We start from the raw sequence: 72,089 nt of genomic DNA, 5'->3' as shown, positions 1-72,089 counted from the left end.
TGGCTTAAATTTCAAACAATGCTTGGCAGTTTACTGTCAGTCATCATCACTGGTGCATCATCCATGGTAATGCCTTTACCAATCAGAGTCCACTTGCCAACCAATCAGCACTCTGTTCTCAAACCGTATAAATGGTTGTTTTCCCTCTTATATTGGTATTCTTACAAAGTTTCTTGATGAATGCAAGATGAAGAGCTTAGGTATGTCTCTTTTTTCAGAAATACTAAACCTAGTTTGTTGAATATAGACAGCAGACAATGAATAATGAATAAGTATAGTGTAATAACCACAATAAGGGAGGTTACAGTTTGTGTGTTAAGGGCCCCCTGGATGACTAAGAAGTAAACTAACCGTCTCTGAATCAAGCAGGTCAGGAAGATTCAATGTCATCTGCACTGGGTGAGCTGCTTTTGACTCAAGTAGCAATAAGATTCTAGTTAGGGAAAAGAAGATTAAGTAGGACTCCAACTCCTGATTATTCTAGTTATTCAGTAAGGGTAAGGTCAGACTTGACTGTGATGTCCTCCATTGCCTGCCAGTGCTTATTATTAAGGCTCACACATAAATAAGTCACTGAGAAGAATCGTACTGCCTCTTTTGGAAGGTATCTCAGTAAGACACTAAGCAGCTCCAAAAGAGATGAGGAGGAAGAAAACAGGAGAGAATTAAGAGACATAACACATCAAATCTTTAATACATGAGAAAGGAGATGGAATTGTGAAGGTTAATCATTATGTATGTTGCAATGAGTTCAGCAATAGAGAAAGAAAATAAACTAATCAGAGGCTTTCATTCCAACACAGTGCTGCGTAAATGGATTGACAAGCCAAATTCACAACATTAACTTGGACTAAATTGATCCAATGATTCTTCAATTCCCCATGTTGACACAGTGTTAGACCAGATCTCAGAACCTGTGCATTGATAGATGAAGTATATCAGTTATTAGCAAGTGGGCCTGATAGATTTGTCAATCCTCCCATTATTCATTCACTCACATGTGCCCATACTGAGACAACTTATCAGGGTTTAATTCAGTGAACTGTCAAAGAGGGAGGGTTTTCTATAGTTCTTCTATAGTTTTCTATTCTCAAAAACCCGCACAGATTTAATGATTTTAGAGGTGCTTGCCACATGTTTGCTTGCTACTATACAACAATGGCGAAAAGTATTCTATTGGCAATGAAATTCTAAATGTCCTGCTCCTGTTTTGTGATTAAATGCAGAAAAAGCTAGGTCAGCAAACACACCAAAGACAATGATATAATTGAAAAAGGGAAATGCACAGGGTTGTGGTGGAACAACAGGGCAATGGAAATAATTGGATAGCTCTTTCCAAGTGCTGGCACAGGAGCAATGGGTTGAATGGCCTGCTGCTCTCAGAATCAGAACCTCCCCTTTCCCCAGGGATGTTAGACAACCTTTCTCTTCTGGGTGTTGATTGGCCTGCTGTGTAGTTTCTGCTATTAACTCAGAAATGTCATTTTCTCCTTTGTGCCACCAGTACAGAGCTTTACCCCCCGCATGTTAGGAACTGGGCTTAGAAACCTCCAGGCATGACTACCTGACTTTTCAATGAGCACAACTGCCAAGCAAGCCTCCCCTGACAGCACAATATTAGAAATTGATCCTCTGGTATTCTGTGGGGGTGGGGGTGGGGGGGGCGATGTGGGTTGGGGGAGATTTTATGTGGAGCTGGGATCTGGAAATCACAATAACACTCATTCCTTCACCAATTTTGCCAACACAAATTTACTCCTAAATTTCCTGCCAAACTTGAGCAGAAGGACAGCATTTAAGCACACCCCGAATTGCCCTTGAGAAAGTGGTGGTGAGCCGCCTTCTTGAATCACTGCAGTCCACATAGTGTAGGTGCTGTTAGGAAGCGAGTTGCATGATTTTTACCGAGCGACAAGGAATAGCGATATATAGTTCCAAGAAAGGTTGGTGGCGTTCCCATGTGCCTACTGCTTTTCTTCTTCCAGGTGGTAGAGATCACAGGTTTGAACGTGTTGCCGAAGGAGCCTTAGTGAGTTGCTGCAGTGCACCTTCTAAACTCTTCAGCATATGCCAGAAAATAAAACTTCAGTGTAAACAATCAAGGCCAGAAGGCATAGAACTCACATCAAATTTTCCTTAAAGTTCCCAGCCATCTAATTATCATTGATGTACATCAGGCACAGCAAGTTGAAGAGTATGCACTCAGAGGAGCTCTTCAATTTTTAATGTGACTATTACCATAAAACAGCATTCAGTGAGAAAAAAAAATGCAGTTCAGGTCTCAGGGAGGATACATTTTTTTAAAACACCAGGCAAACTATTGTTTCTTGCCACACCTACAATTCTGGCCTTAATTTTACAGCTTTTTTGAACCAGCAATTTTCCTGGAGGTTAAGATGTCTGGCTCTGAACCTTGAGAAGGTGGTGGTGAGCTGTCTTCTTGAACCGCTGCAGTCCATGTGGTGTAGGTACACCTGCAGTGCTGTTAGGAAGGGAGTTCCAGGATTTTGACCCAGCAACAGTGAAGGAACAACGATATATTTCCAAGTCAGGATAGTGAGTGACTTGGAGGGGAACTTCCAGGTGGTGGTGTTCCCATCTATCTGCTGCCCTTGTCCATCTAGATGATAGTGGGTTTGGAAGGTGCTGTCTACTTGTTCCTGCAATGCATCTTGTAGATGGTACTCATTCCTGCTGCTTTGCATTGGTGGTGGAGGGAGTGAATGTTTGTGGATGGGGTGTCAGTCAACCAGACTGCTTTTCCCTGGATGGTGTCGAGCTTCTTGAGTGTTGTGGGAGCTGCACTCATCCAGACAAGTGGGAAGTATTCCATCACACTCCTGACTTGTGCCTTGTGCCTTGATGATGGACAGGCTTTGGGAGTCAGGAGGTAAGTTACTCGCCACGGGACTCCTAGTCTCTGACCTGCATCTTGTAGCCACAGTATTTATATAGCTAGTCCAGTTCAGTTTCTGGTCGGTGGGTCAGGCAAAAGACAAAAGGGAAAGCTCAGTTCCAATAAGGGAAAAAAATGTCCTGTATCTCCTGAAGCCATTTACAGGCATTTACCTTCTGTACACTGTGCCTGCACCATTGCTGGGATTGTTGTGTGTCTCTGTCACTGAATGGCACTTTTTAAATAGAGGGAAGTACTGCAAGATTTTTAAGAAGTGTCCAAACATCATTGTTCATTTTCCCTGCTTAATCTAATAGAACTTGAAAACACTGACTATGTTTTTGCATGTTAGATGTGACTCTGTTTGTAGCTCTCGTATGGCTGAGTCCAAAGGTTCTGGGTTCAAGTCCCACACCAGTACTTGAACACAAACATCAAGCTTGATCCTCTGGTGCATTGCTAAGGGAGCTGTCATACGCAGTACAGGCATGTCATGTTATTAACTTTCAGTCAATACTTTTAAAAGTTGGACACAAACAAGCTGTTAAGTTGGCTGCAAATCATGTGACTTTTGGCATTTAGATTACAGACAGTATCAAGTCTCTGGAGATTACCTAATTAAATATGGACATAGGTGAGGGTACCTCACACCCATTTGTGGAATTTACACATCTCATTGTTAAAGGATGGGCCAACACCTGAAAACTATGGAGTTTCCAAACTTTCTGTCTCCCTGTTTCATGCAAGATAAAAGGAAGATTGAAACTCAATAGCCACTTTCAACTTATCATTGTCTCATGATGGCCTCCCCCATCCAAATGAGACTTGGTGGGCCTCAGAAATGTTAACCCAGTGGTCATGTGATTGAAATTGCACCTTTATTACCCCAGGACCTATTAGATCCATCAGAACCACCAGTCATCAGCCAGTTTGAGAACCAGATTCTGAAACTGGCTGTAAGTCATCAAGCAGCCAAAGTACTTAACCTGTTCCAGTTTCAAAGTTCACCTGAGAACCAACTTCCTAGATATTCAACTACAGGAAATCTCACAACCAGCTGTGAACCCTTAATTTTATAAGATCCTTACTTCAACTTTAAATCAATGAACCACAGGCCTGCCTTGTGGGAAATCAGAAATCGTAAATCAGAGACTAAAATAACTGTAAGCTGTAAAAGTGCACTATCTTTATCTATATCCAATCTTTGTGTGTGTTTGTGTGTTAGTACGTGCATGAGACCGATGTGTGATGTTGCTTTAATTCAAGGTATGTGTGTAAGAATAAATAACCTTCTTTATTTTAAACTCACAAATGCTTGCTGCTGAAACATTGAATTGGAATACACACTCTAATGGTAAGAAAGGACACAACTTTTTCCATACAAAACATACTGATTATGACCAGAAAAAGAGCAGATGCATTCTGTCCATGACTGCTGCATTGTTGGTGGTGCTGTCTTGTGAATGAGACATTAAACCAAGCCCCTGGCTGGTCTCTTGGGTGGAAGAAAAAATCCTGCTATTCTGAAGAAGAGCAGGGGAGTTGCCTCCAGTATCCTGGCCAATATTTATCCTTCAGTCAATGCCACAAAGCCAGGCTTTGTCATTAACGCATTGCTGCTTTGCATAATCTTGCTCTGCACAAATTGGCTGATGTGTTTCCTACAGTGACTATGCTTCAAAAAGTATTTCATTGGCTGTAAAATGCTTTGAGGAGTCTGGTGATTGTGAAAGATGCTACATAAATGTATTTTCTCCTTGAGTACTGCATATACAATGTTTGGAATAAGGACTGACTGACACAGTAATGAAATGATAAACGTCACAGGCATTAAGTGTTATGGCATAGCTTTCTCTCATCTCAACCAGCTTCTCTGGAGTGCTGCAGTTACCACTCAGAATATTACGGTAGCTCCATTTTTTCTAGCACAGAGAGCTTACAGTTAATTTGGCTGAAATGATGTGGAAAGGTTATGGCACTTGGGAGTTCTTATCATTTAAGATATTCCTACTCGCAGTGAGCTGACTCTATATTTCGAAATGACACCTCCAGCAGTGAAAGTAACATAGTTGCTCTTTTGTTCAAAAATAATTGCTGCTCATTGCACAAAAAGCATGGCTGTGCGTAGAATATTAAGCTCCGCAGAAGGCTGTCAGCAGGGACTGCTTTGTTCAGCCCATCGCAATCAATTATTTTCATGTGGAGAATCCCCTTCACAGATTCCCTGACCAAAACATATGTTTTCCCCATGTTCAGTTCCTGGTATCTAAAGGAGGTTTGAATTTATCAAAGGGCCCCAGGGCATAATAAGTGAGCAACATGTTGGGAGCCTCTGATGTTGGAAATGCACAGCAGGTCTGACAGCATCTACAAGGGAACAACAGAGATAGGTTAATAGTTCTGATTTACACCCTTCCTCAGTACTGTCAGAGTACTGAAGCATTGTATACACCGAAAGATTAGCCCTTCTCTCTTTGCAGATCCTTCCGGACCTGCTATGTGGTTCCAGCATTTTCAGTTCTCATTCCAGCTTTTGGAGTCTCCAGTGTGCTGTGCCCTGTACGTTGAGAGCCTCACACCATCTCCAAGGTGCCAGCTGTGGATGTTGAGAACCTCGCACTGACTCCACTGTGTTATGCCATGTGCCTCACACTCATATAACGCTCCCAGCTGGCATCTCAGTATGACGATGCCTCTGGGACACACTGGAATTTTCAAGTGAGGGTGGGGGGTAGGAATGAGCCGGGAAACCACTTGCCTCTGATTCATGGTCTTTGAGGAACTTGTTAACAGGCTGGGGAGGGCAAGAAGGCAATTTTCCAGTTGTAACTCGCTAAACTCGATCATTTCGGAGCACCTTCTGGTGATGCTTGTGCTGCAAGCTGGGAGGCGGTTCACTTCCGGCCCTTAAGGGATTTACCTTTGACAACTGCATCACATGGTTCAGATGCAGAAATGATCCCTGCACTGGGCACCAGAACCTGAATCAAAAGTCAAGGCCTTGATGCCTGACCTGGAAACATCAAGTCTCATTATAACAGGTGGGGAGCGGGGCTGGTGCAGGAGGTGGGGAGCGGGGCTGGTGCAGGAGGTGGGGAGCGGGGCTGGTGCAGGAGGTGGGGAGCGGGGCTGGTGCAGGAGGTGGGGCGCGGGGCTGGTGCAGGAGGTGGGGCGCGGGGCTGGTGCAGGAGGTGGGGCGCGGGGCTGGTGCAGGAGGTGGGGCGCGGGGCTGGTGCAGGAGGTGGGGCGCGGGGCTGGTGCAGGAGGTGGGGCGCGAGGCTGGTGCAGGAGGTGGGGCGCGGGGCTGGTGCAGGAGGTGGGGAGCGGGGCTGGTGCAGGAGGTGGGGAGCGGGGCTGGTGCAGGAGGTGGGGAGCGGGACTGGTGCAGGACATGGGGCTGGTGCAGGAGGTGGGGAGCGGGGCTGGTGCAGGAGGTGGGGCGCGGGGCTGGTGCAGGAGGTGGGGAGCGGGGCTGGTGCAGGAGGTGGGGCGCGGGGCTGGTGCAGGAGGTGGGGAGCGGGGCTGGTGCAGGAGGTGGGGCGCGGGGCTGGTGCAGGAGGTGGGGCGCGGGGCTGGTGCAGGAGTTGGGGCGCGGGGCTGGTGCAGGAGTTGGGGCGCGGGGCTGGTGCAGGAGTTGGGGCGCGGGGCTGGTGCAGGAGGTGGGGCGCGGGGCTGGTGCAGGAGGTGGGGAGCGGGGCTGGTGCAGGAGGTGGGGAGCGGGGCTGGTGCAGGAGGTGGGGAGCGGGGCTGGTGCAGGAGGTGGGGAGCGGGGCTGGTGCAGGAGGTGGGGAGCGGGGCTGGTGCAGGAGGTGGGGCGCGGGGCTGGTGCAGGAGGTGGGGAGCGGGGCTGGTGCAGGAGGTGGGGAGCGGGGCTGGTGGAGGAGGTGGGGAGCGGGGCTGGTGCAGGAGTTGGGGAGCGGGGCTGGTGCAGGAGTTGGGGAGCGGGGCTGGTGCAGGAGGTGGGGCGCGGGGCTGGTGCAGGAGGTGGGGCGCGGGGCTGGTGCAGGAGGTGGGGAGCGGGGCTGGTGCAGGAGGTGGGGAGCGGGGCTGGTGCAGGACATGGGGCGCGGGGCTGGTGCAGGAGGTGGGGCGCGGGGCTGGTGCAGGAGGTGGGGAGCGGGGCTGGTGCAGGAGGTGGGGCGCGGGGCTGGTGCAGGAGGTGGGGAGCGGGGCTGGTGCAGGAGGTGGGGAGCGGGGCTGGTGCAGGAGGTGGGGCTGGTGCAGGAGGTGGGGCTGGTGCAGGAGGTGGGGCTGGTGCAGGAGGTGGGGCTGGTGCAGGAGGTGGGGCTGGTGCAGGAGGTGGGGCGCGGGGCTGGTGCAGGAGGTGGGGCGCGGGGCTGGTGCAGGAGGTGGGGCTGGTGCAGGAGGTGGGGCTGGTGCAGGAGGTGGGGCTGGTGCAGGAGGTGGGGCGCGGGGTTGGTGCAGAAGGTGGGGCGCGGGGCTGGTGGAGGAGGTGGGGAGCGGGGCTGGTGGAGGAGGTGGGGAGCGGGGCTGGTGCAGGAGGTGGGGAGCGGGGCTGGTGCAGGAGGTGGGGCTGGTGCAGGAGGTGGGGCTGGTGCAGGAGGTGGGGCTGGTGCAGGAGGTGGGGCTGGTGCAGGAGGTGGGGCTGGTGCAGGAGGTGGGGTTGGTGCAGGAGGTGGGGCGCGGGGTTGGTGCAGGAGGTGGGGCGCGGGGTTGGTGCAGGAGGTGGGGCGCGGGGTTGGTGCAGGAGGTGGGGCGCGGGGTTGGTGCAGGAGGTGGGGCGCGGGGCTGGTGCAGGAGGTGGGGAGCGGGGCTGGTGCAGGAGGTGGGGCTGGTGCAGGAGGTGGGGAGCGGGGCTGGTGCAGGAGGTGGGGAGCGGGGCTGGTGCAGGAGTTGGGGAGCGGGGCTGGTGCAGGAGGCGGGGAGCGGGGCTGGTGCAGGAGGCGGGGAGCGGGGCTGGTGCAGGAGGTGGGGAGCGGGGCTGGTGCAGGAGGTGGGGAGCGGGGCTGGTGCAGGAGGTGGGGAGCGGGGCTGGTGCAGGAGGTGGGGAGCGGGGCTGGTGCAGGAGGTGGGGAGCGGGGCTGGTGCAGGAGTTGGGGAGCGGGGCTGGTGCAGGAGTTGGGGAGCGGGGCTGGTGCAGGAGGCGGGGAGCGGGGCTGGTGCAGGAGGCGGGGAGCGGGGCTGGTGCAGGAGGCGGGGAGCGGGGCTGGTGCAGGACATGGGGCTGGTGCAGGAGGTGGGGAGCGGGGCTGGTGCAGGACATGGGGCTGGTGCAGGAGGTGGGGAGCGGGGCTGGTGCAGGACATGGGGCTGGTGCAGGAGGTGGGGATTGGGTTTGATGCAGCTGGTGGGGATGGTGCAGGAGGTGGGGCTGGTGCAGGAGGTGGGGAGCGGGGCTGGTGCAGGACATGGGGCTGGTGCAGGAGGTGGGGATTGGGTTTGATGCAGCTGGTGGGGCTGGTGCAGGAGGTGGGGCTAGTGCAGGAGGTGGGGAGCGGGGCTGGTGCAGGAGGTGGGGCTGGTGCAGGAGGTGGGGCTGGTGCAGGAGGTGGGGCTGGTGCAGGAGGTGGGGCTGGTGCAGGAGGTGGGGCTGGTGCAGGAGGTGGGGCTGGTGCAGGAGGTGGGGCTGGTGCAGGAGGTGGGGCGCGGGGTTGGTGCAGGAGGTGGGGCGCGGGGTTGGTGCAGGAGGTGGGGCGCGGGGCTGGTGGAGGAGGTGGGGAGCGGGGCTGGTGCAGGAGGTGGGGAGCGGGGCTGGTGCAGGAGGTGGGGCTGGTGCAGGAGGTGGGGCTGGTGCAGGAGGTGGGGCTGGTGCAGGAGGTGGGGCTGGTGCAGGAGGTGGGGCTGGTGCAGGAGGTGGGGCGCGGGGCTGGTGCAGGAGGCGGGGCTGGTGCAGGAGGCGGGGCTGGTGCAGGAGGCGGGGCTGGTGCAGGAGGCGGGGAGCGGGGCTGGTGCAGGAGGCGGGGCTGGTGCAGGAGGCGGGGCTGGTGCAGGAGGCGGGGCTGGTGCAGGAGGTGGGGAGCGGGGCTGGTGCAGGACATGGGGCTGGTGCAGGAGGTGGGGATTGGGTTTGATGCAGCTGGTGGGGATGGTGCAGGAGGTGGGGAGCGGGGCTGGTGCAGGAGGTGGGGCTGGTGCAGGAGGTGGGGCTGGTGCAGGAGGTGGGGCTGGTGCAGGAGGTGGGGCTGGTGCAGGAGGTGGGGCGCGGGGCTGGTGCAGGAGGCGGGGCTGGTGCAGGAGGCGGGGCTGGTGCAGGAGGCGGGGCTGGTGCAGGAGGTGGGGCGCGGGGTTGGTGCAGGATGTGGGGCTGGTGCAGGAGGTGGGGCGCGGGGTTGGTGCAGGACGTGGGGCTGGTGCAGGAGGTGGGGCACGGGGTTGGTGCAGGAGGTGGGGCTGGTGCAGGAGGTGGGGAGCGGGGCTGGTGCAGGAGGTGGGGCTGGTGCAGGAGGTGGGGCGCGGGGTTGGTGCAGGAGGTGGGGCTGGTGCAGGAGGTGGGGAGCGGGGCTGGTGCAGGAGGTGGGGCTGGTGCAGGAGGTGGGGCGCGGGGCTGGTGCAGGAGGTGGGGCTGGTGCAGGAGGTGGGGCTGGTGCAGGAGGTGGGGCTGGTGCAGGAGGTGGGGCTGGTGCAGGAGGTGGGGCGCGGGGTTGGTGCAGGAGGTGGGGCTGGTGCAGGAGGTGGGGAGCGGGGCTGGTGCAGGAGGTGGGGCTGGTGCAGGAGGTGGGGTGCGGGGCTGGTGCAGGAGGTGGGGCTGGTGCAGGAGGTGGGGCTGGTGCAGGAGGTGGGGATTGGGTTTGATGCAGGTGGTGGGGATGGTGCAGGAGGTGGGGAGCGGGGCGAGTGGAGGAGGTGGGAATTGGGTTTGATGCAGGTCGTGGGGATGGTGCAGGAGGTGGGGAAATGGGTTGGTGCAGGAGGTGACGAGTGGGGTTGATTCAGGAGATGGGGACTGGAACTGGTGCAGGAGGTGGGGAGCGGGGCTGGTGCAGGAGGTGGGGATTGTATTTGATGCAGGAGGTGCGGAGGGGAGGTGATTCTGGCTGTTATGAGAGGAAAATGAGCAGAGGCAGCTCAGGAGAGGATGATAACGGACTGAGTTATACCAGACAGACACACACGCCCCTGGCAACATTATAAGAACGTAGTTGCTTGGAATTAACAGCTTATTCTACATAAATCAGATTTGTTCACATTTCATGTCTGAATGATGGTACAAAATGAAATGGAGAACACCCACTCCCCTTACATTGGACCATTTTAAATCATGCCCTTCACCATTGCCCCTTCATAAAGATTTTTTACTTGAGCATGGCAGCTGGTAAACTGCTCACAGACACTCTAGCTTCCATCCCAAGGTTTTCCTGTGCTGTTACCAATCTTCCCAATGAAATTAATCTCTATGGAGCCTAGTGGCCCTCAGAATGAGGCTTCAAGGTTGCTTCTCCAGTGACTGGCATCATAACATTTCTGTGGTCAGATACCCCATGAGTGCAAACCGTTTCCCTGAATAAAGGGTGTGGAAGAACTTTAATATCTGCTTGAGTCCTGTATATCACTGTTTACGCTTGAGGGAACCTTTCCAGCTGCTGAAAGTCCTTCAGGGAGAAACTGATGAAGGTGTCATCTCCTATGAAGCCCTTCCCTGATACATCGGTGCACTGCAGGTTCTCGGATATGATGTCCCGTAAAAGAGCTGGAAAAATCTTGTTACATTGAACCCCAGTAGAGTTGTCACATTCACAGAAACATCCCTGAATAGGTCTGCCAGTCACACTGCGGCTAACTATCAGGCATTGGTTCTTCACACAAAGAGTGATCAATGTGTGGAAATAAACTTTTCAGGTGGAGTAATGAAAGCACAGGAGCCATTTAACAAACAATTGGATGCTACAATGTCGGGGGTGGGGGAAGGTGTGGAACATAGATGGATAGATGAATTAAACGGTCCCTTTGGCCTCCTCTCCATCTACAATTACCTTGTGAAGCTGTGATAGGTTCTTTAGATTTCTGTTGTTGCCACTTCTGCAAAGCAGGATTTGACCATTTGCAGTTCCAAAGCTGAACTGATCAAATTTCTTGAATAGATGTTCCACTTACATTGACTAGAGCAAAGTGCAATGGTACATTGTATTAGACACAGTAATACACAGACAAATGAATCGAAGCAGCTCTTTGACAAGTTATTTCAAGCTTCATTGACTCGTGGTAGATGACTCAGGAGCAAAAGAAAAAGAAAACTTCAATGTGGAGAAGAAGATGCTGACAAATATTTAACAAAACACCGGCTCAAATTTTACCCCAGCAACATAAAAACAACTTGCTTTTATACTGTGTCCGTAATCTTGAAAAAAAAAGCTCCAAGGAATTTCAGGAGGAAAATGAGAGGTGCCATGTCAAAGATGGTGAAATTAGGAGGGCTGAGGAAAAGCTTTGCCAAAGACGGGCAAGGTTCAAGCTCTGATTCTGTGAACTCTGCACGTCCATCTGCTATCACTGCCTCCCATCCCTCCACATCTCCCTCCAACATGTATATTCACTTCTGAATAAAGCTCTTGCCATTTACCAGCTTACTATGGACGATTGTATTAATATTTTGGCCTTGACAGAGACAGGAGTTAGGGGTGATGAACCCTTTCCTTGATCAAGCTTCCCTGCCTGTCTATACTTTCCACCTCCTGCTCTGCTCACAGTGGTCAGGCAGCCTCTATCTCTAAATTACACCTCGATAGGTTCCCCAACTCCTCTGACAACTTCTCCTCCTTTGAGTGTCCAACCTTGTTCCACCCTTCACATGTCTCATTTCAAATCCTCGTTCTTTTCTGCCCACCTAACTGTCACTCCAAATTTCTCACTGAGATATCTTCCCTCTTTTCTTCCATCAGCCTTCTGCATAGAGCAACTTCTCATATTTCATGATTTCAATGTCCATCTTAACTCTTGTTCGCTCCCCTCTGAACTTACTGCCCTCCTGCCCTCCCTAAATCTCTCCCTTCATATAAACTCTCCTACAGACATACATGATCACCCCTTTAACCTCTTCTCACATGGCCTTGCCTTTCCAAACATGGCTACCATTGATAAGGCAATATCTCTGATTATTTCCTTCTAATGTCCTCTATCCATATTCCCCTTTGTTGTAAGGTGTTGGATACAGTATGGTAGATCTGAAGAAGTCTCCATTGTCATACATAGATTAACTGTAAGTCTTTTTTGACTCTTAGAGTTACTTATAAATATAAAATAAAGGGTATAAGCTGGGTGCTGTCTCCATGCTTGCTGTTACACATGGCTCTGTCCAACACGTGACTGACGCTGGGCCCATCAGAAGTTCCTTTACTGTCATTGGGTCAAATTCCAGGAACTCCTTCTTTAACACCACTACCTACTCAAGGGTGATTAGGGATGGGCAATAAATGTTGGCCTAGCCAGCGATGCCCAAATCACATGAATGAATAAAACAAAAGTTGAAACTTCCTTGGCAATTCCCACGGAGCCCCGCGTGTCAGGACTGTCACAGGGTCCCGACGGTCACCTTCAGTCATATGTCTGGTCTCCGACAGTCTGGAGACCGATGATCCGGAGACCGGAAGATTTTTTGGCCCTATGTGAGGAGCTCATGGAACTTTGTCACAAAGATCAAGACCATTGATCAGCTGTCTCCGCTGCTTCCACCCATTATGTTAACCCACAGGGTCTAACTTTCTCTAAAGCTCTCACCTATACTACCCGACCTTGCATCTTTCTTTAGCTCCTTCCCTATCTCCCTTCATACCCTCCCTAAGCTAATCTTGTTGAAGATGCTCATCTCTTGCTCTCTATACTCTATTCTTTCTAAACTACTGATCACCCGACTTCTATTCCTGGCTCCCATGCTGACTGGCATTATTAATATTTCCCCCCTTTAAGGTACTGTTTACCAGTCCTTCAGACCTGTCGTCATCACCTCTCCCCTCAAAAAAAAAAAAAATCAGCTCTTGAGCCCTGTGTTTTTGCAAACTGCTGTCCCATCTCCAAACTCCCTTTCTTCTCCAAAGCCCTTGAACATGATTCACCTCCCAAACACGTGCCCATCTTTGGCAGAGCTCCAAAGCGAATCTCTTCATTCAGGTTTGCGACCTGTAACAGTACAGGAGCTGCTTATAGCAAAGTCATAAGTGGCATCCTATGTGACCGTGACAAAGGAAAACTTTACCTCCTGGTTCTTCTCGACCTGTCTGCAACCTTTGACATGGTTGCCCACACCATCCTTCAACACCTCTCCACTGTCATCTGGCTGGATGGACCACACTCGCCTGGTTCCATTCTTGTCTAAGACAAGAGCATGGTCCATCAACGTGAAATGTTACTCCTGTTTCTCTCTCCGTGGATACTGCCACATAACCTGAGTCAAGGTCAAAGTCAGGTGGTGTTACGGAGGTGGAAATAGATGGTCCCAGTGATGGTGCTGAGTATTTCCAGCATTTTCGGTTTTCATCCATATCTATCCTGTCGTAGCCAGAGAACCACAGGTAATGAGTTCTCTTCTCATTCCTGTATCGTTACTCTGCCATCTCCTAAGGATCTTTTCTTGGTCTCTTTCTTTTTCTCCTGTACATCCTGCCCCTTGGTGACATTATATGAAATCATGGTGTCTGTTCCCACACACGTATTGGTGATATGCAGCTCCAACTCTCCTCATGTGTCCTCTTGTCTCTAAATTGTTAGAGTGCTTGTCAGTTTTTGATGAGTAGAAATTTCCACCAATTAAATATTGGGAAGACTGAAGCCATTGTTTTCGAATCCCACTGCAAACTCTGTTGCCTAGCTACCAACTCTATCTCTTTCTTGGCAACTGTCTGAGGCTGAACCAGACTGTTCACAGTCTTGGTTTCATATTTGACCCCAAGACGAGATTCCTACCACATATCCGCACCATCACTAAGACTACCCGTTTCCATCTCCATAACATCAGCTGGCTTTGACTGTGCCTCAGCTTAGCTGCTGCTGAAATCCTCACCCAGGCCTTTGTTATCTCTAGACTTGACCATTCCAATGAACTCCTGGCCAGACCCCCCACGTTCTACCCTCCACAAACTTGCATTCATTCAAATCTTTGCTGCCTCTGTTCTAACACACACTGGTCCTACTCAACCATCTACCCAGCTGTACTCACAGTGATCTACATTGGCTCCAGTCTTGAAATGCCTCAATTTCTAAGTTCTCATTCTTACTTTCAAATCCTCCATGGCCTTGCTCTTCCCTATCTCTGTAATCTACTTCGGCCCTACAATAATAAATCTCTGCTCTCTATCATAGGACCATAGAAAAGTTAAGGTGCAGATTTAATTAGACTTTTAATTGCATATTTTTATTGAATTCAAATTTCATCATATGCCAAAGTGGGACTCAAACCTGGGTCCCCTAAGTCTCTGGAATACTAGTCCAATGACAATACCACTATGCCACCATCTCCCCATGGGCAAAGAATAATTCCATTTGCCACTTCTCTGCCCACTTAACCAAACCGTTGATATCATCCTGGAGTCGACGACTATCAACTTCACTATCAACTACATGGCCAATTTTTGTGTCATCTGCAAATTTCCCAATCATGCCTCCCACATTTAAGTTCAAATCATTAATATCTACAACAGACAGCAAGGGCCCCAACACTGAGCCCTGTGGAACACAACTGGAAACCACTTTCCATTCATAAAAATATCGATTGACCATTATCCTTTGTTTCCTGTCACTGAGCCAGTTTTGGGTCCAACCTGCCACCTTCCTCTTCCCCTGTATCCCATGAGATCTCACTTTCCTGACCAGTCTTCCATGTGGGACGTTGTCAGATGACTTACTGAAATCCATGTAGACAACATCCACTGCATTACCCTCATCAATCCTCCTTGTTACTTCCTCAAAACATTCTATTAAGTTAGTAAGATATGATCTTACCATTAAAAAAACCATGCTGACTACCCCTGATCAATCTGTGCCTTTCTAAGTGACAGTTTCTCTCAGAATTGTTTCCAATAATTTGCCAATCACTAAAGTCAGACTGTCCAGCCTATAATTTTCTGGCCTATCCCTTGTACTCTTTTTAAATAATGGTGGAATAATGACCTCCAGTCATCTAGGACCTCACTTGTATCTAGTGAGGATTGGCTTTCTATGGTATTAAGACTTTTGTGACTGTCATAAGCTTTCTTTTCCTGCTTTATCTTGGCCTGTAGGCTTCTGGGTAACAAAGGGGCTTTAGATTTTGCAGTACCACCCTTTCTCTTTGTGGGGACATGTCTACACTGTGCCCTTTTAATTTCGCCTTTGAATGCCTCCCACTGATTTGACCCAGTTTTTCCTTCCAATACTGTATCTAGTCCACTCTTGCCAGCTCACCGCTCAGCTTTGTAAAATTTGCCTTGCCCCAATTTAGAACTTTTACTCCGGTTCTAACTTTGTCCTTTTCCATAATGATGTTAAATGTGTTATAGCCACTATCTCCAAAATGGTCCCCTACTGCTACTTCATCCACTTGCCCAGCTTCATTTCCTAAGACTAAATCTAGAATTGCGCCCCCTCTCATTGCGCATGTTACATGTTGGCTAAAAAAAGTTCTCTTGAATGTGCTCTCTGTGTCCTTCACATTGTTCGTATCCCAATTGATATTAGGGTACTTGAAGTCCCCAACGATTACTGTCCTGTTGTTTTTGCATTCAGAAATCTGTCGACATAGTTGCTCTTCTAACTCCCTTCCACTATTTGGGGGTCTATAGGACACTCCGAGCAGTGTGGCTGTGCCTTTTTTATTTCTGAGCTCACCCCATATGTCTTCATTTGTCTTCATTGAGTATATTATCCCTCTTCAAAGCTGTAATTGATTCTTTAACCAATAATACTACACCCCCACCTTTTTTATCCTCTTCTCTTTCCTCCCTGAAAACTCTATATCTAGGGATATTGAGCTGTCATTTTTTGCCTCTCCTTAAGCCAAGTTTCCATTATAACGATGATATCATGCTGCCATGAATCTATCTGTGCCCTCAGCTTATCAGCTTTATTTGCTATACTCTTTGTATTTACATATATACCTTTTAATGCTGCCAAATTCCTGTGCAGTACACTTTTAACCTATGCTGCTTCTGTCTTGCAGAGTCACTCACTAAATCTCATCTCTGTTCCCTGCTCTGAATTTTCAGGTTCCCATCCCCCTGCCAATCTAGTTCAACAGCACTAGCAAATCACCTCGTGAGGATATTCGTCCCAGTCCTGTTCAGGTGTAGATCATCCAGCTTGTACATGTCCCACGTTCTCCAGAACCAGTCTCAATGCCTCATAAATCTGATGCCCTCCCTCCTACACCAGCTTTCCAGCCACGTGTTTATTCGCTCAATTCTCCTAGTTCTATAATTGCTTGCATGTAGGATTGACAGTAATCCTGAGATTACTGCTTTCGAGGTCCTGCTTTTCACTCTCCTTCCTAGCTCCCTAAAGTCTGCTTTCAGGATCTCATCCTCTTTCCTATCTAAGTCATTGGTACCAAAGTGGACCATGACCTCTGGCTTTCCCCCAGAAGAATGTCCTTGACCCTGGCACAAGGGAGGCAACATACCATCTTGGAGTCCACATCTACGGCCACAGAAAGACCTGTCTATTCTTCTGACTAACGTATACCCTATTACTACTGCTCTTCGCCTAATCTCCCTCCCCTCCAGTGCAGCTGAGCCATCTGTGATGCCACAAACGTGGCTCCGACTGCACTCCTCCGAGGAACCAATGCCCTCACCAGTATCCAAAAGGGAAAACCGATTGGTGAGCGGGACCCTAGGGGACTCCTGCACTACCTGCCTGGTTCTCTTGGACTGCTCGGAGGTCACCCATTCCCTTTCTGAGCTGGTCAGTTAGAGGGCCTGCAGTTTTGGAAAGCTGGAAGCCCCATTCAGAGAGGTGGGCACGGCACACTCAGGCAGAAAGGAGAATGGGAAGGTGCCGTGTGGATGCCCCCTTGGAGATGTGCATCAAATCTTAAAATGATGAGGGGTAAAGCCAGTCGTCCTCTTAGGGTGGGAGGAAATGCCTCCGGTGGAATCTTTAGGTCCGCGCGTGTGGCCTTTCCTGCCTGCGATGCCGCCATTTTAGCATTGAGCCTCCGGCTTTAATGGCCGCCTGGCCTACCAGCAGGAGGCGGTCTCTAACAAGCTGTAGAGCTCAGCACTCAGCGGGGAAGCTGCTCCTCACCATCCCCCTCATTAACCTCCTAATGGCTAATTATATGCTACCTGCCCCTGTTACCGTTGTTCGACTGCCTCCACCAAGATCACCCGAAGGTGGGAAGGTGTGACTCACAAACCCGATGCACGACTTCACAAGCCTGGTCCCTGTCCCACTTTCAAATCCACTTCCAGGGCATCTGGAAGATTCCTTCCATGACCATCAATTGTTGGGCAAAGGGGAGATGAGAATGCATAAGAGAGTAGAGGCAGAAGCTTCAAGGTTACAGGGTTGGGGAGATGGGAGATTTAGAAACTACAACATTCATTTTTAATTTGAGGGTGTTGAAGGAGCAGAGCCAAAGAAGCTAGAATGGCTCAGTGAGAATCTCCTGCCTCCAAACAACAAGCCCCTGGGTTCAAGTCCCGCTCCTGGACTTGTTGGCAATGAAAGAACCCAAGCACTGGTGCAATGAGGCCAGCGAGCATGTGCCAGCGCCAGTCCCCAGCCTGGATAAATGGGGAGGGGTAGCAGCAGGAAGGCCATCCAGCTGTAAAACCACCCACCCAATCCAAAACTGATGTTTGACATGAAGGAGTGATCAACCTGCAAAATGGCGGCCCCATGTAGCACGGGAAAAGCTGAAAGAGTAAGGAAAGGGGGACTGGAGCTAATGTAGGTCAGCAGGATGAACCGGGACTGGTCTGGGCTGGAATACAGGCAGCAGAGCTTCAGATGAGCTGACGTTTATGAGGACTTGAGGTAGACAAGGAGAGCTTCGCAACATCCAAGGTTGGTGGTGGCAAAGGCATAAAACTCACCACTTCGATCTGTTTCAACTGGCCCTGAAAACCATTGCTCCTTACATTTCCCATTCTAACGTAACCCTCGGCAACGGTGAGCAAAGCTTTTGGAAATTTCGGGTGACAGAGCCGCCGGGCGGTATTTTATCTGTGGTACGGTGTTCATGCCAGTGGAGTGGAAGCGGGTGGCGTTTCCCCTCGTGTGTCGGGAGCCGGCTCCTACGTGATTCTAATTAAAAGTTAAAGTGCTAGCGGCCGGCCTGAGAGGCAGGTGTCATCACACGGCGGAGGAAGCTTTTCAGTGGTGAACGCTGCCACCAGCTGACTCTCCAGTAAGTGCGAACGGGCTATGGAACAGCCTCCTGGACAAACAGGGAAGTTCGGTATTACGGCCACAACTTTCCCACCAAACTCCATTGCCTCAGTAATCTTGTAATTCTTTTGGTTCAATAGATCATGACCCTCACCACCACTACCGCTCCCCCACACCCCCAACAAACTTCTCCCCCCATCACTCTCTACCTCATTATTTGTTATTCACCACCTCCCGCACCCACCCCACTACACGCTCAATCCCGGACACCAGGCTCTTCCCAATTCAGTCCTCCATTCCCCCTTGGATCACTCCTCCATTCCTCCATGCCCCTTGACCCCACTCCACACACCACCCCACTCAGCCCTGACTCACCCTTGCTGCTCCCCAGTCTGCATGCACTTTGCCTATTCTCCTGCTCCTCCCCCCCCTTGTGCTGCTGTGTTCAGCAAAGGAAAAGCGCTGACCTCGAGCACATCTGCACAAACTCCAGCTGTTTTCTTTCAATGCCCTTGTGCAGCAGAACATTATAAGTGATTTTGTAAGTACCTCTGTGACAGACTCCTACAAGAATCACTAAGTTCCTAACACATAACTGGTTTCAACTAGAAGCACTTCCATCATTCTCTTGATTTGTATCCCTTGGTAATGTGGCCAATAAGGTAGTTAATAAGATAACTGGCTCACTTCCCCTGGTTCTCCTTGTACCTCACAAGTGTGACTGGAATGATAAATCCAGAAAGAGTATTTGGGGCTTCTGGCAGACTCTTTAACATGGTTTCACTAGATAAAGTTCCATTCGATCCTACTCCCCTCTTGCATGGCATGACTCTGATGTCCAAAGTCTAATGAAGTGGAGAGCTGGCATCTGTATTTACTGCAGCTTAGAAACAACTGTTAATGCCAACCCTAAACCCTGCAGTGATAAAGCATTAGTGATCAGTAACGGCACCAGTCAGCTCTCAGTTATTACCTGTTATCCAAATGCTGTGAAATTGCTATGAACTTGGAGGTTGGCTCTGAGTGTAAAATTGAAGAGATGAATTATGATCGTCAACATTGTTGTTGTAGGCACCATAGCCAAGTATGAGCAACGCCGTTGCTAGCTATCATACAGGATGGGGAAAGTTGTTGCTGGATGCTTTTGCTGAAATTTTAACTTGATTTTAACTCAGGGCTTGGGATTGGTATGTGGAGGTTGGGCTTGAGGGATGGAGGTGGAAAATGGTGCTTGAGTATCCACACCAGCAAGAGGCCTATGTAATCCCTGTAATTCCCCATATTCCAAAATGGACACCTGCATCTACTGAACATGACTGAAGAGGATGCTGATCAGGAGGGAGTGGGATTTCAGGCAGCAGGAGATCGCAGCCAGGAGGCAATGGTGGTTGGGTGGGGAAGGCTGAGGCGGGGGAAGTTTGAGGTTTCTTTGTAGGGCCTGGAGGAGCACTCCTGCTCCAGGAAGCCTTAGAAAATTTCCAGACCCTCAGTTGCTTGGCCTCTTCTGGCCCTGGATCTATCTAGTCACAGGGGCTCCCCAGTGAAGTCAGCACTGTAGCCTGGAGTTGAAAGGTCATCCTTGTAGCCTGAAGTTGAAATTGGCTGAAGTCTGAATGATGTCATTAAGGTGACTACTATGCCACCCAAACCACAGGGTGTTGGAATCAAGGCAAATGCAGATGTGTTACCCAGTGTCAGGAAGATATAATAATTTTCATAATGTTATTGGAATTTATTGTAAAGTAGAGTAAGAGTGGTGTCTGTATCTATGGGTGTGTGTCTGTGTGTGTGTCTATGTGTGTGGGGAGGGACTTAATTAAATTAAAGGCAGCTGGTCTGAAAGCATTGACGTATCAGAAGATAAGCTTGGTTTGAAATGTTAAGTAGGTAAACAGGAATGAATTTTTAGAATGTGAGGTATAAAGGGAACATTTGTATTTTTAAATAAACCAGAGTAGCTTGAATTCAAAGTGGGGTGGGGGGAGGAGCGGCGGTGAAGTATTTCATCTAGCCAGGAGAAGTTAAGAAACAATGTGTTTATTTTTCCCAAAAGATTACTGCTAAAATTGGTACTATGATAGATTTTTATTATTAGAGTGGTAAAGTCCAAAGACATAGTGAAACAAGGGGAATTTGCATTCAAAGGGGAAATCTGTATAAAGGAGATGAGGTTATGTATAGGAAAGAAGGAATTTTAAGATTTAACACAAGTGTGAAAAGCCTCCAGCATCTAAGCCTCAAGCTTCTGTCAATATGGAACCAAAGCTGTGAAAAACTCATTTAGAATTAGACTGTCCACAGTGTTTGCTTTACCTGGGGCTATTAAAGTCTATGTGTTTTACTATTGCCTTAACCAAGATGTTACTGGGAGTTAGATTAACCAGGGGAGCTAAGAGTTATCATAGTAGTAATTTGGAAACCTATGTATGTGCTTAAAATCATTTTTTTTATTTTAATGAATGTTTAATTTTGTAAGTAACCTATAAGACTCAGTGGTCTTATTACTATCGAAATCAAGGCACGCATCTCGAGATATGTACAAATTGCAAAACAGTTGTGGCAGATGTTCAAGTTTCCCTTTGGGATTTGAACATCTCAGCATTTACCATAGGCGGAGGCAAAGGAGAGATTGACAGGGATGTCATGAACAAAAGGACAAAGGGTTGTTAATGGTAGTGGAACTGGCTAAAGGAGGTGCTGATGGTGAGATTAAGATCAGAAAGCAGAATGTAGTAATAGCAGACAAGGGTAAGCATTCTTGACATCCCTTTCAATCTCTCCTTTGCCTCCACCTATCGCTGGCCTTCTATCCAGCTTTACCTGCTCCACACCCCTTAAACAGTATAAATTTCATCACATTTTTACTTCTCTTTAGCTCTGAAGAAGAGTTAAACGGACTCAAAACATTAACTCTGTCTTTCTCTCCACAGATGCTATTAGACCTGCTGAGTTTTTTCAGTACTTTCTATTTTTGTTTCAGAGGCTAGGAATCTTGCAGCGAGTAACTCACCCCCTGACTCCCCAAATCCTGTCCACCATCTACAAGGCACAAGTCAGGAATGTGATGCAGTACTCCCCACTCACCTGGAATAGCACAACTCCAATAACTCAAGAAGCTGGACACCATTCAGGACAAAGCAGCCCACTTGATTGGCACCTCACCCACAAACATTCACTCCCTCCACCACAGATGCACAGGAGCAGCAATGTGTACCATCTACAAGATGCACTGCAGGAATTCACCAAGGCTCCTTTGACAGCACTTTCCAAACCCACGACTGCTACCATCTAGAAGGACAAGCGCAGCAGGCACATGGGAACACCACCACCTGGAATTTCCACTCCAAGCCACTGACCATCCTGACTTGACCCTGTCACAGGGTCAAAATCCTGGAACTCCCTCCCTAACACCACACGGACTGCAGTGGTTCAAGAAGGCAGCTCACCACCACCTTCTCAAGGTAAATAAGAGATGGGCAACAAATGCTGGCCCAGCCAGCGACACCACATCCCATGAATGAATACATTAAAAAAAGCAGACCATTTAGTCGCTTGAGCCTACTCTTCCAATTAGACCATGGCTGATTTGCATTTTAACTCCACTTAAAAGCCTCCTGTAACACTTGCCCGAAATTCATCAAACTCAGATTTTAAATTTTCATTAACCGCCCCCCACGCCCAGTTATCCTCGACAGCTCTTTTGGGAGACGGAGTTCTATGTTTCCGTACCCTTTGTGTGAAGAAATACTTCCTGAGTGGCCTAGCTCTAGTTTTATGATGATACCTCCTCGTTCTGGATTCTTGCACCAGAGGAAATAATTTATCTCTGTCTACCTGCTTAAACCATTTAACCATCTTAAATACTTCAATTAAATCATCCTCCCCATCGCTTAAGCTTCTATGTTCAAGGAAATACAAGACTAGGATTTGCAGTTTGGCGTCACCCTTTTAGCCCTGGTATAACCCTGGTGAATCTGCACTGTATCCCCTCCAAGGTGAATATGTGCTTCCTGAGGTTCAGTGCTCAGAACTGAATGCAATCCTCCAGATGTGGTCTACGTTGAACTCTGTACAGTCATAGCATTAATTCTACCACTTTGTATTCCAGCCATATTGCCATTAAAGACAACAATCCATTAGCCTGTTTAATTATGGCTTTGTTCCTGACCAGGACTACATGAGACACCAATCCCATGCCCGTAGAGCACCCAGGCATGGGCAACAAAGGCTGCATTTTCCACATACTAAAAATGTTTTTTTTTATTGCATCCATATTGTTGCTGAGGCCCTTGGGAAATCCTTTGTGAACAGTCAGTGGTTTTCCTCTGTTAATATCCATCTGCTATGGAGCTGTCTCCCTGCAAGTTTTCATGATACTTTAACTTTAAGGAAATTGACTGTGCCAGCCTGAAAGACTAGCAAATGGAATTTAACATGTGCATGCAACAAGCAATTAGTTGGCAAATTATATTTTTGAGCATTGCTGAAAAAAGAGACATGTCAAAGCTTTTTGTCCTGCACCCGTCAGGACACTTCGCAGGAATATCAATACAAGGGGAAAACAACAATTTATATTGTATGTGAAGAGAATGTTGATTGGTTGGCAAGTGGACTCTATTGGTAAAGAGGTTGCCATATAGAATGCACCAGTGACTGACAGTTAACTGCCAAGCATTGTTTGAAATTTAAACCAGGCAGCTTGATCTTGATTGGTCAAGACATTGCCCTGAGGAATGAGTCAGCGAATGGCTGTCATTTATTTTGTTTAGCTGAAACAGGTGCAATGTGTGTACATGTTCTTTCTGTCTGCAAAGAACAGGGCCCTGTATATTAATATATGTAGCATCCAGTATACGCAAATGCACCACACTGCAAGCCTGACTGACAATCTTAAATTGGCAATTTTTAACACACTGAGGATTATGTAGCAAATGTTGTCCCATCACAGAATCACATTGAATGTTGGACATTGTGTTTTGAGTTTGGTAAGTACAGGCTGGTTGGGTGTGGTCTGTACCTAGACTGTTGCGAACAGCAGAAGGGACATACAGTTTGATATGATCCACCAGTCTTTGTGACATAAGGCCTACATACCTAGTATCACACTGGCACTGAAATTCATATACCACATTACTCATTTACATGATAGGCAGAACGTCTTTTTGGTTTGACGGTGTTAGAATCATCTCTCTCAAGATTGAATTTTTCTTTTACAAAATGGAAGGACATGGCATGATCTGGACATTTGGATGCTAATCTTGGATTTTTTTTTAAGGAAGGTCATAAGTTCATCTTGGAACTGTCAGAAAGCAGGCCTCTTCCAAGAAATCACCTGACTTTTATGGTACTTGAGGAAGATTTGGTTGTTTGTTTTGAACTGCAATCATTTTAATTGATGGAGGAAAAAACTGCAAAGGAAGGTTGGCAACTTGCTGGAAATCACATGGGTGATTGGGAAAAACCCTTACATTGTGAACCTGCTTGTTTTGAAGGCAGTCTTATTGGGGAACAAGCTGAGGAAAGAAGGCTACCCTAACTGGCTCTCCCTCTCTACCTTGCCTAAAATTGTGTGGAGCTATCAACCTGTAGCCAGAGAACCCTCACCTGAGTGTAGCTAGTCTGCATTTGGGTCTGCAAAGCTGAGGCCAGTTGGTGAGAACTTCCAAACATCCAGCGGGACCAGCGGCCCAGCTTCACACGAAGGAACTCTGGGTCGACAGCAGTGCGACCTTGTGGACTTTATCCTTTATTTTATAATGCCCATCTCCCAAAACCCATCTCTGCAGAGAGACTCTGCCTGTTTGCCCTTTGTTTGTCTGCCCGTGTGTCTGTATGTGCGTGTGCTGGGTGAATTCTTTAGGAAGAGACAGATAATTGTAATTGGGAAATATAACTGTGTGTTAACTTGTTAAAAGAGGTTTTGTTTTAAAATAAATTAATCATTCTGAGTTTTTGAAAGAAGCCTGGGCAAAGTCTCCTTTCTTCTTGGTACTAGAGGTATGCAACTGGCCATTTTGTTGAGAAAATTAAACATTTAAATTAGTGGTATGGCCTGCAGAGTAGTGGGACTTGATAATTCGCACACGCCTCCCATCCCAGCCGTAACAATGGCAGCATCCTGAACTCACATTGCCCTGCAAAGTAGCAGCGTGAAACAGCTACGTTCACCTGTGCTCAGATTTTTGAGATACCTTGCCCTTCCAGGGTAATCTGAGGTAGACTGGACACTTTTCAGGGCTGAAAGTGACAGCCTTAGGCCCGCTCATGAGTTTGTGTGATATACAGTGCAAAATGATCTGATCAGGGCAGCCATTATCCTGCAGGATACTTTTTGATGCACCCTATTTCAGCATCAAGCTTGCAATATTTGCACTGGAGTGCTGCTTTGGACTGCATTAGAGTGATTCAGTTGGAGATTGGTGAGACAGACAGACTTTTAAGGGTTAATTTCTATCTAAAGTCTAATCTTTCTTCAATTTAGAAACTAACTAAAGTGTTGGGAGAAGGTGAGTTTTATTCCAGCTTTAAAACAGAGGTTATATAGGCTCTGCTTGCAGCTGTGGCTAGTAAATTAGTTAACTGGCTTAAACAAGTTTTCAGAAGCTAGATTCAGACAGTATAAGAGCAAGATATCTACAGTGCTGCTTCTGGTCGCACTGGAGTGCTTTGGGCTCTATTAGAGTGCTTCAGTTAGAGTTTGGTGAGCGAGGGAGTTTGCTGAAGCGGGAAGGAGGTGATCCTTTCAGTTCCTACCGTTCCTCAGTAAGAAGAGCCGCAGCCTTGGTAGATAGAACCTGGTAAGTATTTCTTCCGACCTTAATATTCTCTAAGCTAGAGGAAGTAAAAGTAAAGGGAGTAATTTAAGGGTAAGACATGGCTGGGCAGTTCTGCCAAGTGGAATGCTCCTCCTGTGCGATGTGGGAAGTCAGGGACACTTCCAGTGTCCAGGGTGACCATGAGTGCAGTAAGTGTCTCCAGCTGCAGCTACTCGGAATCCATGTTTTAGAGCTGGGGCTGCGTTTGGAGTCATGGTACAGCATCTGCAAGGATGAGACCTTTGTGGATAGTACGTACAGTGAGGTCGTCACACCGCGGATAAAGAGTGCACAGGCAGAAAGGGAATGGGTGACTGCCAGACAGAGTAAAAGCACCTGGCAGGTAATGTAGGAGTCCCCTGGGTCCATCTCCCTCTCCAGCAGATTTTCCGTTTTGGTTACTGCTGGGGAGATGCCTTTTGCTGCATTCTCCAAGAGGCCATGTCTGGAGGCACCATGAGTGTCTCAGTTGCATGGAGGTGGGAGAATAGAGAGTGGGAAAGCAATAGTGATAGGAGATTCTATCATAAGGGGAACAGGTGGATGTTTCTGCGGTCACATATATGCCACCAGGATAGTATGTTGTCTCCGTGATGCCAGAGTCAAGGATGTCACTGAGTGGCTGCAGGACATTCTGAAGGGTGGGGGGGGTGAACAACCAGAGGTCGTGGTCTATATCAGTACCAAAGACATAGGCAAAAAGAGGAATGAGGTCCTGAAAGCAGAATATAGGGAGCTAGGAAATAAATTAAAAAGCGGCACCTCAAAGGTATTAACCTCAGGATTACTCCCAGAGCCATGTGCTAGTGAGGTCAGGCTGAACGTGTGGCTGGAGAGATGGTGTAGAAGGGAGGGATTTAGATTCCTGAGGCACTGGGACCAATTCTGGGGAAGATGGGACCTGTACAAACTGGACGGGTTGCACCCCAGCAGGACCGGGACCAATATCCTCACCGGGGTATTCACTAGTACTGTAGGGGAGGGTTTAAATGAGAATAGCAAGGGGATGGGAACCTGAACAGGGAAACACAAGAGAGGGAAACAACGGTATGAAAGAAAGGCAGAAAAGTAGAAAGCAAAGCTAGAAGGCAGAGGAAACAAGGGCTAGCAGCAAAAAGGGCCACAGTACAACAAAAGATGTGTAAAAAGGTTAAAAAGACAAATCTAAAGACATTGTATCTGAATGCATGTAGCATTCGCAATAAGGTAAGTGAATTAACAGCACAAATAGATGTAAACGGGAATGATATGATTGTGATTATGGAAACATGGCTGCAGGGTGACCAAGGCTGGGAACTGAATATCAAAGGGGACTGGGTATGTAGGACAGACAGGCAAAAAGGAAAAGGAGGTGCTGTGGCATTGTTAATTAGGACGAAATCAGTGTGATAGTGAGAGAGGACATTAGCTCAAAAAATTTAGATGCAGTGTCAGTCTGGGTGGAGCTAAGAAGCAACAAGAAGTGGAAAACATTAGTGTCAGTTATCGATAGGCCTCCAAACCATATTGATAAGGTAGGAGATGGCATTAAACAATAAATGAGAGATGCATGTAACAAGGGTGCTATAGTAACCAAGGGTGGCTTTAATCTATATATAGACTGGGCAAACCAAATTAGCAATAATACTGTGGCAGATGAATTACTGGAGTGTGTTTTTTAAATTTTTTTTAGACCAGTTTATCAAGGAACCAACTAGGGAACAGACTATCCTAAATTTGGTATTGAGCAATGAGAAGGGTTTGATTAATAATCTTGTTGAGCAGGGTCCTTTAGGGAACAGTGACCATGACGTGATAGAATTCTTCATTAGGATGGAAATTGAAGTAGTCCGATCTGAAACTAGATCTGACTCTAAAGGCGTCAAGGGGTATGGAGAGAGTGCAGGAGTATGGCGTTCAGATAGAGGAGCAGCAATGATCATATTGAATGGTGGAGCAGGCTTGAAGAGCCAAATGACCTGCTCCTGCTCCTATTTTCTATGTTTCTATGTGAGCAAATGGCTCAGGCCCTATTTACAAGGTTGCCGTTAAGACCAATTTTATAGCGTGTGGAACTGTAAGAGTCTCAACGTATATATTGAAGGTCGACTTGTGGTGGACCATGATAGAGAACCCCCTGGCAGATTGTTCAACTAGTGTATCAAGGAAGGGGGAGTTAATTTGACTGCTCCATTTCAAAGGTAAACTTGAGCGCAGGATGGAACCCGTTAAGACACGTAAGGAAATTATTACATGCAGCTGCACATTTAAATATAGCAAATGTATCATCCATATATCGGAAATATGCAAGTGGTAGGAGGTTAGGTGTTATTCCATCGAAGACACGTTTCTCATTGAATCCAACAAAGATGTTTGTGAGAGCTGGGTCTAGAGGGGATTCCATGGCAACAACATCCATCTGGGCATACATGGCATCATTACAACTGATCTCAACTGCACAAGTTGCCAAGTTCATAAGTTCATGAATACTGATTCACGCAGTGGTGGCAGCTCTACATAACCATGATATAATGCTGCAGCGCAAATATCTATGGCTTCTTTAAGTGGAATTTTGGTGAATAGGCTAGCAATGTCAAAATGAGCACATAAACACAACATTGCTATCACTGCAAGCCCTGTTTGGCCTTCTCAAATGTGAAGGAATCCTTCACTGTTTATGTGGAAACCTTGGTTAAAACTGGTACTAATAATTCACCCAAACAATTGGCAAACTCATGTTATACAGAACCAGTCATAAATAAGATGGGGAGTAAAGGGCCATCACTTTTGTTTGTCTTGAGCAACCTATACATACGTGGGTGTATGGTTTCAGATGATGTACAAAATTTTGAATATTTGCTTGTTGCCACACTCGAGTGGCTCTAGGACCATGCCTATGGCTGGAAATCAGATTCCTCCAGGGCCATAGTGTGGTGTGTCTGTCATTCATAGCCAGAGGTCTCTTAGCCGCGATTCCCTTATCCGAGAGGATGGAAACACTGGCTGCCGTGTCTAATTTTTAAAAATTCATTTGTGGGAATCGCTGGCTGGGCCAGCGTTTATTGCCCATCCCTTAGAAGCTCGTAGTGAGCGCTGCCTTCTTGAACCGCTGCAGCCATGTGGTGTAGGTACACCCACAATGCTGTTAGGATGGGAGTTCCTGAATTTTGACCCAGTGAGAACGAAGGAACAGCAAAATATTTCCAAGTCAGGATGGTGAGGCTGAGTGTGGAAATTGCTGAGGTGACCGTTTACCAAGTTGTCAGCATTCCAAAAGGAGAATCCATGATCCTTGACCTCATCAAGAAGCACGATTAGACTTCTTCCTCAATCTCATGGACTGTTTTGGGATCCTCTGCATGTCTCAAAGTCCCAGACTTGCACAGCTTTTCAGTCAGTTGTAGTTGAAACACTACACAGAGGTTGCTGGACATTGCTTTTGCCTGTGACATCTTTTGGCTCTTGAGTGTTGAAATGGTCTCCCACCATCGGGTAGTCTCTTTGGGTATTGTCTTCCTTGGCTTCTTGCTGCTTTATGAGCTGGACAGTTGCGGTTGCTCTATACCATGGCTTAACCTCACCATGTAAAATGGGCTGGTGCTGTTGGTGAATTTCAGACTGCCTGACTATTTAGATTGCCTTTTCTAAAGTCAGATCCCCTTTTGCCTGTAGTACACCCAAAAGGTCATCATCAGCAACTCCGACTACTATCCTGTCTCATTTGATCTCTGATTTAAGGTCACTGTAGTCACAGCTTCATCCAATTTGTATTTCACAATGCTAGATGTGCTACATGTATTCACATTGTTTTAAATTGTTTTGTGGAGTGAAAGGGCTGTTCTGTAAGGAAAGATTGAGTAGAATGGGCTTATATCCTCTGGAGTTTCGAAGAATGAAAGGTGATTGCATTGAAACATATAAAAGTCTTAGAGGACTTGACCAGGTAGATGCTAAGAAGTTGTTTTCCCTGTCAAGAGAGTCCAGGACTAAGAATCAAAGTCTCAGGATATGAGGTTGGCCACTTAGGACTGAGATGGGGAGGGATTTCTTCACTCAGGGTGTTGTGAACCATTGGATTCTACCCCAGAGAGCTCTGGATGTCCAGTTGAGTATATTCAAGACTCCGATGAACTACCTCAGCAGTGATCAGGCTGTCAAGGCATCACAACTGCCAGCCTTTGGGCCACAGCATCTACATCCCGCCCACCATCCTTAATTAGACAGTGAGCTTAGACACAGCCAATTAGGAGGCCACCTCCTGGAAGAATTCTGAGCCAGTCTTGGTGCCGGCAAGTCCAGATGCTTGAGTCCCAAAGCCTGCAGTAAAACCCTGCCCATTAGCTCAGATTGTCTCTCTGCAGTTGCCGTCTGATTTGCTGAGTGTTTCCACCATTTTCTGTTTTTATTTCAGATTTCCAGCATCTACAGTATTTGGTTCTTACTTGTGCTCCTTTAAAGCCTGTGTACATTTTAGCACACTCACTGAAACCAGTCACGCATTAAGCCACTTTCTTTGTAGTCTTTGAAGTAAATTCTCAGTTAATCTTTTAATAGCACACCAACAGCAATTTCTAGATTATTTTGCCGACATGAACAAAAACACAGATAACAGGTTCACACAAGGCTGACTAATTACCGTCCAAGATCAATTTGCCTGCTTCTGCTTTCTCACCATTCTGTTGTGCTCTTTTTCAATTCATTCACAAGACGCGGGCATTGCTGGCTGGGCCAGCATTTAACGTCCATCCCTAATTGCCCTTGAGAAGGTGATGGTGAGCCCACCGTCCTGATTACAACTGAGTGGCTTATTAGACCATTACAGAGAACTGGGAGCAACCACATTGCGGTGGATTATGGGGTCAAATATAGGCCAAACAAGGTCAGCATGCCAAATTTTATCCCTGAAAGGACATTAGTGAACAGGATATGTTTTAATAAAACCTGGTAGTTTCATGGTCACCATTACTGATGCTAGATTTTTATTCTAGATTTATTTAACCAAGTATAAATTACTCAGCTGCCGTGCTTGAACTCATGTCTCCAGACAATTAGCCCAAGCCTCTGTCTGCTAACATAACCATTGCACCTAGTAAGGTGAGCAAGGTATTTCAGGAGGAAAGTACAATCCCTTTGATCAGGTCTAGCAAGGTTCTGATTGAAAGACTGGCAAATCCAAGAGCATAGTGACCCTCTGCTGTTTTGTATTGTCACATTAATGCTTAGTGCCCTTAAGCAAGGACACATACTTGTTTAGATCCAGTACTGATCTGAATCATGCCAAGTACAGAGACATTAACTGAAGCTTGTGGTCTCCTGGTTAGGAGGAATTGGAAGGAGGATCACCACCTTGTTTGTCCCCTGCCTACTGAATTCCAGGGATAGTGAGATAGCTTGAGAGCAGGCTTTGTTTGAATTCAAATGCAATCATGTACTAAAGGTCCTATCTGGCCCCTGTAGTCATGTGACCTCTGCCACGAGGCACTGGCTGGAAGCAACCATGTTACATTCAGCTCCAGTAAAGCCTGAGTACAATAAGCACTGTACTGTTTGAGCTAGTAACAATGGTGTCAGAACTGGAGCTGAGATTGAGTTTTGAAAAGCTGTAAAGAAGCATTGCTATTAAAAGAGGAACACAAAAATGTTCAGAATCACTGTAAGCTGCTAAAAAAAAGGCGCTGAAAGCCACTGAAAAGGAAAAGCAAACAAAAGAAACAGGCTGCGGTGAATCACTGGGTGAGTCACTATGGCTATGTATTTTCCTCCCGACTCCTGTTGAACTGAAAGGCGATATGTAGCCGAAATGGCAGTTTTTCCACTTACAATGGCAAAACTCTGGGATTACGACATATTTAGGGCAGAATCACCCCAGATTTGCACTAAGTGTGGCAGCAGGCATGAAAAAAGTTGTTTTACCCTTTGGCCATGATGGTGGTTTTCAGGCCATATCACCTCCATTCCCAGTGTGTTCTGCCTCATTAAAAATGCATTCACCAGAAACATGCCAGATTACTGGTGGATCGGTGACTGATCCACCCATCCAACCATCTCCTCAACAAAGTGGATGCCATATTTAAAGGGCACCACTGCACATATCTAGCACTTTCTAAAGGATGGAAAGCTGCTAGAAAGTCATGGCTGTCAAAGGGAGGAAACATGCTGCCCACAAATTTAGCCGCACCTCCCACAGGTGCCTACTGGATACAGTGGAGGCCCACCATGAAATCCTCTATTCCTGCTGTGGACGAAGACCAGCAAGCAAAGTCACCAATCCAGCATGAGAGGTGGTGGCAGCGGAGGTCAGTGCCAATGCCCTGCCAAAGGGGACAGCCACCCAGTGCCGAAAGAGGATAAATGCTCTCCTCTGTTCTGCCAGGGTAAATTACTCTTCACATCACTTTCAACTCACACACTCACAAACCCATCACGCATCCACAGGGATCACACTCACTGCCAGTTCAAGGGACATCACCATTCGCTCTCTCACACACACACCTTCATCTGCCCTGCGGATTGTGTCCTCATCACATCCATGGCACCACTCACCACCCACACATGCCTGGCATCGTTATTATCTGGCCTAGCAGGCGTCCTGCTTACACTCTCTCCATCTGTCTTCATGCAAGTCAAGCTGACATGCAACATAAGGGAGAGATGGCAGAATGGTGGAGGAATACCTGACATCAAGGTCCTCATGGACTTTGAAAACAGTGCCATCCAGCTGGCTGGCAATGATCTGGACCATTTCTGCGCTGACAGTGAGGTCAGCAGTACTCAATCAAGTGAGGATCCACCGGGGCACCATCCATGCTGTGAGTCAGTTCCCCTGTTTTGCAGCCCCCTGTCTTTCACCAATTACCTCCACTTGCTTTCGCAATCACATCTGGGAAGCAGCCTAGTGGGTCTAGGATCCAGGTCCTCGACTCAAGCTCTGAAGGTACCTCGGAAGAAGAATTTGATGATGTGCTAATTGAAGATCCCTCACAGCACTCACCCACACCCTCCACCAGCGCAGAGACACACACCTCAGTGGCACCCAGTTGTAGAGTAGTCTCAGGGTTACAATCTGGTGAGCACTTTGAGCTGTTTGATCCACAGCAGGAGGAGGCAGGGTCTTCCCAAGTGTCCAGCACTCGGAGAACTGCTGGAGGCCAGAAATCTGCTGAGTCCGAGTCAGGTGACAAGCCTCTGGACTTGGTCATACCTCAGTTGCTGCAGCTCCACAGGCAAGCTTGGGAACATCAGGAAGGGATGTCCAATGCACTCCTCAGACTGTAAGGAACAATGGAGGAGTCCGTGCGTCTTCAGTCTGAGCTGATAGTGCCAGCATGCCAATGCACCGAGGTTAACAGTGGTAGGATGGCAGCTACCATGGAGACCTTGGTCCAGGACATCAGTCCTGCATGGGTTGAACTCCATCACTGACACCATAGTTGACCTCCAACAGTATCAACACGAGGGGTGCGGGGTAGCTCGATCTCACTCCAGCTTCCCTTTTTCTTCAAGGAGTCAGCAAGGGGCCTTCGGGCACCCATAGGGAGTAGGATCAGCAGGTGCACACCCTGGGGCTATCCATCCAGGTGACTCCGGGAGTGTCCAGCCCATCTGAATCCCTTCTTCCTGTAACCTCAGCAGCTCCAGCTCCGCAAGGCAAGGAGGGTGCCACTGCCACACAGTAGGACCCCGAAAGCAGGATGGGGCCCTCCAGGTCTCAGTTGTCCAGAGGATACCCACCAAGGTCATCACACACAGGGCTTAGCAGTCAGCAGGCTGCCTCCACCTCCGCTGTAGATGTCAGGGAAGCACCGAGACATAGTGGCAGAGTTAGGTTAGGAAGGTTAGAAAGATATAATTGCACAGGCTGGGCGTGGGTGTTAATCATTCGTACATAATGTTCACTATTGTACATAAACTCCCAAGGATGTCTTCTTGCCTATGGCTCCTTGTTCTGACGAGCAGTGCTCGTGTCATTCAGATGTGAAACCTTGGTTCCTGCACAAGATAAAGGCAGGTGTCTCAGTCCAGGGCCTCTTCCCTGTGCAGTGTGTAACCTTCAGAGCAAAGTGATGGTCCAGCCTCACACTCACTGGACACATTACTGATATATGCACAATGATGGTGCTGGACATTGCTGCCAGAATGTAGTGGGCAGGCATCACAGAGTTCCATCATTCTCTCTGTGTGCTCTCAGCACCTTTGAGGCAGGGCTGGCCCCCATCTCTTCAGCATCCGTGACCAATGACGCTGTGCTCCTGAAGGGTTCAGGTGCTGAAGGTGGACAAAGGATCAGGTGCATTTAAAATTTCACAGCTGCATCTCCATGATATGACCCTGATCACAGAGCGCAAGCCAGCTGCCCTCAGTCAGACAGGAGTCAGATGTTCACAGAAGCAAAGTGGAGATCTATGGAGTGTCCTCACTCTCCTCATCCTCCTTGTCATCATCCTCCATGAATCTTGTGGCTGTCAGGGCCTCCCGAGTGCGCCTACCTCGTCTGGCCAGTGTGATGGCTTCACCACCGGCATTCTCACCTCTGAGGACTTCATCACCTCATCGGAGCAGCTCTTCCATCTCCTCCTCAGCCAGGCCCTCCCCCCTTTGCAGCGCCAGGCAGTGTAGTGCACAGCAAGCTACAATGATGCACAACACCCTCTGGGGACTGTACTGCAGTGCTCCACTGGCCTGTCAAGGCCTTGGAACCTCATTTTCAAGATGCCTATTGTTTGCTCCACCAAAGTCTGAGTCGTGGCTTGAGCCTCATCATAGCGTCGCTCTGCTGCAGTCTGAGGCTACCACACGGATGTCATCAGCCACACCCTCTGTGGGTAGCCCTTGTCCCTGAGGAGCCAACACTGCAGCTTCCCTGGACCCTGGCTGATGTCAGGGATCTGAGACCTGCTGAGGATATAGGAGTCGTGGACACCCCCGGGAATCGTGCGCAGACCTGCAGGATGTGTTTGTGGTGGTCGCAGACCAGCTAAATATTCAGCGAGTGGAAGCCCTTGTGGTTGACATGGCTTTCTGCTTGTTGCCACGGAGATCTAAGTGCCACGTGAGAGCAGTCAATCACATCGTACTCCTGTGGAAAATCTGAGATCTGTGCAAATCCCAGCGATCTTGCTTCCTGGCTTTCCTGGTACCGGGTGAAATGCACAAAGTTCTGTGCCTTCGCGAAGATGGCGTCCATGACCTCCTGGATACACTTATATGTGGAGGCTTACGAGATCCCGCACCGGTCGCTTGTGGAGCCCTGGAAGGAGCCACTGGCTCCACACTCACATTCACTGCCACTGGCAGCAGATGCCCTCCATGTCCGTGCAAAATCCTGCAGCAGGTGCCATATGCGACCAAAGATGTTCCCTAGACATGCGCAGTCTTCGGCAACATTGGTTCTCAATCATCTGCAGGAATGACAGGCAGCATCTAAAGACCCTGGGTCTAACAAAGCACCTACAGTGACGGCTTACTGTGGATCTTAAGCTGTGTGCACAGGCCCTGCCGTCCCTTCATCTTGAGGGAGATGCTCTTCCCTTTGCCGATCCAGGCATCTCCGCCACTCTCCTTCTCTGCTCCAAGTAAGCAATGAGGCATACTGCTAACTAACCAGGCTCCATGATCCTGATTTTCTCCTCCTGCAGGATCAAAGAGAGAGACACCCTGGTAAGCAAATTTGTCCTATGGGCCCCTGTTGGTTAAGTCTAAAGGCCCCTTCACACATGCCAGAGAGTGCTGAGCACCACTTGGATGGTGTGCTCATTTGCTGTCCGAAACCCCACCCGCCTCTGCCCCACCCCAACTGACCGATTGGCAGCAACTTCAGCCACTGGACTGCATGCTGTGCTCTCAGCTCAGGCACAGGCACTCTCCTAACACACACTGCAAGGCTGCACTGTTAGCTTGAACCATGAGGGATACTGGTTCAAACCTTAATAAAGACATTGCAAGGGGCTGTGAGCAACTCCACCAGTGACTGCGCCATGGCTGCCTTTCACAAGGGGGATTGTACAACTTGCCCAGTCGACCAGTTGTTCTGCTGCCCCCTAAAACCCACATTAATTTGCAGTCTGCACCTGAGGGGTGAAAAGTTCTGGTGCATTTGGTGGCACTTTCATGCCCTTGTGTCACTTGAGTGGGCAGTTAAGTTTCAGAGGCCCGACTCCGAGCAGGTCAATGGAGCCGCAGCTGAATGTTCTCAGCTGCAGAAAAATGCTCACTTTTGACAAGCTTTTGCAAGTGCCTGGCTGCTTCCCTCACAGCTCCTTCCCCCCAACCCTCCACCATGTCCTTGTGTACTTCCTTCAGTCTGTGCTGTCTAGACCCCTACCCACCCCCGGCCTGACCCGCAATGTAGGCCTTGCCCCGGCACTTGACCGAAAGCCAGCCAGGTAAAAGTGACCTGCCTGTGGCCCCGGCGAATGCTCACTGCCTCTTCCTTGATGCCCTATGGGCGATGCCCGCAAGTGCTGCGCAAGGTTGTGTGCACTCATCTCTGAGTTCCCCTCGAAGTCCCGCTCGCCAGGTGCCCCACCTTTTAAAGGTAGTCATGTAGCATGCTGTTCTGAAGTCACCCCGGCATGGGAGGTAAATTCGACACTGAGGGGTTGATTCTGCTGAGCAGGGCTTATAATGAATGCTAAAGTGTTAAAATTAAGTTCCCGAAAGGTGGCCATGGTGCATTCACTGGTTGGAGCGCTCACAACCTCTTGCAATGTCTTTATTAAGGTTTGGATCAGTGTCCATCATGATGCGGTGGCAGTAAACCCAGCCCACCATTGATGGGTGGAGTGGACGATCACATACTGGTGGCGTGAAAGTGAATTTTGGCCTTCCTGCCATATTGTCCAACTCCCACCCCCCTACTGCTCGCACGCGCCAAAGGGAGCGGACGATTCCGCCCTATGTTAACAAGCCTGCACCAATACGAATAGCAACACTTTTAACACTTTTGGGGAGAGAATGCCTCAAATTGTATTCTGCCCTAAATCTCCCTGAAGGACAGAAAAAACAGACTGCAGGAAGTTTGAAAGCCTTGAGGACATACTTTGAACCCCTAATGAATGTTAGTTCTGAAAGGTATACGTTCAACCTTAAGGTTCAAGGTGAAGAAGAGTCCATCAATCAGTATGTGACTGCAGTAAAACAGCTCGCAGAATCCTGTAAATTCGGGCAACTAAAAGACAATTCTCATTAAAGATAGGATTGTTTTAGGCATAAGAGATCCTTCAGTGAGATCATGTCTACTGAGAGAGGAAAGATTTACTTTCAAGAGAGCAATCGACATGTGCAGTAGCACCAAGGTTGTAAATCATCAGCTGGAACATATTCATGGCAGACCAGACCAGGTTTGTATTATGCTGACAGACATTCCAGGCCAAAAGAGCAGTACGATCACAGAAAAGAGCCAAGTGCAAATACTGCGGCGGACATCACGCAAAGGTAAAGAATGATTGTCCAGCATGGGGAAAGCAGTGTTCTAACCGCAAGAAGCTGAATCATTTTGCAAAGAAGTGTTTAGCTGGAAAGAAGCAAAACAAGCCTAGACAAAGAGATGTCAGCCGAAGATTCTGACAAATCACTATATACTATAAAACAGGTTGGCTCAGTCAGGTCTAGAGGTGACAAATGGTTTGTGACTGTTAGAATGATGACCGCAGAAGGAGAACATCATGTGAACATGAAGCATTAGATAGACACTGGTACATCATGAACTTCACAGAATTGTGCAGAGTGGCTCAAAGTGGTGATCCAAAAATGAAGCCAGAAGTAGTAAGAGGTGTGAGTGAAAAACCCAAGGTGAAATGGCAGAAAGCCAAATTTCACTTTGACAAAACTGCCAAACCATTGCCAGGGTTGAGCATTGGAAAACCAGTCAGGCTATTAAATTCAGTGCTTTTAATAGGAGTCAGCCCACATGGCAACTTGATACATACGTAGAGCAGTTATCACCTCGATCATACATGGTGGATGTGACCAACTAAATATACTGGCGAAACTGCAGGTATATACACACAACTAGAGACGCTGTTCCTTTACTGCAGGAAGATGGGATCTCACCAACTGCACAGAGTGCAGAATGACCATCACTTCCAGAGGTCCATTGGTCCGCAACTATGAAAATGGAACATCAAGAACAGTTTTCACAGCCAAATAAGTGCCATGGGAATGGCACTCATCAGAGAGGGAACATCACCCAGATGAACAGCCAATGACGACATGCAGAAGTACTATTAAGAGACCTGCTTGATTTAACAACTATGTATGCAGTGCATATGCAGAGAGTGACTAGAATAACAGTTTGTTAATGAATGAGAACAGTTGTATATAAGGGGTAACTTGGGTCACTCACAGTCACACATGATAGTGCATACAAATTTATCTTTGTTCATTATGAAGAGAGAGATGTTTGCAATCATGTTTTAAAGGTCCTACTTGCTGTAGTTATGTAATCTCTGCGACAAGGAAGAAGCCAGGTTACATTCAGTTCTAATAAAGAACGATAACCACTGTTGTTAGGAAATAGAGATAGTTTAAGTAAGTTATATTTGTATTTGTGAGTGTTAGGAATGCGCTTTAGCTTTAAAGTTTAAGTTTGGTTTGTAAACTGCAGCAGTTCAAGAAGGCAGCTCACCACCACCATCTTAAGGGCAACTAGGGATGGACAATAAATGCTGGCAAAGCCCACATCCCATGAATGATTAAAACAAAATTCTGTACCAGTGTGTTAAGAAAGGTTAAATGGCGTTTTAGTTTCACTTCAAAAAGGTGCTTGCATTTCTAATGAGCGTTTTATGACTTAAACTAATGTAATCAAAAAAGGGTAGAAGAATTGGACTGTTGCCTAGCAATAGGGGGCCTGAGAGGCAGGCCCCTCCTACAGAACGCAGAAGAAGAAAGACATCAGTTTGCTCTGGAAGCTGTTTGAGTGCAGTTGGTTTTTGAAAGTAGCTGCTAGGAGAGACTGAAGCTAGAAGGGGACAGATAGCTAGTGCCAAGCTAAAGAAAAGATCCCAAAATCCAGGGGAGTGGAAGAGGAGAAAGTCAAAAGAAGACCTTCTAGTCAAAGGAAGGACAGGAACCTGGAAAAGGTCCTGTTAAGTGAAGTTAAGAGTGAGGGGCAGAGAGAAGGGCTCCAAGCTTCAGATTTAAAGAGACAAAAGCTGCAGAAAGCAGATTTAAAGCGAGAACAGCTTGCAAGAGGCAAGAAGTTCCAAAGTGACAACTGAAGGTCTGTAACTCTTTGCTTTGGCATGTGAAACAGTGGTGTACTGTTGACAGCTGAGTCAGTGAGAGGAAGTGCATGGAAGAAAGCTTGAATGCATGTGGTGAAACAGGGGAGAGGAACATCGGAAGGAAAGTTTGAAACCCTGGAGGTGAACCCTTATGGAAGACATCTGAGAGAAAGCATCAGTTTGGGAGAAGATTCCAAAGTGAGTTCTTGGAGAGTGGAGATTGGAAACCTTTGTGTGAAAGACCTAGTTCAGTGAGACTTGCTAGCTTAAGGTATGGCAAGCGTCTGGGAGGAGCTGAGGAGATATCCATAGCATCTGGTTGAGGTGGCTCCGTCACTTGGTTTCAGAATGTGTTGTCTCTGACCACAGGGTGCCATAGATTTACATGGACTGTACTTACTGTGGACATTAGAATATAAGTTAGGATCTATCAAGCTGGGTTCCACTCTGGGATCAGGCTTATCTGAGGACAACTTCAGCTGTAACCAATACACTGTACTCTTTAAACTCGTAACAGGCTTCACACCTGTCTTCTTGGTTCCAGGTTTGAGGACAGATGGATGAAGCAAAGTCAACAAAAAATAAAATATAAATATAATAAAAATAAAATACAACTTGTCATTTTCTGAAGAGGCACCGCTTTTATTTATTTGTTCTTGGTTTGTGTGTGATGGTGGCAAGGCCACTTTTATAGTCTATTCCTATGCTCTGAGAAGGTGGTGGTGAACATTTTTCCTGGACTTCTAAATGGATTGTAATTGATTTCACAACTGAGTGGCTTGCTAGACCACTGACAAGCACATTAAGAGTCATCCAGCATGTCTGGAACTAGGGTGCTATATCTGATAGGTCACATTGTATTAGCCATGACTCAGTTGGTAGCATTCTTGCCTGATTCAAAAGGTCATGGTTTCAAGTCCCATTCCAGACTGATACTCCAGTGTTAGTACTGAATGATTGCTGCAATGTCAGAGGTTCTGTCATTCAAGTGAGATCTTGAACTCTGCCCCCATTTGCTCTTTCCAATGGACATAATGGCTCTATTTCAAAAAAGAACATGGGAGTTATGCTCAATCTCCTGGCTACTATTTATCTCTCAACAGCATCTTTAAAAATTGCTTATCTGCTCATCATTAAACTGCTGTTTGTGGGAGCTTTTTGCACACAAATTGATTTATGTTCCCCATTTTACAACAGCAACTAAGAGCTTCATTGGCTGTAAAGTGCTTTGGGACATCCTGAGGTTGTGATAAGTGTTATGTAAGTGCAAGTCTTCTGTTTTATGAATAATATTAGTAAATCATTTTGGTTTTCATCGTAATCCATTCTCACTATCTTGGTCCCAATCCATTAATTACTAGATTTATTGCACTTAATTTTATATCTTTCCCTAGGGCACATGAACTCAACCATTATACCACAGGATCCTAAACCCGAGCACCTGATGAACTTCCTAATTTTGAAAACACACAGGGGTTTATATAGGTGAAAGGATATGTAAACAGACACTAAGTGGGTGTCATGGACACAAGATCCACCAGCTTTCAAGTCTAGTTTTAACCTAGACTTTTGAAGCTAATTGAGGATTGCCATGATTCAACCATGGCTTAGTCAGTGAAACGGATACCCGCAGGTTTAGCACTCAAGCACTGTTAGAAGCAATATTTGTGGAGCAGCATATGTTGCCCCCTCAACCCCACTTACACTGAAGATGTGAAATGCACTGGCTGATACACAACAACACGTTTCAGGATAGCTCAGAGGCTGAGGAAAACAGTGCACAGGTTCACATACATGGTACTGAAAGTCTGGTGGAGGAGATCCAGAGGAGGTGGGATTGTCCTGTACCTGCAAAGGAGGGAGAAGGAGCTCACATCATCCTCATGTCCCTCCTGTCTTAATTTCCAGCAGCAGTTGGTGCTCTTCAGCCTGGGCTCATTTCCTCCTCCCATTCCTCCTTCAGACCCCCAGCAAGGTCACCATGACCAATCACTGTCTTCCTACTGGTGACTCCTATGAAGTGTCCAATAACATCGAGTATCACTGACACATCCCCTTTAGGTGAAGTTCTCAGGGAACTTCCAGAACAGATGTCAGTGAATTATTGACAAATTATCCTAGATGTGTCTCAAAATCCTTCTTCAAACACAGACTTGTCCAAAAGCAAGTAAGCAGCGAAAGTTGAGCATGGTTTAAGGAACATTAGGAATTTTCAACAACATCTAATTTACTTCTGCTCAAATGGTGTGCAGCCTCCTTAATGAGAGCTAGTAGACAAGTCAATTGTCAACCAGCTTCTTAAAGGACTTTGGGCTGTCTGTTTCCTGCATAGTCTTCAACTCCTTCACCAAGATGACACCTTGTGCTTAAAGTGGGCTAATTTTGGCATTGCAACTCAAGACTCCATCTTGGCCAAGCCTACAGCATATGGGAAAAATCCACCCCAGACACTTTTATTCTTTCCCCATTGTTAAAAATTAATTTCTAAAAATGTCCACTTATATTAAAGCTCAGCACTGGAGGAATCATCAGCTATTCTTTGAAAGTAGAACTGTACAGGTGGCACATTTGACAATTCCTTCCGAGATTCCAACATCAAAATAGCATCAGTGTTTGAAGTGTTCTTTAATTCAATTTTTAATTATTCAGTTTCTGGCACATGTCGCCAACTAGAATGCCATTTTGAGCCTCACAGTACAGTCTAAATTATAAAGCAGATAGCCTAGAAGCTATTGGGCGCTAACCAGTGTATCTGTGTGGTTGACATGTTCTGGTGTCACTACAAACGAAGGAGCTTTCTCTAAATGATTCAATTTATCTTTGCTTGGCAAGAGAAGATTGAAACTGTAACATCTATGAAATTGCCCACAATGGCTGCAGTTTATACAGCCAAAGAAATTAATACGTAACATTGAAATAAATCCTTCAGCTTGAGTGTAGAAGTCCCACTTTGGCCAACTCTGTTTTCAGACCTAAACAAACAATCGTCCATTTTGCCAGGACTGGCAGGCAGAAATAAGGCCAGTTCAGCTATTTCAATGCCTTCCCGGCCAGTCTCCAATCCTCCAGTCTCCGTAAACTTCAGTTGTAATTCAACGTGATGAAGGGATGATTGGAAGCTGGAGTGGTGGAGATATTTTGGAATAGTCTTCCAGAATGCAGGTCGTAAATGGCTGAAGGCACGGCTCCCAAAAGTGGGGCAAAAGGTGAAGGACAATGCACAAGAGGCAGATTTGGAGGGACACAGAGTAGTTCAAAGAGGGTTGTAGGGCTGGAGGCAGTGACAGACATAATAGTCATGTCCACATGAGGATGAGAATATTAAATTGGAGATTCTGATGAATGTAAGCCAGCATAGATCAGTAAGGACAAGAGCTCTCAATGAGCGGCACTTGGTGCAGAATAGGATGTGGGTAGCAGAGTTTTGGAAACCCTATTAGCATATCCTACAATTACTTGTCCCTCGTGCATTTATCTAGATTCCCCTTATATGTATCTAAGCTACTCAGCTCAAGAACTCCATTTGGTCATGTGTTACACTTTCTAACCACTCCCTGGGTCTCTTTAAGACCTTCCTAAAAAATCAACTCTTTTTTACCAAGTTTTTGGATTTTCAAAAGGCACATGTCGCCAACCAGAATGCCATTTTGAGCCTCACAGCACAGTCTAAATTATAAAGCAGATACATTGGGTAGTGCCCAACAGCTTCCAGGCTAAAGTGCCAAATAATAAGCTAGTCAGCAAGGTCGAAGCCCAGGAAATAAAATGGAATATGGCAGCCTGGATAAAAAGTTGACTGAGTGACAGGAAATAGAGAGTAGTGATTAATGGTCATCTTTCAGATTGGCATAGAGTGGGGTTCCCCAGGATCAGTACCAGATCACTGCTTTTCTTGATTTTTATTAACGACCTAAACTTAGATGTATGGAGCACAATTGCAAAATTTTCAGATGACACAAAGCTTGTTAGCATTGTGAACTTTAAGGAGGATATTGATAGATTATCATGAGGGGTCTGGACAGAGTAGATAGGGTAAAACTGTTCCCAATTGATGGAAGGATCGAGAATCAGAGGACATCGATTTAAGGTGATTGGCAAAAGAAGCAACAACAGGTGGCAGGTGGGTAGGGTGACAGTGGGTAAGGTGGAAAGTGGGTAGGGTTGCAAGTGGGTAAGGTGGCAGGTGGGTGAGGTAGTCGGTCGGTAGGGTGATAGATGAGCATGGTGGGTGAGGTGGGTAGGTGGATGAGGTGGTTGAGGTGGATGCTTGAGTCGGGGAGGTAGTCACATCGGGTAGGGTCTGGTTGGGGGCTCGTTAGGTCATGTCGAGGTTGCAGTCGGTTGGCAGGAGTAGTCAGGTCTGGTTGGAGGTTGATCAGGTGGGTAGGGGTTAGCATGGTCAGGAAGGGTTGTCAGGTCAGGTTGGGGGGTTAGTTGGGGGTCAGGGGTAGTTTGGGGATTCTGAGGGAGTCAGGGGGGTTAGTGTGAGTGATTTCCTGGGTAACTATCCAGGTAAGTACCATAGAACTGTCCAAAGCCTCTGACCCTAACTCAGAGTCTGGGACTTTCATACAGGGTCCCAGGGAGCAGGGGAATTGCCCATCAGAAGTTCAAACTTCCAGGGCTATTCCCATGGAGGTCAGTGCTTTAGGTCTTCCATGACGTCCCAGCACACATCTTGGGTCATACAACTGGTCTCCGACAATTTGAAGACAAGAAGATTTGGGCCATTGGACAAACGCTTTGGGGATGAAATATAATGCAGAGAAGTATCAAGTGATACATTTATCACAGGGAGAATGAGGAAAGGAATTACAAAATATAGGGCACAATTCAAAAAGGGATACAGGAACAGAAAGACCCGGGGCTGTATATTCACAAATCATTGAAGATGGCAGGGCAGGTTGAGAAAGTGTTTTTTTTAAATATGTTCTTGTGATGTGAGCATTGCTGGCAAGGTTAGCATTTGTTAGTCATCCCTCATTGCCTTTGAGAAGGTGGTGGTGAGCAGCCTTCTTGAACCGCTGCAGTCCATGTGGTGTAGGTACACCCATAGTACTGTTGGGGAGGGAGTTCCAGGATTTTGACCCAGCGACAGTGAAGGAATGCCAATATATTTCCAAGTCAGGATGGTGAGTGACTTGGAGGGGAACTTCCATGTGTTGGTGTTCCCACCTATCTGGGTTTGGAAGGTGCTGTCGAAGGAGCCTTGGTGAATTCCTGCAGTGCATCTTGTAAACGATACACACTGCTGCTACTGTGCATCAGTGGTGGAGGGAGTGAATGTTTATGGATGTGGTGCCAATCAAGCGGGCTGCTTTGTCCTGGATGGTGTCAAGCTTCTTGAGTGTTGTGGGAGCTGCACTCATCCAGGCAAACAGAGAGTATTCCATCACAGTCCTGACCTGTGCCTTGTAGATGATGCCATATTGATAGATTAATTGAATAAGCAAATGAATTTCAGTATTAGAAAATGTGAGATGCCCATTGTGGACATTAAGATGATGAAATAGGCATTTTCTAAAGGCTGAAAAGCTAGAAATTGTAGAGGTCCAAAGAGGGACTTTGAGGAAACTAGGTACATAGATCTTTAAATGTAATGAAGGTGTATAGAAAATAATCAAAAAGGCTACTATCATGCTGGCCTTTTTATCTAGAACTCTAGAATATGAGGAGTTAGAAGTCATGCTTCAGCTAGACAACATTCTGGTTAGGCAACACCTAGGGTTGTGAGCAGGTTTGAACATCGCACCTTTGGAAGGATATATTAGTCTTGAAGGGAGTGCAGTGTAGATTTACTGGAATAATACCTGGATTCAAGGAATTTGGAACTCTCCTCCACAAATGGCAGTTGATGCTATCTCTATTGTTAATTTTAAATCAGAGATTGAATGATTTTTGTTAATTAAGGGATATGAGGCAAAGGTTGATATATGTTGGTCACAAATCAGCCATAATCTCATTGACTGGCAGAACAGGCTGGAGTGGTTATGTGGCTTCCTCCTGTTCACATGTTCCTGTGATCCTAACGCACGATAATATTGGCGTAAGAAGAACAGGCCTGCCCAAGTGGTTCTGGAGCTGCTAGAAAATAAATCAATGATTCTTTGTGATCTTGTTAAATTTGTTGCTGCCTGCTAACTTTTTTCTCCATTATGCTCTTGGACGCGTCAAATTCTATTTGATGCATACAAGGACAAAATTCAGAAAATGTGACCTGAAATATATTGAATGCTATGCCATTCCCATCCAATTACTGGGCTTATAGCACTTAAGCTACACTTAAGTAGCCAATTTTCATCAAAAGAATCAAACACATTATGAGGCTAAGTCACTGCAACGAGGAGCGATTATTTTTGCTGTGGCAGTACTGAATCAGTAAATTCATGCGGATTGTATTTTCATGCAATGAAAACACACTGAAGAAAGATGAAACAAATGATAAAATGGTCCCAGGTGTGTGAGGAATTAGAGTAAACAAACTGTTGTTATAAATGACAAAATCTCATTCGACATTATAATTAAAGGATAAATTATGTGGTATGTTTCAAGCTCAGCGCCACAGTACTTGGTGAACATTAGTTTGAGAAATAGGAAAGTAGCAACTGATCATTGAATGAAGACCAAGGTCTGTTTGGCTCACCTTTGAATATTATACAATGATAATAGAGTTGTAGGCTGATCAATTAGTCTAAAACATACTCAGACATGTTGCAAGTTTTTGGAACCATCCGTCCAAAGTCGCCTGTTTCTCCCAAACATGCAACACGTTTTTTGATTCTTTCACAGGATGTGAGCGTCGCTGGCTAGACCAGCATCTGTTGCCATGTGCTGCATCCCAAATTAGTCCTATACTGTCTCATTATGCAAGGCATCAGCTGCATTGATGGCTCTGGACTCCCATGATTCTGAGCTCCCTAGCTGCAGCTTAAACTCTTTAAACTGTTCCTGCACAGCGTTTGAGTGAACTGCAATCAACAAAACAAATAGAACAAGGAAATGTTTAGGCAAACAATGCAATCAAGTCAGATGAAGTCATGATTCAGCTGTAGAGAGCTCTTGTCAGCCTACACTTCAAACAATATGTCCATCTCAGATCACCACATTAGATAGGAGATATTCAAACCCTGTGCAGGGAAGAGCCAGAAGGTTGATCCCTGGCATTAGGGGATTGAGTGATGAGGCAAGCTGGAAGATAGGCTCTGCAGCCAGCAGGGAATGAGCTGACTGAGAGAGGTAACTTTATAGAGGCATATGAGACAATCCTGGAGGGTTGGAACTCTGTGACTCATGCATTCCTGTATTTCCAGCTAGCAAGCATTTAAATGCATGAAATTAATGCTGTTCTTTCACTAACACATCAGGAATATTAATAAAAACAGCAAATGGTAGATACCTGAAATAAAAATAAGAAATGCTGGAAATACAACATATGAAAAGAGAAAGAGTGGGTTAGCATTTACAGTAGATCCTTCGCCTGAACATATGGGAAAAGACACTTCACTAGTTGGTTTATCCATGTATTTTCATCTCTATCACTGACCTCCCCGACATTAACAAACTGGCCCTAGCATTCAGATAACCAGTTGACATTCACTGTCTAGGTTCACACACAAGAAATGGCCACTTAGACTTGTACTGGAGGGTGACCAGTGTTATGGCACAGCCGATGGTAAATGCTGAGCTGTTCAAATCCCAAAGGGAAACTTGAAACAGCTGCCACAATTTGTTTTGTAACTTGTATAAATTTTAAGATGTGTGCCTTGAGTTCAGAAGTAATAAGGCCACTGAGTCTCATAGGTTTTTACAAAACTAGAATAAACATTTATTAATAAGAGAAATTAATTTAAGCACATGTATATGGCTACAAATTGCAACTATAATAACATCTAAATTCCCTACTTAATCTGACTCCCAGTTACACTTTCGTTACGGCACATAGATTTTAAAAGACCCAGGCAAAGAAATATGATACCCTGACAATCCAATTCAAAGTGAATTTCCTTAACCTCAGTTTTTTTGTAGACAGCAGCTTGAGGCATAGATGCTGAAGGCCTTTCACACTTGTTAAGTCTTAAAATGCCTACTCTTACACACAGCCTTCACTCCTTTACACACATTTTCCCCTTTGAATGCAAATTCCCATTGTTTCACTATGTCTTTGGACTTTACCTTCGTGCTCAAAGGCCAGGTTTTACATTGGTTGAGCGGGTTCGGGGGGAGCGGGCGGGGGTGCTTGCAAACCCGACTGCCGCCAGCAATCAGCTCTGCACCATCATTTTACTCGGGCGGACCAATTAAGGCCCTCCCAGTGTAATATGCGACTCCTGCATCAGCGAGAAGGGGCGGGCTGGGGGGGTGGGGGGGGTGGGGGGCGGGAGCTCAGTGTCTGCCAGGTCCAATGGAGACCCAGCAGCTGATTCAAAAGCAGCTGTGGCAGCCATGCAAAGGCTGCCATCGACTCGGAGGATTCTCATTGTGGAGAACCTCAGTGCTGAGCAAGGTGGGAGGGCAAGCCGGCCGTGCGTTTTTCCAAGTGTCTTGCTGCCCTCCTGGAGGAGGTGGCAGCACACCGGCATGTACTTGTCCCCAGGGGTAGGAGGAGGAGGCCTCCCCCCGACCTCACCAAATATGCCCAGGAGGAGGTGGCATCCAGGGCTAGCTCCCATGATGTGGTGAGGTGCACATGGGGGCAGTGCCGTAAGCACTTCAATGATCTCCTGTGATCAGGAAGAGTGAGTACCGTGTTGGCATGGGTCACTTAGCACAGCAGTTAGGGGCGCCGCCCTGCCCGCACTCCGAGTTCTTAGAGTGTAAGTGGCAAATGCCTTTGAGGCAGCATCTGGGCAAGGCGTTGAGCCCCGGCTGCTTGGAATAAGTGCCTTGCAGCTCCAGGGTCATGAATCGGCTGAGCCCTGTGAGGTGTTCCTCAGCTGGGGTTGGTCAGGCTGCAATGGTGCTGCAGGTACAGGGTGGACTGAAAAATGTTCCTCTCTCCTTTCAGAAGAAGACATCCCACAACAATGCAGACTGGCAGAGGACCGCCCCGCCTTCTAATCTTGTCCAGATATGAGCAGGAGACCCTGGAGCTGGAGAGGCGAATGTGCCTAGGTCAATTAGCCATGGTGAGGTTTGGGTGCCACAGGGAGGTAAGAGTGCAATGCATTGAGGTCAGAATGTCTGTAATAGCTACCATTCCACTGTAGTCTCTATATTGATGTGAGCCTCGAACATGGAATTCCCATTGATAATGGAAAGAAGAGGGCACTCTGATCCGGGTGCCAGGCATGCACAGTAACAGTGTAATTGTCTCAACTAATGACATGTCCTTGTTCTTTCTTTCAGGCTCACCAGCAGCCCATCGGGGTGAGGAGCCTAAAGACACCCCAGAGGACACAGACAATAGAAATGCACCAGTGTCACACCCTCTCAGCCAGGCAGGCACCAGCGCAGATACCAGCACCTCGGTGGATATTAGATTGTCGGCTAGAATGTTGGTGCACAGCTGTGAGGCCACTTCACACTCGCTTGAGGTGCAGGCAGAGGCAGAGAGTGCCTAGGGCGCCGGCAGTTGGAGGACGGCTGGGGACCAGGAACAAGCTCATGTGGCTGATGATGAGCCTCTGGAGTCGTCCCTGAGGCAGCAGATGTTGGAAGTCCAGCAGGGTGTGCGGGAGGATCTGGCAAAGGTATATGAGGCAATGCATGCCATGGTCGCCGTGATGGAGGAATCCATGCGGAGCATGAGCAATGCAAAGACCCTCATGGCCGAGCGCACTGCGTTCCTCCATGGAGAGAGTGGTGACGCTCATGGAGAGGCTCCTCCAGGATCTGAATCAGGGGTTCCAGGAGATGGGCTCGGATCTGCAAGCGTTCACACCAGCGATGACCTCAGGTGGTGAGTGCCAGTGTGGGAGATGGATTGGGCACCCAGTATCCCAGCTAGGTGCCTGTCCATCAATGGTGAGTAGGGAGGTCCAAAGTGACCTCACATTGGTGCACAAGCTGCTTGTTGTCTCTGTGGGCTCTTCTCAGAGCACTCTAGATATGGCAGCAACTGTTCCGCCCCTCTGCCAGTGACCATGGCATCTGATGAGGCTGCGGTGACTGGGAGATGCCAGCCATGGCACTGGCTGCTCCTTCCCAGGTGGGGCCAGGACAGGCTCTATGGGCCAGAGGATGCCCACCAAGGTCATCAAGGCCAACAGGACAGCAGAGTGAGCAGGCTGGCTTCAATGCTGGTGGCAGCGAGGGGGGAGCACCTAAATGTAGCACCTGCAAACAAATACTTAAAACACCTTAAGCACAACACGGACTTATCACTGGTGATATTTTCTTCCCCCACCTTTACGTTAATTATGAGTAGGTGTGATGAAGAACACCTTTCCATTTAATTTGATTTATGTATACCAGGCACCACACCATTAAATGTGTTTGTGTGTAACAAGACTCTGGGTGCTTTATTAGCTCTGCAGGTGCAGGGTAACCCATGATGTTATGAGTGACATGTTTGTCATTGAACTTTATTGAAATAGCACATAGCACATGTTCACCAAGCAAATGTTGCTCTCAGGTATCGAGTATGGAGTCTGCAGCCCTGGCATGTGCTGGTGGTTCATCTTTGGTAGGCTAGCTGAAGGAGCGTTGGATCAAAGCCTCCCGGGTGTCCCTGCCTCCCTGGAGGTTGCCTGGGTCAGTGTCTATGCCCTCAGCGTTCTCCTGACCATGCTTATCCTCGGACTCACTAATGGACTTATCGTCTGTTGCCAGAGCAGCTGCGTCAACATCTTCTTCCTCCACTGCGTCCCCCCTTTCCAGTGCCAGATTGTGGACAGTGCAGCATGCAACCACTATCAGCGACACACCATCTGGGGGGGGTATTGGAGTGTGCCCCCTGAACAGTCCAGGCATTAGAAGCGTACCTTGAGAAGCCCAATTGTTCTCTCCACCACAGCCCTTGTGGAGCCGTGGCTCCTATTGTACTGCTGCTCAGCTTCTGTTCTTGGATGGCGGAGAGGCATCATGAGCCATCTTCTGAGGGGATAGCCCTTGTCACCCAGCAGCCATTCATCCTGCCAAGCCGGAGCACTGAAGAGCCTCGGCACCTGGGAGTGTCTCAAGACGTAAGCATCATGGGAGCTGCCTGGGTACCTTGCACAGACTTGTAGAATCTGCATCCTGTAGTCACACACTATCTGCATGTTCATAGAGTGGAAGCCCTTCCTGTTGACAAAGGCACCCAGCTCACCTGCTGGCACCTTAATGGCCACATGTGTGCAGTCTATTGCACCCTGGATGTGGGGGATGCCAGCAATCCTGGCAAAGCCTCTGGCTTGCTCTGCCTGGCTGGCTCTGTTCATGCAGTATGAATGAAAGTCAATGCACACCTGAAAAGAGCATCTGTCACCAGCTTGACACAACTGTGGACAGCTGATTGGGAGACTCCACAAAGATCACCCACTGACCCCTGGAAAAAGCCAGAGGCATAGAAATTGAGGACCATTGTGACCTTCAGCGCCACTGGCATGGGGTGTCCACCCACACAGTTGGAGCTGATCTCAGGCCCAATCATCTGACAGATGGAGGTCACGCTGTCCCTTGAGAGGCAGAGTCTACTTCGGCATTGCACCTCAGACATATTGAGGTAGCTGCATCGCCGCCTGTAAACCCTGGCAGCAGGATAGTGACGTCTTCTGCAGCCCCTTCCGCCTTGGCCTTCCTGTTGGCCCTGCACCTCTTGTGCCTGCGCCTCTCCTCCCATAGGCCGCTCCCCTGGAGGCTGAATAGGGACACCTGGCCTCCTCCCCCTTCTGCCCCTCTCTTCCTCCTCAGAGGAGGTGTCTCCAGCGGAGACCACAATCCCCATTCCCAGGGTAAGGGAGTCCTGAAGTGAAGCCTGTTATTTCTGTCAAAGCAGCTCTGAAATGAAATGAAGTTGTCCTGTTCACACAAGCAAGTAGCAGTAAGTTATAAGCTAAAGTACTAACAACTCGCATTAGTGAGCCCACTCACCCCTCTTATCCCGCCCGTGGATGAGGTTTTTGAAAATGTGGCCTAACCACCTGCCCGTTGCGCCCGTTTAGCGCCCTGACAATCGCACGGGCTACATAAAATCAAAGGCAATTGGAGCCTCAAGGGCCTTAGCAGGCCCGTTAATTAATGGCGGGCGTGCATGAGGGCCTGCATCATCATCGCCCTACCAAGATATCGCGAGGGTGTGTGGTGACATCAGGACGCACGCCCAATGTCATCGTGCGTCATTTTACATTCCTGCGCCCGCGTGCCGAGCGTAAAATTCTGCCCCTAAAAATTTATCATTGCGCCCGCTTTACCAGTCATCTTTGGGAAAAATAAACACACTGGCCAGGATTTTGTGGTCACTGGGCAGACTCAGCGGGGGTGAGCGGGAGCAGCTGCACAGGGCTGCTTCAGGGAGCTGAAGATTTTTAAAATAAAAATGTTAAAAAATAAAAATGTTGAAAATATGTCCCTGCTCATGTGACTCTGTCAGGGACATGTTAGAAATTAGTTTGAAGAACATTTCTTTTTAAGTCTGCCTGTGGATGATGTTTCACAAAAAAATCCAAAGGCCGCCTGACTGGTTCGCCTGGCTGCCAAACGTAAGGTTGGCCGGACAAGCAAAAGTTTTCTTTTAATTATGACGCGAATGGCCTTAATAGGCCGCTTAATTGTCGGTGGGCACGCTGCCGACTCCTGCTCATGACTGCCGACCGTCAGATCCCCTGTGATCTCCTCCACACAGCTCTCCCCAGGGGCTCCCCTGTAATCTTTCCCCAATCCCTCTGGTCCGTTCATTAATTTTTCCCCAAGCCCCGACCAGTCCAGTAACCTCATTGGTGCCCCTCCCATCTCCGATCCCTCTGGCCTCCAACTCAATGTCTCCCCTCACCCTAATCTCTCTGTCGACCACGTTTCTCCTGACCCCTGATCTCTCCCTCCCTCCTCAACACTCCCAGTCTGCAGCCAGGGACCATCACCTTACCGCCCACTGCCTCCCCAACCTCTACCACACCGCTCTGCCACCCCCACCACCAACAGCCAGCCATCTTCTCAATCTGGTAGGCAGGTCATCAGTTGCAGCCATGAAATGTGCATGATCCTAGGGAAACCCACTCTTCATTCTTCAGAGTTGTTAAACGGCCCCCCACTGCCCCACTGCCTCCCTCTATACATCAGGGGTAATATTCCTTGACTCGACTTTATGCTATCTTTGGAATCAGTCTTTATTATTTAGATGCTCTGATATAATTGAGCTACAGGCTCTGGGTGACTGGTGAGAACAGGGTCGTGCAGCTTACTCCCCGCCTGATGCTTCTGATGTGCCAACTGAAGCTTAATTTTTCTTGTTTATTTTCTAATCTCTTCAGATTGTTTGAGGCAGTTCAATCATTTTTGTTCCTGTCTGTTGAGATGTACCTGTGACAGGCTGCAATAAACAAGAACTGCAAGTTATTGAAACTTGTTATAGTCTTCCTGATGGCCACAAAGAACTCTACTGTATCACTTGTCACTGACTATACAGCTATAGTTGTTAGAGAGTAATTAACCTTCCGGCTACGGCGATTCCTATGGTGATATTTCAGAAGCACTTTGTTAACTTCCTGATTCTCCTGTATCTAAGACAGCAATGGCAATGTTATCTCCCAGACGATCTCTGTCAGCAACAAGCGGAATTGCACAATGCAGTCTTTCACTATAATATAGTCTTCTGCCATAATGTCGGATGTCATTCAAATGTGTAGCATCTATATTTCTTGTGCAGTGGGTGCCATATTGGTACCAAAATGGAGCCTTTGCCACGCGCAACAATCTCTGGTGTGGGCCTCACCGGACACCACTTTGGATAGGTTGTAATCACAGCTGTTGGGAGTGTGTGGTGGAAGAATGCAGAATAAGCAGATGATCATGTCGGTCAGAATATAACACTATTTGATGCCAGCGGTGCCAATTTCGACCTTAACTAACACTCGAGCTAATGCCCTCTCTTGATCTCACATTCCTGAACATGTCATACAGCAGGAAGGACCCCTCCCCGCCAGTGCTATTTAAAGGGATCATCAATAAATTTCAGGTTAGTTGCTGACTGATTTCCACTGGCTCTTGCTCTGTTAATAAATGTCTGGTGGGTTGCACAATTATATAACGTTTCTGAAGTCTACAGGGGGTGGTGTGGCCAGTACGGAAGGACTTTTTGCTGACTTCAAGACTTCTGCCCAAACCAGTTGCTCCTGACATGGGTGGGGTGGTTTGCATGCCCCTCGGCCCACAGCCTGACAGAAAGAGTGAGCAGAGGCAACTTGGAGAAGGACAAGCTGCTTGAAGAGGAAAGATGGAGAGAAGTGCTCACATCAGGAGGCCATGGATAACCAGGGTTTCAGGGAGTATTTCTCCTCCCTCAACCTCAGCAAGGGCTTTATAAGACATATTATGCGTTATGGCTGAGCTGCTCAAATCCCAGAGGGAAACTTGAAACAACTGCCCCAAATGTTTTGCAATTTGTATATTATTTCGAGGTGTGTGCCTTGAATTCAGTAATAATAAGTCCACCGAATCTTAAAGGATTTTTTACAAAACTAAATTAAACATTTATTAATAAAAGAAATCATTTTAAGCACATCAATAGGTCTATAAATTACTACTATGATAACTCCTAGCTTCCCTAATTAATCTGACTTCCAGTTATATCCCCATTAAGGCAACAGAAAAAAGCAAATAGATTTAAACAGACTCAAGCAAAGCAACACAATACCCTGATAGGAAAATTCAAAGTGAGTTTTCTCAGCTTCACTTTCTTTAGACAGCAACTGAAGAAATAGAGGCTAGAGGCTTTTCACACTTGTGCTTGTTCTTAGAATGCCTTCTTCTTACACATACCCTTCTCTCCTTTATACGTTTTCCCCTTTGAACGCAAATTTCATTGTTTCAATATGTCTTTGGACTTTACCTTTCTAATAATAAAATCTTTCATAGTACCAATTTTATCAGCAAGCTTTGGAAAAATAAACACTGTTTGGCTTATTCTGGCTAAATGTAACATGTCACCCTCTCCTTTGAAATTCAAATTACTTTGGCTTATCTAAAATGTAAATTTCCCTCTACACCTCACATTCTAAAACTTCAGCCATGTTTACTTATTTAGCATTCCAAACCTAGCTTCTCTTCTGATACATGAAAGCTTTCAGATCAGCTGTCTATAATTCAGTTAAGTTCCACACACACACACGCACACTATTCCTACTTGTAATAAATCCCAATAACATTATGAATATTATTATATTTTCAGGGCAGAGGAGCAGTGTGTGCAATGTCGCCACTTCACTATGGAGGTGCTCACTATTCACTATCCATTGATAGGTGAGGGAGGTCACAGATCAAAGAGAGCTGAATACATTTCATTCTCTATTGCCAGAGAGAGGCAGTCAAAGTGAGCAAGTGACTCTTCCAGGACAGCAGGCTTCTTCATGGTGCAGTGTGTTATTGATTGTACACACATCACCTTCTGGGAGTCACAGGTTTGTTCAGAGATATACCGCAAATGGTTGGGGTGCCTTTCCCTTAATGTCCAGTTTGGGTGCGACTGTGTTCAGTGTAACAAGCGGGTGAATGTGGGTAACTTGGCACCAGTCATGATGCCCTTTATTTTGTGGCAGTCCACTGCAGCACTTGCATTTGGGCCACTGTGAAAGACCAGAGGGTGGCTGCTGGGTGACAAATGGTATCCGTGGACCACTTAGCTCATGACCCTAGTGTGCAACCCAATTAAGCCCATAAAAAAATCCATGCTATCACACAAACTGTGATTGGAGAGCTTAAGCAATGCTTCTACTGCCTGGACTGCACTGGAGGCTCCATGTGGTGCTCACAAGGGTGCATGCTATGATTGGTCATGGTCTGCCCAACTCACCAACATGAGGGTGCAGCCCTATCCACCAGGCATATGACATGAGGCTGAGGAGAAGATAGACGAATAGCAGGAGGAGGAGAGGAAGAGTCACATTCCTGTTTGAACAACTGTCCATGATCAGCTCACCTGACTTTGGTTCCAGTGAACACAGCCCTAATTCCCAGTTCACCAACAGTCCCACATCTTATCTTCCCTCTGTTACTGAAGATTCTTCTCAACCACAATGTAGAAACAAAGGCCACCACAAAACAAACATTCCAAGCCAAAGTTATCAACCAAACCATCCAAAATTCCACATAAATGTCAACTAATCATCCTGTTGAACTGTCCTAGTGTTGCCAGTATTTTAAGGAATTTGAACTTCACACCAATTGGTTACAGCAAACTTTTTACTGGCACACAGGAGAGATTAATACATTGCAGCCTAGGCAGCAATTTACAGTTCCAAACAGATCAATCACCTGCTAAATAACAGGACAGAGGAATGTGCATTGTCTACATTTTATCCAGCTTCTTGAACAAGAAGGTGTTAGACTCAGGCAGCATTAATGTCCATCTACACAAGCTAAGGTGCCTTATCCTTGTGCTTGACTGTCCAAATCTCTCTTGTATCCCTAAAGTACTGATCATCTGACTTAATAAGACCAATCATTTTTGTCCACACCAGCTCAAACTCTGGTTTGTCTGTGTATCCAGCAAGTTTCATCATGTTGAGCTCAATTTTATATACGTATTTCCTTCTCCGTTCGACATTTTATAAAGCCACCCTGCTCTTTCCGGCCCATCTCTGAACTGTACCAACAATCACAATTGTTACAGTTGTTATCAATCTTTCACAAACCATAGCAATTGCTGATGAATTATCAGTCATAGGCACATCTTTTAAGACTCTGTCCTGTTTTGACTGGAGGGCCTATTCAAGTGATTTTTTTATTCATTCTTGGGGTGTGAACATCACTGGCCAGGTCAGCATATATCGTCCATCCTTAGTTGCCACTGACAAGGTGTTAATTGGCCACCTTCTTGAGCTTCTGCAGTCCATGTGGTGATGTACTCACACTGTGCTTTTTCCCTGCAGTGGTTCGATATACTGAGTGGTTTACTAGACCATTTCAGGGGGCAGTTAATTTAAGGAGTAAACCACATTACTGTGGGCCTGGAGTCACATGTAGGCCAGACTAGGTAAGGGCGGCAGATTTCCTTCCCAAAAGGGCATTAGTGAACCAGATGGGTTTTCTTGACAATCCGGTAATTCCATGACCATTATTAATGAGACTAGCAGTTTATTGCCGATTTATTAATCAATTAAATTTAAATTCCCCAGCTACCGTGGTGGGATTTCCAGAGCATTAGTCCAGCCCTCTGGATTACCAGCCAAGCAACATTGCGACTATGTTACCATCCCCCCAAATGTGCAGCCTACATTTTAGAATTATTCAAACCACTGCATTTCTTCAGCAGTCTGATGTCAGGTGTATAATTTGACACATCCTGCACAGCGGAGCTAGTTTTGAGTGATTAGCGCCTTTGATGCTGGGCATGTTGGATGCCGCTGTTATAACATAATCAGCAAATGAATCAGTGAAATAATTTTTAGCAAATTAACCCATGAAAATCTCATTCAATATTTTAAGGAAAACACCACTCTTATCACATTCCATGACATTCATTTCACTAATCCCAAGCAGGAATCATTTGTTGTTCAGCTCTGCACCCCTTGCGTACATTTACAGTTCAGTTTCCATCTGATACCTCATCTTGTGCCTCATGTGACAATTCACAAGCCCCAGTTCATTCCTACACATATAATTGGGATATACCATTACTGAAAATAATAGAGGCAGGCATTTGCCTGTCCCTAGGGCTCCAACACAGTGCTACCCGAGTGGTTGCTGCATGGCTGGCAGGAGGATGCTGAATTTCAGTGGAGAAGACTATAACTGGCCTTGCAGGATGACCTTGAGCAGATCTGGTCCTAAGTCCTGGCCTCTGACAGTATCACCTTCGCACAAGTGCCATCAGTTTGGGCTGGCTGGCTGATAGGCAACAGTAAGGCTTCCGGCAGAGAGGGCAGTGACTGGAGGGCAAATGCTGTGACCCCGAGAGACAATAAGTGATTTGGGCTCCACCGCCACTCCCCCGGCGGGGGATCCAATGCTGCCTTCCCTCCCTTCTCGAGTTGCCGGACAAATTACTGGAGAGCTGTGACACCCCTGCAAACCCCTTTGAGCGCTGGCATCCGCAGCTACCATGGCAGCGGCCTGAACTCGCGTGGCGGCAAACTGAACAGCCCGAGCTTCCACTGCAGCATTCCGACGTTGGCTGGCTTGTGCTGCGAATGGAAGTTGAGACCTCGGCTGCGAGCCTGCATCCTCATTGGGTGTGCGGCTGCAGGCATGGGGTTGGCCAAGGATGAGCTCCAATCCTGAAGCATGTTGGTGCCAGACTCCTCCCACGCTCATTGGCAGTGGCCACAGGCTGCCTGGAGGTATTTCATCGTGCACCTCCATCAGTCCTCTTCTGGATGCTGCCCCATCAAAATCGTCACCTGAGTCCTCTGCAGCAGAACTCGTGAGAGATCTCGGCCTCTTTACCTCCTTCTCCTAGCTGCAGGCCATTCGTGCCTAGTCTCTGATCACGTGCATCCCTGCCTCTAAGCTACCCTCTAAAGCAGGCTGGTCCAACCTTTTCTCATAGCGGGGGAGGGGGGAGGGCACATTTCAACTTGTATCACACTCAGAGGGGGGTTGATCAGCAAATTTCAGAAAGATAAGGTTTGGCACAACATTAAACGAATTTTTTTTAAAAACCTGACGTATGATAAGAAACAACTCACTGAGCAAAAAAACCCAGTAAATTGATTATTTATTACACTTTTTTTGAAAGTAGGATGACCATTCGAGTGTGAAAGGGTGAGAATGCATGTGTCCAGCTCAGTCCCAGCCCCAGGGTGCCCAATTACTCACACTCACCCCTGTGAGAGTGGGTGAGAGTGCCTTTTAGTGTGTGTGTGTGGGGGTGAGAGTGAATGAGAACACGGAGGCTAGAAGACACAATCTCCCCTTCCTCTCATCCCCCTCCTCTCTCTCTCGCGTCTCTCAGACAAACACGCTCACCCTCTCTCTTACACACATTCAACCTCTCTCCCTCTCTCACACACACTCTCACCCTCTCTCTCTCAAACACATAGACCCAAACACACTCACCCACTCTCTCTAACATACACACACACACACTCACTCTCTCTCTGTCAGACACACTCAAGCTCACCCTCTCTCTCTCTGTCAGACACACTCACACACCCTCTCTCTCTGTCAGACACAGACACACGCTCACCCTCTCTCACCCTGTCAGACACACATACATGCTCACCCTCTCCCTGTCAGACACACACACACTCACCCTCGCTCTCTCTGTCAGACACATGTGCTCACTCTTTCTGTCTGACAGACACACACACACTCACCCTAACTCCCTCCCACATCCACCCCATTTTTCTTGATGCACCCACTCTCACTCACGCCCTCACCCACCTTCACTCCTTCACTCAATCACCCACCCTCACCCACCCACGCTCACTGACCCACCCACCCATACTCACTCAGCCTGACTCACCCACCCACTCACTCACCTTCACTCCCTCACTCATTCATTCACCCATACTCAGTGACCCATCCACCCTCACTCTGCCACACTCACTTTCTTACCCTCAGTCACCAAATCAGCTGCAAGGGTGGGGGAGGTGCGATGAGAGCAGGAGAGAGGCCAGGGGTGAGGCCTGAGGCCTAGCGGCGCCCGAACCCAGGGAAGCTCTGGGAGCTGGTTGAAAATGGGGAAGAACTGGGGGAACTAGGAGAACGTGGGAGGAACCGGAGGAACATGGCCTCAGCTGGACCAAAACCGACAGGAGGGGCGGTGGGGGGGAGGTTGTGGTGAAGGAAGCGTGGTGAGCTGAGACCACGTACGTTCCAGAGTTGCCAGTGTTCTGCAGTTCCTCCAATCACAGGCTGGTTCTCTTCCACATTTGCTGCTGATAGGTTCAACAGTAAGCCTACCAGCAACAAATGTGGGAGAGAAACAGACTGTGCTCGGAGGAGCTGTTCTCGCAGAAATCTTCAAACTCACTGACCCGTCCTACTGGCATTTCCAACAAGTGCCCTGGGGGGCCACATGGAGGGGCTTCTTGTGACCTGTGGGCCGCAGGTTGGACAAGCCTGCTCTAAAGTATGCAGAGTGTCAATATTTGAGCTGGTGGCTATGAGTGTGAATGTCAGTGGCAGTGTTACTTCATCATCAGTTTCTTCCTCCCCTTGCCCCTCTTGCCTGCACCACTGCCTGTCCATAAGACCATAAGACGTAGGAGCAGAAGTAGGCCATTTGGCCCATCAAGTCTGCTCCGCCATTCACTGAGATCATGGCTGATCTGATAATCCTCAACTCCATTTTCCTGCCTTTTCCCCATAACCCTTGATTCCCTTATATTGATTAAAAATCTGTCTATTTTAGCAGTCCTTGGGTATCTGAAAGAATAATGCCACAAAGTTAAGATTGTGATGTGGGGAGAGGGGTAAAACTTCAGGGATGTATGTTTACGCCATCTATAGCTTGTAAATCAGAAGAGATTGTGGGCTGGGGATAGAGGAGGATGTGAGAAGGAGGATTAGGTGTGAAAATGCCATCATCTTCGACAGGCTCAGCACCGCCACTGGCCACAGGCGAAGTCATGACCGTTTTAAAGGTGGTGTCTACCATCTCCTCCATCAGGATAAGGACATGCAGCCATGCCTTGCCCCTGCTACCATGGTACCGATCACTCATGGTAATGAGCAGGCAACTCACAGTTTGCCTGCTGCTCTCTGAAATGGAAGGAATGGGCCTGAGTTAACCACCCATCGCCACCCCATGGCTGTTTTTGGGGACTATTCAATTTTGTCTGCAGAGCTTCTCTCCATAATATAGTGTTTCACCATTATACAATCTATAAAACATCTTTCTCTATCGTGGCCCAGCTTCAAGCTCCCTTGCTTTGACATAGTCGACATAAATAGGGTGAACCTTTCTCCGAACTTGCAACTTTCAAATATTTTAGTGGAAATGTTTCCCACTGTTTTTTAATTTGAATACAATTATTACCCAACGCACCTTGAATATTCAAAACGCCATCACGTTCCTGTTGCTTTGATGTCTGTCCCACCGGCATTAATCCGATATCTGCAAGATTTTGAAGCTTAATCCCGTGATCATCTTTCGCAGAAGTTGTCAGGAACAACATCAAAAACAACATGGTCACAAACAACAATTTTCTACTAGGTAACTGTCATCCGGCAATTATTCCTTAACAAACAATAGAAATATCAACAGTATTAATGGGGCATCTGCCCTCGCTATGATTAGCAATTATGACCAATCAAGTGTCCAAGGCAGATCGTTGCAATCAAGTAGCTATTTGTTAAGTGTAAAAATTCTAAATTCCTAATCAACTTTCCAGATAATTGTTGCTTTATGAATGTCAGTAAGTTCAAAGAGGAGCTTAATGATATTGCTCCAAAATTCAATATTGATGGGACAAGGATTCATGAAGAGATGTATTGTAACCATGGCAATGGAATCTCATAATCAAACATTAAAGCTGTGGGTCAATTTGCAGCCCTTCCACCCACAGAAAATGGGATGGTAGCGTCCCAAAAATTGGTGGAGGAACGATTCAATGTCGTGGTGGCTACCAGCGATACTTGCCACGGCCAGCTGCTGAGTGGCACGTGCAGATCCCAGAGTCAGGCGCTAGGCCCAACTCAGATGACAAGTGAGGTCCATGCCTGCGCAGGGTCTGACATTTTTTGGACTGAGCTGGATGGAGAGTGGGCCACGCACGCACTGGCCAGTGTTAATCGGGACTCCCAACCGCAGAGCAGCAGTGCTTTTCAAGACAGCAGTGTTCCTACAGGCTCCGCAAATCCACCCTGTGCTGCTGCTGCTGCTCCGGCTGTCCTCCCCCTGCAAATGCCGACCCCATCCCACCTTCCAATGCCCCGACAGACTCATCTTCTTCAACTCAGGGCCAGGCCAGTTTGCTCAATGTGATAGCTGCTGGGGGCCAGCAGGCTATCCTGGACTGCTCAAACTTCAGCCATAGGCTGGCATTCAGATACAAACAGAGCCTGGTCCTCAAAATAACCTGGAGATCCTACAATGGCTAAAGGCCAGTCAACCGACAACAAAATAATCCCGCTCGACAGTACTCTTGTGTGGAGTAGAAGGGTAAAACCAACCCCAAAATATGGATGCCAATGCTGATATATAGAATGACAAAGATGGGCATCAAATCTGGAAATATTTATAGAGCCATGCAGTCTTTTAAACAGTAGCCTATGTACTTGTACACTATGAGCTGAGTTGATGATCCTTTGATAGCTAGAAAGGTAAGTGTGAAGTCAAATCCATCAACATTTTAACAAGGTCATGTTCAATTATACTTATACTCATGAAGATCTGACAGATTTCAGCAATTCACAGACTGCTGTAGATCTACAACTACCATTGGGATACTGATGGAAAAACACTGTGAACTTGGGGAATAAAAGATTGGAGTTCTGTCTCCCTCTACAGTTCAGCAGGTTTACACAGTGAGCAGCTGAGCCGCACAGACCTGAGAGGTTCCTCATTTGGTCTTCAGTCTATTCACAGATGCCAGAACTGCTCCTTTATATCTGGCAGGTGTTCCTACTCCTGCTCAATATCCAGCAACCTTTGCTGCAAGTGGGGATGTCTGGATGTTAAGCCTATTTTCCATGAATTGGTTCCTTCATCACTTGCTGCAGACCCAGTCTGACATTTATGTCCTTCAGGACTCAATCAGCTCGGTCTGCAGTGATACTACTAAGGCCAATCTTGGTGATGGACATTGAAAACCCTCACCAAGGGTACATTCTGTGCCCTTGCCACCCTCACTGCTTCTTCTAAGTGATTTTTACCATGGAGGAGTACTGATTCATCAGCTGAGGGAGGTAATCAACAGGAAGTTTCCTTGCCAAGGTTAACTTGATGCCATGAGACTTCATGGGGTACTGAGATCTGGAGGACTCACAGGGCAACTCCCTTCCAACTGTAATCCACTGTGCCACCATCACCACAGGTTGGACTATACTGTCGGTGGGACAGGACATGCCCAGGGATAGTGTTGGAGGAGTCTGGGACATTAGCTGAAAGGTATGATTCTGTGAGTATGACTATATGAGGCTGTTGCTTGACTAATCTTTTTTTTTAAAAATTCATTGGATGCCACTGGCTAGGCCAGCATTTATTGCCCTTGTTCAAAGGGCAGTTAAGAGTCAACCACATTGCTGTAGGTCTAGAGTCACACATAGGTAAGGACAATAGTGAACCAGATGAGTTTTTACAATGATTGATAATGGCCATCATTAGAATCTTATTGAAATTAAATTCCACCATCTGCCATGGCAGGATTTGAACCTGGGTCCCCAGAACATTACTCTGGGTCTCTAGGTTATTAGACTAGCAACTATACCACTATGCCATCACCTACCCCAAATTTAGCGCAAGTCCCTAAATATTAGTGAGGAGCTTGAAATAATCCAAGGCAAAGCAACTTGCTTTGTTGGCAACCTTAAACATTGACTCCCTCCACTACTGACGCACAGTGTCAGCAGTGTGTACCGTCTACAAGATGCACTGCAGCAACTCTCCTAAGCTCCTTCGACAGCACCTTCCAATCACGTGACCTCTGCCACCTAGAAGGATAAAGATAGCAGATGCATGGGAACACCATCACTTGCAAGTTCCCGTTTCAATCCAGGAACTATCCTGACTTGGACCTACATTGCCATCCCTTCACTGTCACTGGGTCAAAATCTTGGAACTCACTTCCTAACAACACCATGGGTCTACCTATGGGGCTGCAGAAGTTCAGGAAGGTGGCTCACCAACACCTTCTTGAGGGCAATTAGGGATGAGCAATACGTGCTGTCCCTGCCCCAGTGATGCTCACATCCCAAAACCAAATTTAAAATAAAGGATTTTTCAATATTGCTTGAGCTGGGATGTACCTTTGTTGTATCTGGTGCCAAGGATTTTTTTTTTATTCTTTCATGGGATGTGGGCAGCACTGGCAAGGTCTGCATTTGTTACCCATCCCTAACTGCCCATGAACTGAGTGGCTTGCTCGGCCATTTCAGTGGACAGTTAAGAGTCAACCACATTGCTGAGGGTCTGGAGTCACTGGATAAGGATGGCAGAATTCTTTCCCTAAAGGGCAACAGCAAACCAGCTGAGTTTTTATAAGTAGTAATGATCGTTGTTATAGAAACTTCATGTTCCAGATTTATTAACTGATCTCTATCAGCAGCTGTGATAGGATTTGAGCATTCAGCCTAGGCTGCTAAATTATTAACTTGACCACTACACCACCATCGCCATCGGCAAGGTCTATTCTCCCCCAAGGTGCCAGGTTTATTCTTATTTGACTTAAACTTTTTATATTAAAAAGAGCTAATGCAGGTTTATGAAAAGTTTAAATTTATTGCACATGCAGCATAATTGGTAATATGTGGAATCTTGACTTCCTGTATCGGAACTTTTGTTTTGCTTTCTCTCTCTTTTTCTGCCCTCGCCTTTTCAAAAGCTGAATCAGGCTGGGATTTTCATTCATTCACAGGACGTGGACATCACCAAGGCTAACATTTAATGCCCATCCGTAATTGTCCTTTGTAAGGTGATGATGAGCCACCTTCTTAAATGCAACTGGGCAATTGATTATTCATTAGAATAGCTAGGCCATTTCAGAAGGCAGTTAAAAGTTAGCTACATTTTGTGAGTCTAGATTCACATTTAGTAAAGCCCAAGTAAGAACAGGTTTCCTTCCCTGAAGGATATTGATGAACCAGATGGGCTTTTACAACAATCCAGTATAGAACCTGATATTGCTGAGAAGAGAGGCACGTTGCCGAAGCTTTTTGTCTTACACTCATCAGGGCAAATGCAAGAGTGCCAAATTTCAAACAATCGCAACAAATTATAGTAAAGGAGAAAAGCGGTGCTTATTAGTTGTCAAGTCAACTCTGATTAGCCAAGGCATTGCCATGGAAAAAGCAACAGGGAGCTATAGGCTCTCTAAACCTCCGGGTAATTCAAAAGAAAGCTTGAACAAGGCTTCCTTTTGTATGCAGAGAACAGATCCTTGCATATGAATGTATGCCATTTCTAGCAAGCATAAATGAGCCATGGTGAAAGCTCAACTGATTATCTTAAATTGGTTGTTAGTGTAGCTATTAGCACACTCAGGATTGTTCAACAAGTGCTACCCAATTACAGAATCACATCTAACAATAGATTTTCTCTGCACTTCCTATGTTCAGCTTAGTTCTCTACTGCATTGTGAAATTTACAAATTGTCATATTGCTTCTCCCAGATTTAGCACAAGTCCCCAAATATTAATGAGGAGCTTGAAACAATCCAAGGCAAAGCAGTTTTCTTGGTCGGCACCCTATCCATCACCTTAAACATTCACTCCTTCCAACACCGACGCACAGTAGCAGCAGTGTGTACCATCTACAAGATGCACTGCAGCAACTCTCCAAAGCTCCTTCGACAGCACCTTTCAAACACATGACTTGAGCCACCTAGAAGGATAAAGGTAGCAGATGCATGGAAAGGCCTAACTTTTTGTGTCATTTTAACTTTGTTAGTCATCCAGGGAGTTCTAGCTTTGATTGCCCTTCCTACTCTGTACATAACCTGTCTCTCTTTGAAGGCCTCCAACTGATCAATTACTGTTCTGTCTGCTCTCAGTTTGTGAATCCAATCTGCCCTTTTCAACCTTCTAAGTTAGCATCCCTCCATTGATTCTGCCTTTTCCATAACTACATTGTTTTCTTGTACACATTTCAGGAATTCCTCCCCATCTTTGTCTTTAGCATTGTTATTAACTCGGTCCAGTTCACCATCATCCATGTCCACACTGACCTGCATTAGCTCCCAGTTAAGCAACACCTTAATTTTAAAATTCTCATTCTTGTTGAAAATTCCTCCATCGCTTTTCTCTCCCTTTTTCTGTGACCCATTCCAGCCATACGACCCTCCAAGATCTCGGCGTTCCTTTCATTCTGGCCCCTTGCGCATCTCTGATTTTAATTGCTCTACAACTGGTGGCCATACCTTCTGCTTGCAAAGCCTCATGTTTTGGAATTCCATCCCTAACTTTCTCACCTCTCTTCCCTCCTCATTGAAGCTACCAACTTCTATGGTCATCTCAATAGTTTCTCAATGGCTCAATGTCAAATTTTGTTTGATAATGCTCCTGTGAAGTACCTTGGGATGGCGTACAATATTAAAAGTGCTATTTAAATACGATTGTGGTTCTTGTCTATATCAGAATAATTAAAGTTTCTGATTATCACTGATTGACAGTTCTTGCATCTTTCTGTAATTTGCCTGCAAATGTACTTCTGTTTCTCCTTCCCACTATTTGGTGATCTATAATATACACCCAGTAGCATAATCGCTCTTCTTTGTTTCTTAATGCTAACCAAGTAGACTCTGTCTTTGGCCCCTGAATTACACCATCGCTCTCAAGTGCTATATTAGTTTCTTTGATCAATACCACCATCCATTCCAGTGCATCTTTCCTGAAAACTTTGAAACCAGGAATATTAAGTTCCTAATCCTCCCAGCTACGACATCGTAGTCCCATATTAAGTGACGTCTGCAACTCATCAACCTTATTTACAAGCATTCACGTACATGTACTCCAAACCTACCTTGAAACCTTTTCATTTGCCCCCTGTCTGATGCCTCATATTTCTGAAGTATTCTTTACTCTAATGCCATTTTCCTCTTCCCACCTTTTGTACGCTTTGTTTCTCTTCTCTAATTTTGCCTCCTGGTTCCCATTCCCTTGCCAAATTGGTTAAAACCCTCTTACAGTACTAGTTAACCTTCCTACATTGGTACTAGGTGTTTTGTCATGTAACCCATCCACCTTGAACATGTCCCTCCCACCCAGAACTGGTCCCAATGTCCCAGGAATCTGAATCCCTCCCTCCTGCACCATTTCCCGAGCCACGCACTAACCCACATTATCCTACTAATTCTACATTCACTGACATGAGGCGCTGTGAGTAACCCAGAGATTACAATGTTGGGATCTTGCTTTTTAATGTTATCCCCGATTATCCCCAGTTTCTGAAACTCCAACTGCAGGATCTCAACAATATTCCCGTTAAGCTGTTAGGGTGCGCAACCAAGCAGCAAGCTAGAATGTACTGCGCAGTGCAACAGTCAGGATACCCACACAAAAATAAAAACAGAAAATGCTGGAAAACTCAGCATCTGTGAAAAGAGAAACAGAGTTAACATTTTGAGTCCATATGACTCCTATTCATAGCTGAAGAGGGGTAGAAATGTAATGGGTTTTATACTATTGAAGAGGGGGGCTGGAGCGGCTGGAACAAAATAGAAGGTCAGGGATAGGTGGGAGCTCAGGAGAGATTTGACAAAGATGTCATGGACACAAGACAAAGGGTGTGGTAATGACAGTGTTAAAGACTAAGGCAGGCATTAATAGTAATGGTCTCTTCTACAGTAGGGAGACTAAATGCAGACTGGGCGACCACTTTGCAGAACACCTTCATTCAGTCTGCCAGCATAACCCCGACCTTCCTGTCACTTGGTATTTCAATTCACCAGCCTGCTCTCATGCCCACATGCCTGTCCTTGCCCTGCTGCAAATGATCCAGTGAAGCCCAGTGCAAACTGGGGGAATAGCACCTCAGCTTCCGATTAGGCACGTTACAGCCATCTGCATGTAACATTGAGTTCAGCAATTTCAGACCATGAACTCTATCCTCCATTGTAATATTATTTTCACAAACCCCTCCCTCCACAGGGCCAGTCGATAATTTATTTTTATGTTTTGCTTTCAGAGAGCACGGACCCTTATTCTGCTATTAACACATTCTGCTATCTGACCTTTGTGCCACCATTAACACCTGCCTTAGTCTTTAACACTATCATTACCACTCCCTTTGTCTTGTGTCCATGACATCTTTGTCAAATCTCTCCTGAGCTCCCACCTATCCCTGACCTTTTACCTTGCTCCACCTGCTCCAGACCCTCTAAAACAGTATAAAATTCATCCCACTCTTTAGCTCTGAACAAGAGTCATACGGACTCAAAATATTAACTGTTTCACTCTCCACAGATGCTGCCAGGTCTGCTGAGTTTTTCCAGCATTTTCTGTTTTTATTTTAGATTTCCAGCATTCTCAGTACTTTGATTTTATTTTACCCATACAAAAAGTTCCCTTTCAGGTCTTAAAGGGTCACAGACAGGCCATGCATAGCTAAGGAAAATTAGAGGGCACCTTGGATCCCAATTCTTTTCCTTCCTATGTCATTGGTTCCCACATAGACCATGACTCCTGCTGTTTCCCTTTCCCCCTCAAAATGTTCTGCACTCTCTCAGTGATGTTATTTATTCTGTCAACATACCACGTGAGACAAAAATTGGCAGTTGAAGAAATATTTGTCAATCTCCCTGCCGAATAAATCCCCCTTGAGCACTCCATTTCCACATTTTGCTGTACCCGGCCAGTGCAACAATTTGTCTCACACAGCCATGGATGTGGTCCAGGCTGCGATCACCCAAGGTATCCCTCCCCTCATTGGTGTTCAGCATCGAAAGTCAGGTTTGAGACCGCCACGCTGCCAGAGGGTTGCTGTATTACCCACCTCTTCCTACCCTGCTGGGTGGGCACTCACTTACTATTCTCCTCCACTCTCTGTAGGTGTGGAGTGATCAGCTGGTGGAACAAGCACGCCAGGGAATCCTCAACCTCCTGTATGCCCCGCAGTGACACCAGCTGCCTCCTAAAGGCCACACGAGATGGAGAGGTTGAGGGGACGGCTGAGCATGTGAGTAGGGGAGTTCATGTGGAGAGATAGGCCAGGACTTTTACATCCCGCGGGCGGGCGCGCACCTGACCCGAACAGGTGTAAATTCATGTGAGATGCCGTGGGGCAAGTGTCCCGACGTCATCTGGCACTCGCTCGAAATTCCGCTCAAGCAACGGGCGCGCACAAAAGTCGGAAGAGCGACCGCTGACAATTAAGTGGCAATTAAGCTCATTAGATAAGCAACTTTTCGTGGCTTGTCCAACCTTACGGTTGGCGGACGGGCCAATCGGCCCGGCGGGCTTTACCTTTTTGATGAAACCTCATCCGAGGGCAGGATGAAATCTCCGTTAGGGTATAAAATAAAAACATCTGAAGATTTTTTTTTTAATGAGATCTGCTCTCAGGCGCTTGATTGTGCTGCATGGATATTTCTTTGCAGCATTTTTGCTCTTTCTTTTATTATTTGGAGGTCTGCAGCTCCCCAAAGCATCTATCTGCCTTCAGGGAGCTCAGTGGAAGCGCTCACCAGCACCCGCGGTGACGTGGGCACCCAGCCCCCCACAGGCAGTGCTGAGCCGTTCTCTGGGCACGTTTCGCATTGGCTGGCCCTTATATTGGGCAGCCAGCATGAAATCGCGGTTGGGGGGCCGATCGCTGTCGGGGGCCGTTCGCAGTCGGGGGCCGTTCTCAGTCGGGGGACCATTTCCCGTACGCTCCCGATCCCACCAATCGTGCATGCCCAACGAACGTAAAATCCAGCCAGTAGTACATCGAGTTGTGACGGAGGTTGAAATCAGTGGCTGAGAGAGGAGAGCAGTAAAGTTTTCTTGGTTTTGGCATGGTACTTGGGCAGAGAATGGGGATTTTAAATAAAGACTCATCATTATGGCTTGGCTTTATAATTCTGTTCCCCTTACGGTCAAACCTAGAATTCCTTTAGCTTTTTTTTTTGCAGTCTTATTTACCTGAGGAGATGCCTACAGCGGTAATTGAACCCGAGTGGCTCGCTTTAGTGGGAATTGAGTCAACCAAGTAGATATAAGCCACATGTAGGTTGCACACTAGGAAATAAATTAGCTGGCACATTGTTAGGAAAACTCAACACATTCCATACTGTCCTCCTAGGAAGGGAATCCATAGTCCCTAGTCAGCCCAGCTTCTGAGCAGCTTAGAGCTACTCACCATTTCACAAGAATTATTTCTGTCAAAAATTCGGCTGGCACCTAAATAGCAAAGTGAAGAATATCCTAGTTTTGAAAAAATGTAAAAATTGACTGAACATCGGAAGCATCCTTAAGAAGGAGCATTATGTTATGAAGGAATAAATAATTTGGAGGTAACAACACAGATGTCCACATGCATGCCATGAAACTTGAAACACAGCAGTAAGTGATGCAGGATTTAGTCCAGGAAAACAAAACATCTGCCACCCGCTTTATACGTCTGTGAATTGCTGATGAGAGTAATAAAAATGGTGATGTTGCAGATGCATGTTGTTCAGCAAAACAATAGAGACTGAAAGAAAATTATGTCTCCCCAAATGAGCTGGATCTTGGATGATTGGCCTGAAGACATTACGGTGGACAACACGAAAACCAATTTAAAAACTCGGTGTTGGAGCACAAGCCAAAGGTCTGAGTTTTCCGGCCCTGTTTGGGATGGGCATCATGGTGGGCGGTGGTGGGGGAGCAAGGTGGCGAGAAGGCCAAGAATAGGTTTCACGCCGGTGTGAAAGCACATCACCACCATCCGATGGTGTTATGGCAGAATCCGAATCCCGCTGGAGGCCAGCGTCAACCCGATTTGTATCCCAAGAATGGGATGCAAAGTAAGGCCCGGCTAGAATCGTCCCCCCATGCCTGATTTACCGTCATACCGGTGGGAAAACTTGCCAGCCCAGAACACATCTGGACAAGTGTGATGTGCGGAAGCTGGACGGACTGGGGACAATGGGTTCCCTTCCCAGAAGGACAGGAGTGAACTTGTTGAGTTTTTCTAACAATGCGCCAGGAGAAGAAAATGCTGGAGGCCTACAGCTTCTGGATCCTGGAGGAACACGTGCTTCACATGCTGGGCGACACTCATGGACGCAGCTCCACCGCAAAGCAGCTCATGGGAGGTGGGAGGTCTCCGTTGATGTCTGGGGTCTGCTTCAGGACATCACAGTCTTAGCCCGTGTGCTGCGATAAGTGATCGACGAGTGGGGGAGATGAAGGTCTAGGGGCAGGATTTTCCTCACCTGCCCACCGCTGGGGTCTTCCGGTCCCGCCGCAAGCCAATGGGCTTCTGGCCGGGGCGCCACCTCGACCACAGCGGGTCCCGCCCGCAACCGGGCCGAAATATCCCGGCCTAGGTGTGAGTGGGGGAGGAAAGTGTCCCGGGGGGGGGGGGGGGAAGGGGGTAAGGTTGGGAGGGGGGGATGAAGGTGTCAGGAGGGCGAGGTTGGGAGGAGGGAGGAGGGAGAATGGGAGAAGAGGGGTGCGATGGTGGGGAGAATGCGGCATTTGGGAAGGAAGATGTAAGGGAAAGAGGTCGGAGGGGGTGAAGGTGTTCTGGGGCAGGAAGGAGTTCGGGTGGAAGAGGGAGTAAGCGTGGAGGAGGGAGTAAGGGGTGGAGGATGTCCAGGTCAAGGTGCAAGGGAGGAGTCTGTGGAGTCAACGATTGCCTCTTGGGGGGCAAACTGAGGGTGGACATGGTAGGAGGGAATGATGAGTGTGAGAAGGAGCAGAGGGAGCCAGAAGGGTGAGGGTGCATTGGTAGAGGTAGAAAGGATGGCGAGGGTGACTGGTGGGGACTCGGAGGCAGACACGGACCTTGGGGGTGGGAAAGAGGAGGTTTGGGAGGTCAATGGGCAAGGCCGGGAAAGGATGGGGAAGCTGATCAAGAGTTGTCCATCATTGTCGGAGTCGAAGGTGAGCGGAGCCTCGTGTTGGATGGGCACAGGGGCAGAGGGAGGTGTCCAGGGAGGCTATGGTGTAGTGGTATTGTCGCTGGAGTAATAACCCAGAGACCCAGGGTAATGCTCTGGGTTCAAATCCTGCCACAGCAGGTGGTGGAATTAGAATTCAATAAAATCTGGATTGTTGTAAAAACCTATCTGGTTAACTAACCCCATTAGGGAAGAAAATCTGTCATCCTTACCTGGTCTGGCCATGTGACTCCAGGCCCAGAACAATGTGGTTGACTCTCAAATGCCCTCTGAAATGGCCTAGCAAGCCATTCAGTTTTAACAAACTGCTACAGTCACATGAAACCGGATGGACCACCCGATCAACCTAGGCACCAGAAACGACAAGGCAATCTCGGCCTGTCAACGCTGCAGAGTCCTCCTTACTAACATCAGGGGGCTAGTATCAAAATTGGGAGAGCTGTCTCACAGACCAGTCAAGCAAACAGCCTGACATAGTCATCCTCACAGAATCATACAGATAATGTCCCAGACACCACCATCACCATCCCTGGGTATGTCCTGTCCCACTGGCAGGACAGACCCAGCAGAAGTGGCGGCACAGTGGTATTCAGTCAGGAGGGAGTTGCCCTGGGAGTCCTCAACATCGGCTCTGGACCCCTTAATTCTCAAGGCATCAGGTCAAACATGGACAAGGAAACCTCTTGCTGATTACCATGTACCGCCCTCCCTCAGCTGATGAATCAGTGCTCCTCCATGTTGAACAGCGCTTGGGGGAAGCAGTGAGGATGGCAAAGGCTCAGGATGTACTCTGGGTGGGGGACTTCAATGTCCATCACCAAGACTGGCTGGGTAGCACCACTACTGACCGAGCTGGCCAAGTCCTGAAGGACATAGCTGCTAGACTGGGTCTGCGGCAGGTGGAACCAACAAGAGGGAAAAACGCACTTGACTCATCCTCAACAAGCTACCCGTTGCAGATGCATCGGTCCATGACAGTATCAGGAAGAAGTGACAACTATACAGTCATTGTGGAGACAAAGTCCCACCGTCACATTGACGATACCCTCCATCGTGTTGTGTGGCACTACAACCGGGCTAAATGCGATAGATTTTGAAAAGATCTAGCAACTCAGGGCTGGGTATCCATGAGGCGTTGTGGGCCATCAGCAGCAGCAGAATTGTACTCGAACACAGTCTGGAACCTCATGGCCCGGTATATCCCCCACTCTACCATTACCATCAAGCCAGGGGATCAACTCTGGTTCAATGAAGAGTGCAAGAGGACAGGCCAGGAGCTGCACCAGGCATACCTAAAAATGAGGTGTCAACCTGGTGAAGCTATAACACAGGACTACTTGCGTGCCAAACAGCTAAGCAGCAAGTGATAGACAGAGCTAAGCGATCCAACAACCAACTTTATGCTCTCCGGTCCTGCCACACTCAGTCGTGAATTGTGGTGGACTGTTAAACAACTCCCTGGGGTAGGAAGATCCACAAATAGCCCCATCCTCAATGGTGGAGGAGCCCAGCACAACAGTGCAAAAGATAAGGCTGAAGCATTTACAAAAATCTTTAGCCAGAAGTGCCGAGTGGGTGATCCATCTCGGCCTCCTCCGGAGGTCCCCAACATCATGGAAGCTAGTCTTCAGCCAATTCAAATCACTCCACGTGATATCAAGAAATGGCTAAGGCACTGGATACTGCAAATGCTATGGGCCTTCACAATATTCCGACAATAGTAATGAAGACTTGTGCTCCAGAACTTGCTGTGCCCTTAGACAATCTGTTCCAGCTACAACACTGGCATCTAACTGGCAATGTGCAAAATTGCCAGGTAGGTCATGTACACAAAAAGCAGGACAAATCCAACCCGGCCAATTACTGACCCATCAGTCTACTCTCAGTCATCAGTAACATAATGGAAAGAGTCATCAACAGTGCTATCAAGCAGCGCTTGCTTAGCAGTAACCTGCTCACTGATGCCCAGTTTGGGTTCCGCCAGGGCCACTCAGCTCCTAACCACATTACAGCCTTGGTTCAAACATGGACAAAAAAGCTGAACTCCTGAGGTGAAGAGAGGGTGACTGTACTTGACATCAAGGCAACATTTGATCAAATGCGGCATCAAGGAGCCCTAGCAAAACTGGAGTCAATGGGCATCAGGGGAAAT

The sequence above is a fragment of the Carcharodon carcharias genome, chromosome 5 (assembly GCF_017639515.1).
Source record: "Carcharodon carcharias isolate sCarCar2 chromosome 5, sCarCar2.pri, whole genome shotgun sequence".
NCBI classification, from domain to species: Eukaryota; Metazoa; Chordata; class Chondrichthyes; order Lamniformes; family Lamnidae; genus Carcharodon; species Carcharodon carcharias.
This window is presented reverse-complemented; position numbering follows the sequence as displayed.